Consider the following 72089-nt stretch of genomic DNA (forward strand, 5'->3'; position numbering starts at 1 on the left):
AGAGGAAAGAGAGATTTTATGAGCAAGAGCGGGTCAAGAACATGATGGGAAAACCCAGAGTCAGCTGACCCAAGCTAGTGGGAGTTCAGGGACTGTGGACTGACAGGGAAACTGCACAGGGCCTAACTAGGTCCTCTGAATGTGGGTGACATTTGTGTAGCATGATCTGTTGTGGGGCCCCTGGCACTGGGACCAGAATTTATCCCCAGTACATGAACTGGCTTTTTGGAGCCCACTCCCTATGGAGGGAGGGATACCTTGCTCAGCTTTGATGCAGGTCGGAGGGACTTGGTCCTGCTCAACTTCATATGCCAGTCTTTGTTGACTCCCCATGGGAAGCCTTACTCTCTCTGAGTAGTGCATGTGGAGTGGGAGGGAAGGGGGAGTAAGAGGAGGGGAAGGAGGAAGAACTATGGTTCCTATGTAAAAAAAATTTAAACAAAAAAATACAATTTTGCTGGGCATAGGTAACCCATTTAACAATTACTTACTATCAAGACCTGAAATATATTGTGCCATGTTTTCTGGACTTTAAGGTTTCAAATGAGAGTTCAGACATCATTCTGACAGATTTATCTTTGGAGTTGAGTTGCCATTTGTCCATTATATCATTGGACTTGGATTTTTTCCTTTGTACTTTTTACATTATAGACACAATCTGTGACATGGGGAGGTTCTTCTCTGGTGTCATCCATTTAGACAACTAAATGCCTTTCTGTGTTTGTCACTTTTTTTTTTTTTTTTTTTTTGGTTTTTCGAGACAGGGTTTCTCTGCATAGCTTTGCGCCTTTCCTGGAGCTCACTTGGTAGCCCAGGCTGGCCTTGAACTCACAGAGATCCACCTGGCTCTGCCTCCCGAGTGCTGGGATTAAAGGCGTGCGCCACCACCGCCCGGCACTTTTTTCTCTTTATATGAAATTTTCTGTTCTCATTTCACTCAATATGTTCCCTGCTGTGGATATCGCTATAAGTAAATAAGTCTGATTGGCCAATAGCCAGTCAGGAAGTATAGGCAGGACTAACAGAGAGAAAAATTGAGGAAGGAGAAAGGAGAGGAGAGACTGCCTGGAGCTGCCGCCAGGACAAGCAAGATGTAAGGTACCAGTAAGCTGAGCCACATGGCAAAGTATAGATTAATAGAAATAGGCTGAATATAATAAGAGTGAGAGCTAGACAATGATAGGCCTGAGCTAATGGCCAAGCAGTTTAAATAATGTAAGAGTCTGTGTGTTTATTTTATAAGTGGGCTCTGGGACTGGTAGGACTTGGGAGCTGGAGAGAAATTCTACAGATACAAATGGCACCCAATGGCTTGAGTTTTCACCTTAAACCTGAGAATATTTAATATCCAATTCTAAACAAAGCCAAAACCAGGTTCCTGCTTCATGTCTCATACAGGCAGCTAGTCGCTGCAAAACATGGGTTTGAACACTGGCGCTTTCCTGGCATGTGCATTTGACCAGCAGTATGGCAGTAATGAGGTGTCTTCCAGTGGCACATTACGCTGTGTGGTAGATTTAGTCTTTACTAGTATTAAAAAAAAAAGGTTTCTAGGCTACACGCTGCTTTGATAAAAGCGTAGACCCACTATTTCTGAGACTTGATGGCTCACAGAACTGGTGAAAAACGTACCACCACCATGTTGGTAAGCTGAAATGGGCGGAGCCAGCAGCCCCATTTCAGTCTTACAATACTGCAGTTTAAAATAATAGATTCAGAATAAGACTGATTCAGATAAAATCATTTACAATGCATGTAAAATATACGTATGCTTGAAAGAGACAAAAAAGATAAATTAATATAAAAAAAAGCCACATAAAGATGAGTATTACACAGAGAATCTGGATTGTGTTGTCTTTGGGATTTGTAACTGCAAAAAAAAAAAACATTTGATCGAAAAAGATGTTGAATTAAACCAATATGTATATTTTAAAGGTACCGTGACTTCAAAATTTGGATTTGAGGATATGTTGCTTTGGAAAAGAGGTTCTGCTTTTGTTTCCACAGAAAGCCAGAGGCTATGGATTTGTTCCAGATTAAGATACATCAGGTTTTACCAGCCAAGACCCCCTGAAAGGTCTCTGATGACACCATGGCCCAGATAATCTAACATCCAGAGCAGTTTCAAGGAAACTGGTTCACACAATATAGCCTCATGGACTACCCCATAGGCCTAAAATTTTCTTTGCATCACCCTCCAGCAGAAAGTAGTAAGAGATGCTACGCCCAAATTCCCAAATATACCAAGCTGGCTTTAGAGGTGGAATTGGCTCACTCCCCCTCTAAACCCAGACATATTAAAAAAAATGGTTAAGATTCTTCTGTCCCAAATCAGAAGAGCCCTCTTGTGTGGAACAGAGAAAAACCAATATTTTTATTTAAAACAGGTTGATTATAAATGCGATCTCTTTCTAAAAAAGAAAAGGGGATATGATATAGATATATAGGATATAGAGTTGATAAGATAAAAGATTAGATTAATGAACCTACTTTTAAAGAACAACTTGTTTAAAATGTTTTACATTGGTATAGATTTTAGTTTATGTTTAAAATGTTTTACATTGGTATAAATTTTAGTTTATTGATACAAACTTGAAGTTAATTTTGTTACTTTATATATATATATATATATATATATATATATATATATATATATATATTTCTATTCTTGTTTGAGGTATTATGTTTATGTAACTCATTTAAAATTGTAATGTGTAATTAAGAAATAGATTAATAATTAGTCATCTATGATAATCCTATTTATAGCCATGTTTGTTAAGTCTTAGCATTTAAAATGTTTAAAAAATTTAGACATTCTGGACAGTGAGTCATGTCTGCTCCTGACAGCACTGGATTTACTTCGGAGAGGAGGATGGACATCGAAGACACTCCATATGGAGGTTATCTTCACGTTGGCAAAAGATAGCCATTCGGGCAAGAAACTGTTCTTGCCTGGACTGCTTGATCGACTGGACATGCAAGACCCATGGAAGGATGACCACTGAACTTTGCTTGACAAGATCGTCCTTCAGGTTCCTGCTTTGTAGAGAAAACTGCCAGACATTCTACGGGACACTAAAAAAAAAAAAAAAAAAAAAAATGACAGAGAGACTCTAGCCCTGTAAACTAAAGACAGATGCCCCAACTTTACAAAGGAACATTAGGTGACTGTCCAGGCTGTCATCTGTCTCTGTCTACCCTGCTAGACTCCCAAAAGTTGCTTACATCTTTCTCCCATTTCTCAGGTAGTATTATATCCTTCTGAGGTCTTTGATGTGGTTAAAGACTAGATAGTTGTAATTTCCTCAGTAATGATAAAATATAAGTTAGATATAAAACCTTAAACTCATAAATATAAGATAGATAAAATATCTTAATATTATAATTGTAATTCTTGCTCGATAATTGTTTTGTTATATATAATTTTACTATGTTAAAGTGAAAACCTTCCTTTTTAAAAAAGAAGAAAATGGGAAGTGCTGTGGATATCGCTATATGTAAATAAATCTGATTGGCCAATAGCCAGACAGGAAGTATAGGCGGGACTAACAGAGAGAAAAATTGAGGAAGGAGAAAGGAGAGGAGAGATTGCCTAGAGCTGCCACCAGGACAAGCAAGATGTAAGGTACCAGTAAGCCGAGCCACATGGCAAAGTATAGATTAATAGAAATGGGCTGAATATAATAAGAGTGAGAGCTAGACAATGATAGGCCTGAGCTAATGGCCAAGCAGTTTAAATAATGTAAGAGTCTGTGTGTTTATTTTATAAGTGGGCTCTGGGACTGGCGGGACTTGGGAGCTGGAGAGAAATTCTACAGCTACAGTTCCCTATGTCTTTAATTTTTATCTCAGATCTTCTCTATCTTATGATTTTTGGTATGGGTCTCTTCATCACATGCTAGAATTGTTTGATATTATAGTCATGATAATTTTTTAACATATGATACTTCAATGCTGTTTCTTCTACTACAGTCTTGATCCAGGATATCCTTCTTCTGTTTTATTGAGACTGTTGATGATTTCTTTGTTCAGTGTGTTGAATCTAACACACTCAGTTTAATTCCCAGCATTCCAATTTTGGTTTTCCCGTTACTCACTTTTTCTGCCCTGTAGCTGCTTGTTGTATTCATCTTACTTATATTTGTCCATATATAACTAGCTTCCTATGTGGTGATACATTGTGTCCCCCATATATTGTGTACCCTTATAAAACTTATCTGAGGTCAGAAAACAGAACAGCCACTAGATTAGACATAGGAGCCAGAAAATGGTGGCACACACCTTTAATCCTATCACTCAGGAGGCAGAGATCCGTTTGGATTTATGTGAGTTCAATGCTACATGGGAAACAGCCAGGCATGGTGACATATACCTTTAATTCCAGCACTTGAGATCGCATATCTTGCTTGGGAAAGATACACATTTTTGATCCCAAGAAGTGATGGCAGGAAGCAGAAAGGTATATAAGGCATGACGACCAGGAACTAAAGGCTTTTAAGCTTCTAGGATTTTAAGCAGCAGTTCAGCTGAGATCCATTTGGATGAGAACTCAGAAGCTTTCAGTCTGAGGATTCATGTGAACAGAATCAGATGAGTTGTCGAGGTGAGGTTGGCTGTGGCTTGTTCTGCTTCTCTGATCTTTCAGAATTCACCCCAATATCTATCTGGCATCACGGTTTTTTGTTTTTTTGTTTTTTTATTAATAGGACCTTTTAAGATTCGTCTTACACAACTATTAGGGTGTTTGGCCATCCCATCACCAGAGTAGGTCAGTCCTGGCTGTCTCTTGGCCATTGCCAGCAGTCTTTTGTGGGAGTATCTTTGTGGATTTCTGTGGGCCTCTTTAGCACTTTGTTTCTTCCTTTTCTCATGTGGTCTTCATTTACCATGATCTCCTATTCCTTGTTCTCCCTCTCTGTTCTTGATCCAGCTGGGATCTCCTGCTCTCTTTCCCTCGACCCTCGCCCTTCATTACTTCCACTCATGTCCAGGTTGTTCATGTAGATCTCAGCCATTTCTCTGTCATTGGGTGATCCTCGTGTCTCTCTTGGGGTCCTGTTTTCCAGGTAGCCTCACTGGTGATGTGGCCCTAATAGTTGGGCCAGAAACCCCATCCAAGGACTGAGGAATATGGATGCAGACATCCACGGCTAGGCCCCTGGTGGAGCACTGGGAGTCTAATTAGTGAGAAAGAGGAGGGTTTACATGAGCGAGAATTGTTGAAACCAAGGTTGGATAAAGCACAGGGACAAATAATCAAACATGAACTATGAACCAAAGGCTGAGGGGCCCCCAACTGGATCAGGCCCTCTGAATAGGTGAGACAGTTGATTGGCTTGATCTGTTTGGGAGGCATCTAGGCAGTGGTACCAGGTCTTTGGGATTTTTACCTGCAGAAAGCCATTTGATTGTAGGGGCTATTCAGTTAAACCAATATGTATATTTTAAAGGTATCCTGACTTCAAAATGTATCAAAAGGTATCCTTCATGTCTAAGGATACATTGCTTTGGAAAAGATGTTCTGCTTTTGTTTCTACAGAAGATGAGGATGTATAGACTGCTTCCAGACTAATATGATTTGATCAGCCAAGACCCCCTGAATGGTTGATACAGTCTCAGAGACTGCTACAGCCAAGATTTAGCTATAATTCTTAATTTTCTCAGAATCTCCATAAGATTGCCAGTGCCCACAACCACCAGGAATTAGTATGAGAATCTAAGACCAAATTCCCAAAATATTGTTTATAAATGTTTATTTTTATTTAAAGGAAGTTGATTATAAATGCAATCTCTTTCTAAAGAAAAAAAGGGGATATAGATATGATAGGATAAAAGGGTAGATTATTGAATCTACTTTTAAAGAGCAACAACTTGTTTAAAATGTTTTACATTGTTATGGATTTTAGTTTATTGATACAAATTTAAAGTTAATTTTGTTATACTGTTTATATATTTCTACTCTTGTTTAATGTATTATATTTATGCAACTCATTTAATATTGTAATTTATAATTAAAAATACAGATTAATAATTAATCATCTATGAAAATCAAACTTATAGTCATGTTAATTAAGTTTTCTAGGTATACATAGATATATTTCAACAAGATAGGTAATCCTCAAACACTTTGAAGACCTACAGAATATGGCATTTAAAATGTTTTAAGAACTTTGACTTTTCTAGACACTGAGATATGTCTGTTCCTGGTAGCACCAATCTAATTCAGAGAAGATGATGGACAGCAATGAAACTCCATTTAAAGTTTGCTTTCTTTACGGCAAGAATCTGCTCTTGCCTGGACTGCTTGACAGTATGTTGTATAAACTGGACATGCAGAACCCATAGGAAGGTGTCCACTGAACTTTGCAAGGCAAGATAATCCTTCAGATTCCTGTTTTGCAAAAGAGACTGCCAGACATTCTACAGGACACAGGAAGAAGCGACTGATGAACTTTGCCAGAATGTGTGGAAGAGCCCTTAAAATTTCCTGAAATTCACTGAAAGCTATGCCAGAGACTCTAGGCATATAGGCTGAAGATAGATGCCCCCACATTACAGAGGAACTTGGAATGACTGTCCAGGCAACCAGATGTCTCTGTAATTTCTAGAGTTATGAAAGTTGCTTGCAATGCACTTCCTGTTTATTTAGGTAACATTATATCCTTCTGGGTTATTTGATGTACTTGAAAACTAAATAGTTATAATTATAATTTTTCTTGGTCATGACAAAAGATAAAATAGATATGAAACATTAGACTCACAAATATAGGATAGATGATAAAATATTTTCTTTAATTTTGCCAAATGCAAATAGACTAGATATTATAAATATAATTTTTTCTTGATAAATGTTTTGTTATATGTAATTTTACTATATTAAAATTAAAATCTTCTTTTATGATTAGACAGACAAGGGGAAGTGATGTAGGATGTCTTTCTGTATGCTGTGAATATGTGTTGCTCTGACTGGTTGAAAAATAAGGCTGCATTGGCCTATGGTAGGGCAGGATAGGATTAGGTGGTACATTCAAACTTAAGATGAGACAAAGAAGGGGAGAGTTAAGGGAGATGCTGGCCTGCCACCCAAGGAGCAACAAGATACCAGCAGACCAGTAACTCCATGACCATGTGGCAAAATATATATATATATATAGATTAAGAGAAATGGGTTGAGTTAAGTTATAAGAGCTAGCTAACAAGTGCCTGACCCCTAGGTCATACAGTTTGTAAATAATATAAGCTTCCATATGTTTACGTGGGACCAAGCAACTGTGGGATGTGGGTGGGAGAGATTCATCCCAACTGCAGGGCTGGGCTAGACCAGAGAAACTTCCAGCTACAGAGCCTCTGCAATGGGGCCCTTCTTTGAGATTGCAGAGAGCAAAATCATGCTTTATCAACAGCCTGGGTTTGGAGGGATGGGATTTCCATGGGAACCCCTTGGCCAAAGCACAATTGAATGCAACCTAGTCCTACTAGTGGAAGCCTCACGTGGCTACAAGTGATGGACATATCCCCCAATACAACAGTCTCATTAGTCTCACCTCCATAGATTCCAGGAAGTTTCCACTGTAGTAGGTTTCCAAACAATCCCAAAGTGGCCCCCAATCCCAGCTATGTCTCCCCACCATCTCTCCCTTCACCTCATCTCTGCCATGACTGATTCCCTTGCTCCTGCCCCCACTTGCCCATCTGCCCATAAAATTCATCTTATTTCCCACTACCAGAGAGATCCATGCACTCACCCTAGACTTGTGCTTTTTAGCTACTTTCTTGGGTCTTCAGACTGTAGCTTCATTATCATTTGTTTAGTGGCTAATGTCTACTTATATATGAACATATACTATATTAAACAGAATATGAAAATGATTAGTTAGCACATTTTTTACATTGGAGCACAAAATTGTCTCCTTTAAAAAACATTAAGCTGTATTAATTGATATGAAATATAAAGACTGGAAGACAGCATCTGCTGACACAAAATTATATTCAACATTAGAGTGGAGGGAGATTTTCCAGTTTCCACAATTGGAAATCAGATACAGAGACTTCAGAGGGAGATGTGACCCCAGAAACAAGGACAAGAATGATCACATTTTCCCACCTTTGCAGATTTAAAGTACATAAATATCCTGTGTGTATATGTGTATATATGAGTTCATTGTGTATATACATGTGTAGATATGTGTATGCATGTGGATATTCATGTATCTATATATGTATATGTATGATGTATATGTGCATATATGTTTATGTATACGTATGTGTTGGATGGGTGGGTGTGGGTATGTATGAGAGATACAGATAAAAGTAGAAGAGAGACTAGGGAAAAAAGATAGCAAGAGAGGAAAGGAGAAATGGGGATGGTTAGTGCATATGGTCAAAATATATGACATACCTGAAAAACATTGCTTTTAAGAAAATTGTGTTCAATGAATTTACATCAATAAAATATTTTAAAAAGAAGCAAGATGGGTCTGATGACAAAGACACTTGCCATCAAACCTAATGTCAAACCTGTGTTTGATCCCCAGAACCCAAATGACAAAGAGAAAAGCCTGCTGTAGAGTATTAATTAAAGATGTATTATATTTGTTTATGCTGTGGAATATTTCTTTAATGACACAAAGATGTGGTGCATTCTTTTATGTTACATTTGTTTGACTCTGTAAAGCTATGTTACTTTGCCCATCTAAAACACCTTGTTAGTCTAATAAAGACCTGAATGGCCAATAGTGAGGCAGGAGAAAGGATAAGTGGTGCTGGCATGCAAAGAGAATAAATAGGAGGATAAATCTGGGAGAGATCAAAAAATAAGAGAGAGGGAGAGAGGAGAACTCCAGGGGCCAGCCACCCAGCTACACAACAAGCCATGGGGAAGAAAGTTTTAAAAAAGATATACAGAAACAGAGAAAGATAAAAGTCCAGGGGCAAAAGATGGACAGGATAATTTAAACTGAGAAAAGCTGGTTAGAAACAAGCCAGGCTAAAGCCAGGCATTTATAAGTAAGAATAAGCCTCCATGTATTCATTTGGGAACTGGTGGCAGGCCCCCCAAAGACCAGAGTAAAAGAGTGAAAAAAAACAACAACCAATAACACAAGTCCAAGTGTCCTCTGATTTCCACAGCTATGACATGTCACATGTACACCTAAAACATACACACAAGTACACGTAGAGTTAACTTATTAACTTAGTGTAATAAAAGTTAAAAGAATTTATGGAAAGGAAAAGCGAAATTAAAAGAAATGGGCAACAGTAAGGAAGTAAGAAATCCAGAATATAGAAAAACAAGAAACACACTTTCTCCAGCCTCCAACAGAAATGCAGTTTGTCATAATAATCACTTCAGCCCATAGACTCTTATGATGGACACCAAATTCCAGAGCTATAAAAGATAATTCCCTCATAGTCATCAGCAGTTTGGGGTAATAGGTTACAGAAAAAAATAGCAAGATAATGCTGAGTTCTCCTTCACATTTTTTATAAAGGTTTTTCATACCAAAAGACATAAGAGACATTAAAACCATTATATTTTGCTGGGAGTTGCAAACATTTTCATCAATGTTTCAGGCTCACCGGCTCTCAGCCATAAGGGGGAAGTGGAAGTGTGCAGGTCCAGGGCTGTATGTGGTGCAGGCAGCTGGTGAATCTCAGAGGAGGTTTTTGTTAGAGGCTGAAGCACTGTGGGAGGATTACTATAATGCTGCTGACAGAAGTAATCTGCCAGATCTTCATCCTGGACACTGGTGATGGTGAGAGTGTAATCTGTCCCAGATCCACTGCCTGTGAAGCGATCCGGGACTCCAGTGTACCGAGTAGAAGCATAGTAGATCAGCAGTTTAGGAGATTGCCCTCGTTTCTGCTGGTACCAGGCCAAGTAGTGACTGGAGCCTGAAGTGAGACTCTGACTGGACCTGCAGTTGATGGCGACTTTCTCTCCTACTGACACAGCCAGGGAGGATGGAGACTGGGTCATCACAATATCTGCACAGGCACCTGCAATCATGAATATCAAAGATCATGCATAATTAACAAAAAACTACAGAATTCAATACAGATTAAATTTTTCATTTAATGTCCTTGTAATGCTATATTGTCAAAGTATTATTGCATAAGTATTATTACAGCCTGACACAATGTAAATTTTTTATACACAAATGAGTGACTCTAAATAGGTTATAATACTTTAAAATTTCTCACCAGACACCCAGAGCAGCAGGGACATGAGGACCTGGGTTCGTGACTCCATCCTGCTCCCCTTGTTGGTCTGATGCATCTCTGTTCTCACTGAAAAGGCCTGGTTTATAAATTCTGAGCAGCTGGTCTAGGCTGGAGGGGCCCATGCAAAGCAGTCAGCAAATACAAAGGCGGATGCCTGGGCAGTGTGTGTGAGAGAGGCTGCTGTCAATCAACAGCCAAAAATACCATAACAGAGAGCATAAGAAATCACTGAAAGATATTGGCTTATAACTCTACAACAAAAATCTACTAGGATCTCAATAAATGCTCTGGTTAAAATCCAAGACATATTTAAATCAGGTGACTTGTACAGACACATTAGGAGAGCTATCTCAGATTGATTGTCCTAGGGAAACAATATGTTCAAAAAATTATGACAACAAATTAGGAAACTTACATTAAGAAAATGTGCAATTAATGACAGGAAGGATGGAATGAAGAAAAGAGGAAAGCCAAAAAACATGAGTATTAATACTAATTATTTTCATTATCTCCCATCTCCAAAGCACTTCTTATAGTAAAGACAATGAACAGTGCCTCAGTTATTTGGACTCGAGTTTCCAGGCCAAAAATTGAAGAGAGATGCAAAGAGAAGCTCCTGTTCCCTTTGTAGAAATCCTGAGGACATTAATTTAAACCTGAAATCAGAGGAACTTTTAACTCAAAGCAAAGGTAAACCCTACAGAAACTCACATGTATCCTCCCTACAACTTCAGGAAACAGAAAGAGGCTCTAAATTGGGGAAATGGAAGGGGAATGAAAGAAAAAAGATTTCTTCAGGAAGTCATGGCTGTAGAACAAAACTGTTTATTCCAGAAATGCATATTCTGGAGTAATCTAGACATTAGCAGAATTGGAACTGGGTAAAGATAGTCTTGCTGACACAGTGAATAGGAAAAAAAAAAACTTCCTAGAATGGGGCACAGTTATCTTAAATAAAGTAACAATATTACAGACACCAATAGACCTTACCATCAGAGATCATTGCCATCCAAAGGAAAAAAATGTTTGAGAATGAATGAAAATCAGTAATAATAACAGAAATCACAGAAGCTGCTTGGATTTCAGTTTAGTGGACACTGGAAGTACATGTAGGAAGACAATTGTAAAGACAGTTTTATATATAAAGTACTAAATAAATAAATAAATAAATATCATGGCAAGGAGTCAAGATTCACATCTATAATCCCAGAACTGGGGAGACAGGAGCAGGAACATCATGAGTTTGAGGCCAGACTCCTCGGGTACATGGCAAATTCTAGGCCAATCTAATCTATGCATGGAAACAATCTCTCCTAGACTTGTCCACACCTAGCCCCCAGCAATTCATTAAAACACTTCAGGATTTTCTTCTCTTCCCTGCTTCTGACAGAGAATTATGTCTTGTTATCTTATGAATCTCTGTAACAGCCTGGGGCTGTAATCTTGGGGAGTGGCTTTTGATCTGTGACCTCTTTTCTCCTATGGGTCTAAACAGAGTTGATGATTTTACAGTTTGTTCAATCTCTTCCTTTTTGTTTAAATAGAGTGACCTCTTCTAGGAACCTCACATGAACAACTAGAAGCTTCAAGGCTCTGTTCCATTAACTTTACTGAATTGCATGTACTACCTGATTGATTTCTCAAACCAGGTTTGGAATATATGGCTGTGTGTACTCTGGAGGTGTGCTTCTGTGTTTTGTGTGAGCTTAGTTTTTCCCATGGCTGCTGGACACTCAGAGTGAGGATAAGCCACAGTGTCTGATTTTCATGAGCCATTCAGACTCTTCAAAAAAAAAAAAAAAAAACAACTGCTGAGTGTTGTATGAAGTTTTGTTTCTGTCTGACAATTAAAACTTGCCTGGAGAGCAGAGAGCAGAGCTGGCCACAAGTTAACCATAGAGGTCAGGCAGTGGTGGTACACACCTGAATCCCAACAATTGGGAGGAGGAAGTAGGAAGATCAGGATATCAACACCACACTGGGGTACACAGGATTGAACCAGTCTAAAAGAGAAACAGAGTGAGGTGGTGGTGGCACAGACATTTAATCCCAGAACTCAAAACTGAGGAGGTGGAGAGAGGAACATACGGTGGGTAGAGGCAGGAATATAAGGTGGGTAGAGACAGGATCTTGCCCATTCAGTCTGAGTATTCATAGAAGAGGGATGCCATTTATGTCTGAGATTTCATAGAGATAAGAAATTTCTGGTGGCTGACTGCTCACACTGAGAAGCTCAAGCCTGGCCAGTGTTGACACATTCACTTTCTAATGCCTGCAGAGCCAGATGTAGAACTCTCAGCTACCTCTCCAGCACCATGTATGCCTGCGAGGCATTATGATTTCCACCATGATGACAATGGACTAAGCCTCTGAACTGTTAGTCAGTTCCAATTAAATGTTTTCCTTTATAAGAGTTGGTGTGGTCATGGTGTCTCTTCACAGCAGTAAAACTCTAAACATGGAGGTTTTCAATTTATGATAACACTCAATTTTCAAATCTTTTAGTTGTTGCTGTGGTTGTTGAAGGACCAGAATCGCTCCATATGTGTCACAGTTAATTTATAATAAACCAACCATTTAACTGAAAAAAAACTTTCATTAGCACTTGAGTGTTAGATTTAATTTTAAGCAACAATATCACTTTCAGCTGATGTTTTTTTTTTCTTTTTTAATATGAAAACAATTTTCTGTTCTCTTTGTTACATATAGAACAAGTGAGAGGACCTACGCATTCCTACATAATTAAATTCTTGACTTCTAGTAGAATCATATCCTATTTTATGTACAAGTAACCTCAATTTGCTTCTTGAATTTACCATTTTTCCTATAAAGAATGATATTTTAATGGACTTTGTCTAGTGATATCTTTCATGACATAACCAAAGTTGTGGAATGAGACTGTCTACCCAATGCTTTCTCCATTTAGTTTGTTCTTCAATGGTGCACTTTTGATTTAGAAGATCAGAAGAAAGAAATCACATGCTTTAAACACTGTTATGGTGGAGGAGCTGGCAATTAAGCTGGAATAAAATGTGTTTTCTCTTTCTCAGCAGCTTCGGCAGACTTAAAGGACTGTTGAAGGAGCAGCAAGAACAGAAACAGGCTCTGATTGATCCCAATAGAGAGCATCAGCACAGGGGACGTTCTCACTACTCTTTTCAGTGTTTCTGTCTTGAATCTGGGCTTCTGACAAATGATGGCACTCATCATTTCTGGAAGCCCCTAGAGATTGTGTTTTACTGGAGAAAATGAGGCTTTGACTGAACACTGTTTTCTTATTTTGACTTAATGTCCAAGAGTTGGAGCCACTAACACAAATTTTACTACATAGTTCACTTCCCACTAAGTGTGCAAAGTGGCTTGAATAATTATAGAATAATCCAAGGTTATTATTCGTAAATATATCAATATTTCAGACTTCCAATTCTCACTCTTTTCTTTGAAGTAAAGTGAAGCTAGAAACACCTTAAGCTGTATTTATGGGATTGTGAAAAATAAAAATCCATTTGAGTGATTAATGTTGCAGATTCTCATCCAGACATGTTCAAAACATATTAGCATGGCAATGTTGCTTTCTGTTTGTGGTGGCTAATGTATGGTAGAAAAAAATATTATCTCAGAGCCAGCCAACAAAATAGAATAAGGGGAGAGTGTGTTAGGGCCTACATCACTCCTCATGGATGTGCCATTGATGACTTAAAGACTTATCTTATCACTACACCTGAATTTTGAGAGTCCTCCCAACCATCCAAATTGGCATGCTGGGGAGCCAACATTTTATCACATGGACTTGAGGGTCAATCTAGATCAAATATGAAAACTCTTGTAGCTTAAGCAAAACTGATTTCCACTCAGAACCTCATATTGTAAATAACATTACTCATGCACATCTAGAGTGAAAACCTCCTGAATAGTCAAATACTTTAAAGGAGATGTGTGACTTTGCTAACATATTAAATTTTCACCCAAACATGCCCTTATCAATGACTTCCATGCTGCAGAGGAGGGAAGTGATTGTTAGAAAAGAACATTATCTGGGACTTGGCTGAGATTTGTGTTCAAAGTTTAGCCTTGTGAGGAATTGATGGTGGTACTCTGAAAAGAGTAACAAATACAATATCAAAGCTTCCTCATGTTTCATAGTGAAAACAATGCTGCTTTAGCTGATTCTCTGACCCCAAAACCAAGCTCAGACTGCTGAGTTAGAAGCTGACTGACAGGATTCCTGGGTCCAGACTGAGTGACTATTCCCAGCTTAAGTTCTCATGAGCACATCTTCTGTCTTTAGGGTTGATGATGACTTTCAGAACTTCAAACCTCACACTTTCATTGTAGTGAAGGAAAGTGACAAGTACTACAGCTTTACTAAAGGATTCTGGTCAATGTTGATTGGTGTACACAAAGGACTTTCTTAAGAGTGCTTGCCAAAGATTTTGTTTACTTAATAAAAATAATATCCTACTGAATTTAAAATAAATGAATAGAGTATATAGAGTAAAAAAACTCATGTCTAGCCAAAAATGTCAACTATCTGACACTATAATTTTTTTACCCTTTGTATTAACTGATATATGTTTGTCTGTGGGTTTATTTAACACAATTCTTTAAGATCTTTCAATTGATTCCTTTCATCTAAACCTCCAAACATTGTTTTAAGTTAAAAACTTTAAGTGATCCTCTATTATTCTGAGAGAATATTAACAAGTTTTGGTGGGATCATTTTAAGACAGCATAGTTGAAGTAAAAATAGTGGTCATTTTACTTACAAAATAAGGCAGAAGCCCTGCATTGGATCTTTGATAACGCATTTGTTATTACTTTGAATTTTAAAAGACCACAAAGTCCAGGTTATTTTTAAAATCCTTTAAATATTTGTATTCGTAAGTACATTTATTTATATATGTAACATGAATAAGGCTCAGATGTAAGTTACTCTAGTCTAAAGAGGGGAATCTTGTCCAGTAGGAAACTTGTGCTCTAGAGCAGGAAGAATCACATCTTTAGTCATTAAGACCCAGCATCTCTTCAGTGGCAACAGCTGGCATTATCCTTTAAGGATTTTTGGTTGTTTGTTATTCTGTTGTTGATGAAATCTTTCCATCCAAAAGTGTTAGCACTTTCTGTTAGTATGTCAGTGTTCTGTATCATGTGGAAACTGTATTGAAATTAAAACATTAAAATCAAAACATAGACATCTTTTTAGCCGAGGGAAGCTGAGCCCTTGGGTAGTTGAGAGGGTGGTTGGAGGAGAGGGACAATGATAAAATGGAGTAGCATTTAGGTCTCCCTAAGGAGTGTTACCAGCTCAGCTTTAATTTTAACTTTTTGTATTTACCTTTTAGACTGTTTTGTTCTCCATTTTTAGGTCACAGAGTCAGCAGGCCCTGTTCCCCAGAAAAGGAGTTCAGGATATCCAGAGAAGTAACAGGTTAGATTCTGAAGTGGGAGGTCTGACTCCCACATTCCAGAGCCTTCTCAGCTCAGACCTACACAACACAGGACAGGTTGGCAGTAGAGTCTGCTCTGCTTTGACAGGGAAGGGTCCATCAGCCTGATTAGGTGAGAAAGGGTTCAGGGAATTAGTTTTAGAGGTTTGAGCTGCCAAAACCTGATGTGCAGAAATGAAGGACAGGGGTGAAAACAGAAGGGAGATGGTGGGAAATATTTTAGATCTTTTGTCATTTTGAAGTTGCCTGAGTCAGTGCCTCCCTTTCCCTCACACTTCCTGTTTCACAGGGCGGCTCCCTTGCTGCACTGTAAGCAGATTTCGGTTTCAGACAAGCTCCATGCTGGACCACAGTATCAGGAAGAGATGGGGCCATTCATAAGCTGGCATACATGCACGCACACATGCATGCAAGCACGCATGCATGCACACACACAATCACGGGCATTTGACTGGAGCTAGAGCAGCCTCCAGCCAGTACCTCCACCTGGTAAACCCTTCCTGGGAAATCTCCTGCTCTAGTAGATGCAGTTAGTTCAGCTAAAAAGATAGGAGCCATTTTAAGAGATCACATAACTGCATTATCAAATGAAAACAGCAAGAAGAAAGTAAAAGAAGCTAAGAAACTCCCTCAATGTGCCATATTGATCCAGCATATCATGCAAGCAGCTCACAGTTGTAAATTATGTATTTTCAATATTGGAGAAAGTTCTGTGAACCTCTGAGAAGAAGGTATATTCTTTTGCATTTGGCTGAAATGTTCTGTGAATATCTGCTAAATTCATTTGAAATAGGACATTATTTAATTCCAGCATTTCTTTGTACAGTTTTTGTCTGGATGGCATGTTTATCAGCAAGTGTGGCATATTGAAGTCATCCATAATCACTGTGTGAGAGTCAACATGTGCTTTCAGCTGCAGAAGCAGTATTTCTTTTATGAACTTGAGTGCCTTTGTTTTTGGTGTACAAATGTTTAGAGTTGCAATATCCTTTTGAAAGATGTTTTTCTTTGATGATTATGTAGTGTCCTTCCATATATCTTCTGATTTGTTTTGGTTTGAAATCTATTTTGTCAGATGTTAATATAGCTATACCAGCTAGCTTCTTGGGTCCGTTTACTTAGAATAGCTTTTTTCAAACTTCTACACTGCAGTGATGTCTATCCTTGATGTTAAGGTCTCTTTCTTAGATGCAGCAGAAAGATGCATAATGTTTTCTGATCCACTCTGTATTTCTGTGCCTTTTGATTTGGGAATTGAGGTTATTGAGAGTAAATTCTTTGATAGTGTTTATTCTTTTAAATTCTGCTTCCTGAAATTCATTTAGTAAATTCTTATCTGTAAACATTTGTACTGTACTGGTAGGTTTTGAAGAGGAGATTTTGGCTTGATCTTTCATATTGTTGGTAATTTTGAGGTGAGATCTGAACATGAGGACTTCTTTTGTTAGTTCTATGCTGTGGATGATTGATTGATAAAGTGCCAATTGGCCAGTAGCCAGGCAGGAAGTATAGGCAGGACAAGTAGAGAGAAGAATTCTGGGAAGTAGAAGGCTGAGGCAGGGAGAAACATTGCCAGCCACCACCATGAGAAACATGATGTAAGATATTAAGCCACAAACCATGTGGCAAGGTATAGATTTATAGAAATACGTTAATTTAAGTTAAAAGAACTAGATAAAAAGAAGCCTGCCACAGCCATACAGTTTATAAGTAATATAAGTCTCTGTGTGTTTTATTGGGTCTGAGCAGCTGCAGGACTGGCAGGTGAGAGAGATTTGTGCTGACCGTGGGGCAGGCAGGACCAGGAAGACTTCAGATACAGTTCTAAATTGACATGCACAAAGTATGTTGGGACATAAAGGGGGATGTATGGGATGGTTGGGTCTAGAGGTTAGAAGTGGCTTGGGAGAAAAAAAAAGACAGATAGATATGGGGTCCTGGAATGGTGAACAAAATGTGCCTCCTGATCCAATCATTGAATGTGTTTGTATATCTGGCTGGGTGAAAGGGTTGGGTGTCCATATGGGAGGCCCTGTAAGGTGAAGGATCAACAGGAGGAAGTCTTAGAAGAATTCTAGGTCTTGCTTGATGCACAGACAGGAGTGGCCAGACAAAGTTGGGACAATGCACATGGGACTGGGGCTATGTCTTGCTGGTGGGGGAGGGTGTGGGGCAGAGGGAGCCAGGGAGATTCTCCGGGTGTTTCTGAGGAGATGGATGTAGGAGATGTGGTTGGAGAGGCTTTGTATTCTGTTTTCATTTAATTCTAGAAATTTTAAATTGTTCTTCTTGATTTCTTCCTTGACACAATTATCATTCACTAGTGTGTTGCCTAGTTCCTAGGAGTCTATGTATTTTATATACTGTCTATTGCTCTTCTTATCCAGTTTTATTATCTTGTGGTCATATAAAATACATAATGTTAACTTAATTTGCCTATGTTCATTGAGCCTATGTTCATTCAGTCAAAATACATGGTAGTTTTTGGAGCATATTACATGAGCTGCTGAGAAGAGAGTATATTCTTTAGGGTACAATAGAATGTTCTGTGGAGGTCTGTTAGGTCCATTTCATTTTTGCTTTCATTTAACTCCAGTGTTTCTCTGCTTAGGTTTCTCCTAAATGGCTTGTAATTGCTGAAAGTGGAGCATTGAAATCATCTACGATAATTATACTATGGTTAATCTATGGTTTCAGATATAATAATATATCTTTTATGAAATTGAGTTTAGAACATATGTGTTAATGATCTTATACTTCGTATTTTGATCATATGAGGAAGTGAATCATCTGAAAACTTAAACTAAAATTAATCTTTATTTCTTTTTTTTTTTTTTTTTTTTTTGGTTTTTCGAGACAGGGTTTCTCTGTGTAGCTTTGCGCCTTTTCCTGGAGCTCACTTGGTAGCCCAGGCTGGCCTCGAACTCACAGAGATCCGCCTGGCTCTGCCTCCCGAGTGCTGGGATTAAAGGCGTGCGCCACCAACACCCGGCAATCTTTATTTCTTAAACTGTTTCTAATGGAGATTTTAGACACAGCCATACAAAGGTAATTAATTAAAAGTAGTGTATTGTTTCAAGGAATGAAATATCTCTAATAGGATATTTCTTTTTGCTCATTCAGATGTGTTGCTAAGGTAGAGACTTCAAAGTCTCTTGTCTTCAGATATGTCCAGGAAGCCCAGGATGGGGCCATGATGTGCTTTTGTCCCCACAGTACTTTCCTGGTGATGCTCTAGTCTTCATTTCTAGCAGCATATTTATATGTATGCTTAGATATGTACATTGACTCTTTCCACTCTCACTCTCACACCACACAGTTGACCATAGTTGAAGGCCCTAAACAAGACAAAGACTGTCTAGGAAATGGGCTTCCAAAAGTGATGGTGATGAAGAGGAGCAGAAAATGGGTAGTATTAAGAGAAAATTCAGAACCCTCACTAAGTCATAATGGGAAAAGAAAAGGAGGAATGTCATGACATCAATAGATGTTTTTAAAATAGATTCCTTTTCTTAATATGCAAATGACTTGATGCTCAAAATTTTCCAGAATGCAGAGTGCTAACTTAATCTGCATTTCCATAAAATGATTGCTGGTGAATTCTGCACTGTGTAAGTTTTCTCAAAGGTACACATTTATGAGCTCTCACATTAGATCTGAGAGTCAGAAAAGCACAATGCAATAAACAGCAACAACTGCAGACAGATGCAAGGATATACATAAGGACTATAGAATACCATCACGCTGTTGCAGACACATGGGAGCCATGGTACTCCAACCCTGGGTCGCAAGTATCAGGAGCACATGTTTACCCAGTACACAAGTTCCTTGGCAAATGAACTCTAACTTCTAGGCCAGCAGATTATTCCTCTCTTACATCTACAAGCTTCCTGAACACCTGACACTGCTTTACCTAAGCAAGTTAATGGCTTCAGAGTAGATCTCAAACTAGCTCCTTGTGTCTATTGTGTCTTCTACTTTGTTTCAGAATGTCAACTGAATATACAACTCAGACCACTAAGGGTAGTAACCTATGTATTTACTGTACTTGAGTGGAGAGTAGTTGTTTCTGTGCTACTGATGCTGAAAAGATGAAGAGTTAGGATTCACGAGATTTGACTGGCTGCTTACACTAAAAGCTCACAGTGTCCTTCAAAGGCAGACAGTACCTGACAAACATTCTCAACTGATGCAGGCATGAGGAGGAGCAGGTGAGGCAGTCCAGGTTGACATTTCTGCTTCTCTGGATGATTTATGACATGACATGTTTCACTGTGGGAGGGGTGTCAGAACCTTGCGGACAGTAATAAGTGGCAGTATCTTCAGCCTCCACGCTGCTAACTGTGGGAGAATACTGTGTCTCAGACCCACTGCACTGAACTTCAATGGAACCCCATCTTCCAAGCTGTTTGCACCATAGATCATGAGCTTAGGAGCCTTCCTTGTTTTCGTCTGGTACCATGATAATATAGTATAAATGTCCTCACTGGACTTCCAAGTGATGGTGACTCTGTCTCCCAGAGATGTAAACACGAAGGATGGAGTTTGTGTCATTTGGATGTCACATCTGCCACCTTCAATTAAAAGCACAAAACATAGATGATGTGTAAGCATGTGGCAAGAGAAATTACCCAATGTGTCAGTCAGGACTCACCAAATTGGGCTTCTTATTGCAGTAGATAGTAATTAAGACAGAGGATTACATGTCACAATGCAGAGAATATGTTACTGTAGAGTAGCCATCCCTAAATGGAATGTCTCCCTCACCACAGCTGAGAGACCATCATGAGACACAAAGAACATAAGACACAGAAACTGTGAGGGAATGCTGTAAAGCAGGGTCTTTTAGGCATAGCATGGCCAGGGCACAAATGAGCAAACTGTCACTGTGGTTGCTTGTACAACATTTGATGCAACACCATTTCATCCTGCAAGGGGAAGAGTAAGAGGATATTTTAATAATGCTTCACCAGGGGAATAGAAAGGAAGAAAGGAGGTAAGGGAGGTGAAATGCTCTAAACACAATAGATGTTTTGATGCTCAAAATACATAGATGATAATGTCAAATATAATTTTAAATTTAAATTCAGAACCATACCCAGTTCCACATCTACACCTGGCACACAATCAGCATCAGGTAATCTATACTGATGTTATGAAGAAAAAACTCTTTTCTGATGCAAAGACTTTTGGCACTGGAGTCAACACACTGTTCCCAGGCATGCTGTCCAGTAACAATTTGATCTTTCTGCAAAAGGATTCTGTAGCTATAATGACAGAAGGTGACTTCAAGAGAGGGTGGAGATCTGAATGGATCTGACCTACTCACAGGAGCCCTGAAAACCTGTATTTAGACTAAGAGAAAGATAAATCAGAAAGATTCATGACATACACAGTACCTGATATTGGAGTAGTTTACAATACTGGCTTTCAGAATAATAGAGTTATGGTACACTAAATAAACAATGAATAAATAAGTAAATTATAAAATTAAAAAATAAAACATGCCTAACAGCCTCTCAGTTTGAACACAGAATGACCATAAGCAGAGAATCCTGACTCACCATTCCTAGTGATATAGGGTGCAGGCATGAGAATTAATGAGCTGATAAATTAATAATAATTTGTTACTCAAGAATGGAGAAAAAGATGAACCATAGGTTCTTAGAACATCAAAGATTTGTACAAATGCTATCTTCCCACTGAGTACATGACCTGAGTTGCTGCTGACATTCTGGACATGTGCAATAGTGTGTTACAGAGCTCCTGTTTCCATCACATCATCATCACGTGCCTATATTCCCAAAACCACACAATCAGGCTGAAGCCTACAAAAGCACACGTAGAAATATCAACATTGAAGAAAGTCATGTTCTGTCTTTTCTGTGTTCATGGTCATGTTCAGTGATCACCAAAAGAACTCTGGAGGTTTTCTATAAGGGCCAGGAAAGAGATGAGGGCCATCCAAACAGACCTTTACTTCTTTGTGAGTTACACCTTGAATGAATGCCCCAGATGTTTTCAATAACCAATAGAGATTTTTATTTCTATGAAGAAAATTCCCAAAGTGCACATTGTTATGCTATTTTCAGGGAGGGTGGTTATTTTCTGTTTCTTTTACAATTTATATTGGAAACTAATTCACATATACTTGTCTCCCAATCAAACTTGAGAGCTAACTGTCATCCCTTAATACATTTATTTGTAATTGTTTGTCTATAAATTGTCTTCTAAAGGTTTGTATGTGAAAGGCTTGGTTCTTACCTGGTATAGACAGACATTAGGACGTGATGGGATCATGAAGTTTCTAACAAAATTATTAGAGAAATACATTGATGATTCATATTAAATGACATCAGCAGGTATAGAAATAAAGAGATTGAGAATGGTGTGAGGAGGCAGGTCACCAGAGATATGCCTTTGAAAAGCATTACTTGTCCTTGGTGTGCCTCTCCTTTCCTCTCCTGTTCTCCTCTCTTATTATCACCTCTTCCCCACCCCCCACATACACATTTCTCTGACTGTTGATTAGGATGTAAGTTCTCAGCCCCATGCCTGCCTACCTGCCCCCATGCTTTCTGCCAAGAAGATAATGGACAAATCCTCTGAACGTGTAAGCAGGCCTCCAATTAATCACTTCTTTTATGAGTTGTCTTGGTCATGACATCTCTTCACAGCAATAGAACACTAACTAAAACAGGCTGTTTCCTGCCCAAACATCTGTGAGTTCTTTGGGTTTGTGGCTATTGTTTGTGATCTAGAAGATGTTGCTACTGAAGCTCTGTGTTCCATGGTGGGTGCTCAATTAGTTTTTAATAGACATGAGTGGGATAAGATATCACAATATTTCCATTGAAGCAAATTGATTTCCCTTCCACAAGTCATAAATTCTACTGATTATTATAAGATATAAAGACAGTAAAAAATATCATAGTGACACAAATTGTATCCATTGTTAGGACACAGTGAGGTTTCTCAGTCTTCACAATTCAAAAGCAGATGGAGAGACATCAAAGGAGAATGAGGCCCATAAAATATGGGAAGAAAGGAGAAATGCTGTTGAGTATGTATGTGGGGGGGCATAGCTTAAGTCTAATTTATAGACCCTAGATTTTATGGAAATCTAAATTCTCATATGTATATGTATCTTCATTAGAAAGTGGGGGGAGCAAAGCAGAGCAAAACTAGAGAAAGAATGCACCAAGTAGGAGGTAGAAATGGGAAAGGATAAGAAGAGGGCAAATATTTTTCAAAATGTATGTTATATTTTAAAGGAATTGAAATACTTTTAAGACAGTTAATATATTGCAGCAAATTTTTTGATCAAAGTAAAAAAAAGAGTGGTGGAGACTAGTCACAATACTGATAGTGGGGATCCAACAAGAGCTGGAAAACAAAAGAAGGTATAGTGTCTTGCTGAGCCTCCACATGGAAATGTATGGACTGCAGTGATGTCTCAGCAGCTAAGACCACTGGCTGCTCTTCCTGAGTACCCAGGATCAATTCCTAGCACCCATATGGCAATTCACTACTATTTGTAACTCCAGTTCCAGGGGACCCAATGCCCTCTTCAGGCTTCTGTGGGCATCATATGCACAAGGTGAAAGACTACATACAGACAGAACACCCATGCACATAAAAAATATGTAATTAATACTAAAGCCTTCACATGAGATTGCAGGCTGACAACATCTTAACTTCAGGCCATTGAGTCCTGTGTTAGACTTCTGTGTTGCAGAATTACAAAATGATGATTTTTTTTTTCAGTTCAAGCCACATTCTGTGGTAAATTGTTACAGAAGAAATAGCCACTTAGACTGAGAACTTAAATACACTGTGCTCCAGCATTCTCTGAGACAATGAGCTTATTAATTTTCTGGTGGGTCTCACAAGTTTATGCATCAATGTGCCAGGTTCACTGACTATAAGGCAGATGAAGGAAGTGTGTGTGTGTGTGTGTGTGTGTGTGTGTGTGTGTGTGTGTGTGTGTGATGCAGGCAGCTGGTAGACTCTCAGATGAGGTTTGTGTTGGAGGAGGGCTGTAATAACCTTCAGGGCTTCAGAACAGACAGCAGTGATGGTGAGAGTGAAATCTATCCTAGATCCAATGCCAGTAAACTTATTAGGAGCTCCAGGTGCTCAAGAGACCAGCAGTTTGGAAGACTGCCCTGGTTTATGCTGGTACCAGGCCAAGTGGTTCTTCTGGGTAGATCTTCAAAACAGATTCTGAATGGACTTACAGTTGATGGAAACTCTATATCCTCCTGACACAGCCATAGAGCATGGAGACAAGGTCATCATGATATCACCACAGGCATGTTCAATTGAGAAGAGATGAATGTCATACATACACATATAGAGATTTCATGAAACAACCATTGATATTTAAAATGTTCCTGCTCTCCTATAAATAAAGCAAACTATGAATCTACTCAAACTTGAGAGCCTAAAATTTCTAGCATCTTGCACTCTATCTCATCACATAATTCACTGTTTCCATTGAATACCTGAATCTTATGTTGTTGGAAGGTTGTGAAAATGTCTTCAGCACTGTCTGTGCTCTGGCTACAATAACCCTACAATTGCAATAATCATACACATATCCTGAGAGTAACCAATAGTCCACTGACCAAACTCAAAGCCTATTCAACAAGAAAAACATCATGGCTGGTACTATCCAACATATTCAACTACCTGTGGCTGGTGAATTCCCAGGTACTGGAGGAGAACCTGCAACTATCACTTTACTAAGGCAGCATAATCACTAACTACATTATTATTGTTCTTATAACCAAAGGACAGCACAATTCGCACTCCTCATCAGGGAAATTACTCTTTGAAACATATAAAGAGTAGTACAGAAAACCACAACTGATCAAAATACAGATATGAGGAGTTTAGTGACAACTGATACTCCTAAAACACAACTCTTACACCTAAGGCCTAGGGATCATTTAGAAAGAGGAGTTGAAAAGATTGTATGAGTCAGAAAAACAGCAAGTTTTCTGTGAGGTTGTGTCTGCTATGAATGTCAGAAGCTACACACGTGAAGCCTCACCAACATGTCTGTTAAACATGAACTGAACAAGAATGACATCAATAGACACTAATGTGAAAAGGAGAGAGCTCAGGAGGCATCAACCCTAACATAGAACTACAGGTAATTATGGAATGCTGAGATTAGGAGAAATAGCCTTCCTCAGGGAAGAGTACACTAACTGACTATCGAGTATCAAATGGCTAACCCTGAAAATGTATGCATACAAGTAATATTATATGGATGTATTGGGCTAGATTTATATATTATGTTTAGAAATATATTTATATGTGTATACAAATGAGTACATATGTAACAATTCAAAGAGATAATGAATTTTAAAGAGAACAAGAGAAGTATGTAGGAAGGCTTGGAGAAAATTGGAGATATTCGTAAGGAATGTCTCTGATGCTGGTTTGGGAATAAAGGGGACCCCATTTAGGTTTTCTCAGTCTAAACATGAGAGGACCTTCTCTAGCCACTCCAGGAGTTCTTAGGCACAGGCGTGGGGACAAATGAGCTGCTGCAACAATAGAAATTCATTAGTTGGTTTTAAAAAAAAGAATCGGTGTTACAAGAAAGTCATAGATCTATACATCTATCACATTCCCCCTGAGCTCACTGCCAGGGTGATACTTTTAACTTAAACTGAATCACACATGCCTCTGTCCTTTTTCTGCCACAGGAATTTTCCTACAAAGCATCCATAGTCAAATGAATGCTAGTCTACAAAAACACAAGTAGGAACTGATTAGAAGGCCATTATCTGCCCCTTCTGACTTCTTTTGTTGTTGTTGTTGTTTTGTTTGTTTGTTTGTTTTGTTTTTTATTTTATTTTACAACACCATTCAGTTCAACATAATAGCCACAGATTCCACTGTTCTCCCCGCCTCGCCCCCCTCTCCCGCCCCCCAGCCCACCCCCATTCCCACCTCCTCCAGATCTAGGTCTCCCTGGAGGACTGGGATCGACCTGGTAGACTCAGTCCAGGCAGGTCCAGTCCCCCCCTCCCAGACCGAGCCAAGCGTCCCTGCATAGGTCCCAGGATTCAAACAGCCAACTCATGCAAAGAGCCCAGGACCCGGCACCAACGCACAGCTGCCTCCCAAACAGATCAAGCCAAATGACTGTCTCACCCATTCAGGGGGCCTGATCCAGTTGGGGGCCCCTCAGCCTTTGGTTCATAGATCCTGTGCTTCCATTCATTTGGTTATTTGTCCCTGTGTTTTATCCAACCTTGGCTTCAACAATTCTCGCTCATATAAACCCTCTTCTTTCTCTCTAATTAGACTCCCAGTGCTCCACCAGGGGCCCAGCCGTGGATGTCTGCATCCAGATTCCTCAGTCCTTGGATGGGGTTTATGGCACAACTATCAGGGTGTCTGGCCATCCCATCACAAGAGTAGGTCAGTTCCTGCCGTCTCTCGACCATTGCCAGCAGTCTTTTGCGGGGGTATCTTTGTGGATCTCCGTGGGCCTCCCTAGCTCTCTGCTTCTGACTTCTTGACCATGTACCATAATCACTAAAGGAGTTCTGAGCAAGGACAGGAGAAAACCAATAGTAATCTAAATGGACCTAACCTCACAGCTGAGCGGCCTGCACCCATAGTTAAGAATAGCAACATTTCGAGCTCCAAAGACAGACACTTCCTTTGATGTGGATCAACAAAATGTGCAAATTGTTATCTTTTTCTAAGGTAAAGTATGCTTTCTATCTCTCTTATAATTCATGATGGAGATTCTTATTCACCAGTTCTACCTATATTCCAATATGAATCCACTTCTATGTCATTCCAGTGTCATTTTTTTTTTCGGTATTATAGTTCATTTCTGCAGTGTGACTCAAAAGCTTCCCATGTGAAATAAATATTTGGTTCCCAGCTTGTGGCTCCAATATTGAATGTGAATGGATCATGAGTGCTCTGATTCAATTACTAGTTTTATCCATTGCTGTGTCATAATTAGATGCATTATTGGGAGCTTGTGGAAAGTAAGAAGTTAGTGCTAACTGAGAAACTAGGGGAATGCTTCTAAAGACTGTGTCGAGTCCCTGGCTTCCTCTTACCTCCCTTGGCTTCTCAGCTGCCATGAGGTAAGCATCTTTCCCCTCTCATGACCTTCTGCCATGATATTCAACCTCAGACTGGCATAGCTGTGTTTCTAGACACAACCACATTATGCAAGTTTGGACACATTAATTCTCAAGTACATATCTTTAAGGTATTTGGAGATCTCCAGCAGTTTTTTTTTGTAGTCTGTAACACACTTGCTCCCTGCTATTGTTGCTCAATAAGTTTCTTAACATAACACTGATGAGATTAGTCTACTTATTCTTTAGACAGGCACACAAATGATTGCCCTCTAAAAACACTAAGTTCTATTAATCGATATGTGATGAAAAGACTGGAGAGCAGCACATGCTAACACAACATTACATCCAACATTAGAATGCAGAGAGGGTACCTGGTCTCCACAGTTGGGAAAGCAGATGAGGGGTCTTCTGAGGGAGATGTGGCCCCAGAAACATGGACAACAAATATCACATTTTCATTCCTATGTGGATACTAAATATGTTGTGTGTTAAGTTTGTAGGTGCACATATATGTGTGTATGTATATGTATCTCTTTATGCATGCATGATCTTATATATGCATGTTTGTGTGTATTTGTGTATGTGGATATGTGTGTGGTATTTGTGTACAAATGTGTGTATGTACTTATGTATATAGGCATGTCTCTGATAAAAATACAGCACATTACATGGATAATGTAAAAATATGTAACAGCAGGAAAGGGAAGGAGAAATGATGAAGATCAGTGGATATGGTCAAAATATATAATATACTTGAAAGACACTGCTTTTATGGTGTTTGTATGCAATGAATATACATTAATAAAGAAAATTAATGTGAAGCAAGATTGCTCAGAGAGCAAAGACTCTTGCCACAAAGCTTTATGTCAGACCTGAGATTTATCCCCAGAACACATATTACAAAAAGAAAGACTCATGTCAAAGTTGTCCACTGACTGCACTTGTGCACCTACACACATATAAACATGCATGATTGCATGCACAAAAAATGTAATTAACTAAAATGTAATTTAAAATTAAAAGAATTTATAAAAATGGAAAGAAAAAACTTGAGAAATATTCAGCAGTAAAGAAGTAGAAAGTCCTCTAGAAGCTAAAAAGAAAGAAACTTTCCTAGAGCAGCAAGCTGAAGTGATGTTTGCCTACATCATCACTTCAGCCAATAGAGTCATATGTTGAACACCAGAACTCGAGAACCATAAAAATACAAATCTCTAATATTGAAGCAACAGAATTTATGGTAATATATTACAGAAGGACACAAAGATAATACTGGGTTCTTTCCTGCATTTCCGTATATACGTTTTTCATTTCGAAAGACATAAGAGACATTGAACTCATTATGTTTTACTTGGCTCAGCAAACTTTCATATCAGGGATTCAGGCTCACTGGCTCTCAGGCAGAAGGGGGAAGTGCACAGGTCCAGGGCTGTGTGTGGTGCAGGCAGCTGCTGAGACTTTGAGGGGAGGTTTTGGTTGGAGGCTGACACACTGTGGGAGGTTTACTGTATTGTTGCTGACAGAAGTAATCTGCCAGATCTTCAGGCTGGACACTGCTGATGGTGAGAGTGTAATCTGTCTCAGATCCACTGCCTATGAAGCGATCAGGGACTCCAGTGTACCGAGTGGATGCCAAGTAGATCAGCAGTTTAGGAGCCTGCCCTGGTTTCTGCTGGTACCAATTCAAGTAGTTCTTGCTGTTTTTGCCAAACAGACTCTGACTGGACTTGCAGCTGATGGTGACCTTCTCTCCTGCTGACACAGCCAGGGAGGATGGAGACTGGGTCATCACGATGTCACCACAGATACCTGTGATCATGAAATGACAATGAACATGCACAGAAACACAAATACACATTATGACAGTTAAAATGTCATTTAATGTCTTTATAATGTCATATTGTCAAAGTATTATTATGTAAGAAATATTATGCCCTGACTCTGAAATATCTATAATATTTTTTAATTTCTCACCAGACACCCAGAGCAGCAGGGACATGAGAACTTGAGTTTGTGACTCCATCTTGCTACCCCTGCTGTATGATGCAGTTCTCATGGGAAAGCCCTTGGTATAAATTCTGAGCAGCTGGGCTGGGCTGGAAGGGCTCATGCAAAGCAGTCAGCAAATACAAAAGCAAATGCCTAGGGAGTTTGTGTGAGAGCAGGTGGTGTCAATCAACAGGCAAAAATACAATCAATGTGAGCATGAACAATCACTGAAAGGGATCCATTTACAGCATTTCCAAGCAAAATCTACTAGGTGCTCTAATAACAGCTGTGGGTTAAAATTCAAGACATATTTAAATCAGGAATGTGAGGAGTGCTATCTCAGATTGTCAGTCCTAAGGAAATCATAAGATATGCTCTCAAAAATTGCAACAACAAATTAGGAAACAGAGTAAGAAGACATGCAATAAAAGAAGGGAGAGAGATAGGGGAGGAGGGACATTGGGTCAAAATTTGTTTTCACCCATCCTCAAAGCCACTCTTACATTGAGGACAATGAACAATGTCTCAGACATTTGGCCTCCAGTTTCAGGATAAATATAGGACAGAGATGCAAAGAAAAAGGCAGAATTCACTCTGTGGAAATCATGGGGGTCATGAATTTAAGCCTGGGATCAGAGAAGCTTTAATCTTGAAGCAAAGATAAACCCAGCAGAAACTAGCAAGTATCATCCCCCACCACTTTGGTAACTGAAAGAGCCTCTAAATTTTGGGAGATGGAAAGGAAATACAACAAACCAAATGTATCCTAGGACTGGGAAACAAGTAGTGGAAATAAAAATTGTGTCATCTCCTTAAAAAACAGAAACCAAATTTCTCCAAGAAGTCATGGCTGCAGACAAACACTGCCAAAAGTGTTTATTCCAGAAATGCATATTGTATGGTAATTTAGAAATTAGCTATATTGAAATGAGTCAAGGTGTTCTTGCTGACATAGTGAACAGATAAAAACTTTGCCAGAAGGGGGCATAGCCATCCCAAATCAAGCAATAATTTTACAAAGACCTATAGACCACAACATCATAGATATTTTTGCCATCCATAGGAAAAATATTTGTGTATGGATGAAAATCAATAGCAATAACAGAAATCAAAGAACCTTCCAAGATTCAGAGTACTGAATTATGAAAGTATATATAAGAAGTACATTATAGACCCAGTATTCTGTGTAAAGTACAAGAAACAAAAATAAATAAAATATCATGATAAAGAGTTGAGATTCACATCTGTAATCCCAGAACTGGGGAAACAGTAGCAAGAAGACCATAAGATTAAAGCTAGCCTGGGGTACATAGCAAGTTCTAGGTAAGTCTCTGTGATTTCCTGTTTCCATCAATTCTGTAGTGTCTGGAAGACAGTGTTTCCTTGATGTCATCCATCCCTCTGACTATCACAATCTTTCCCTCTCTTCTTCCACAGGGATCCCTGAGCCCTCAAGGAGGACTTTGATGAAGACATTCCCTTTAGGGCTGAATGTTCCAAGGTCTCCCACTCTCTGTACGTTGTCTACTTGTGATTCTCTGTATTAGTTCCTATCTACTGCAGCAAGAAGCTTCTCTGATGGAAGCTAAGCAGGACACTGACCTATGGGTATAACAGAATGTCAATAGGTCATTTCATTGCTGTGTTCCTTTAGCAGAAATAATATATAGATTTCCACTGGGCCCATGACCTATCTAGTCTCAGGTTCTTGACCACCAGAGCAGTATCAGGCATGGGTTGTACCTCATGGAGTAAACATTGAATCCAACTACATGCAAGTGGGCTACCTCCACAACCATTCTAGATCACAGGGATTATGACTGGGTTGGTGGTCATCTCTCTCCTGTGGTAGAATGCAAATTGTCTTTCAGCACCATGGACATTAGTCAGTAGGGGGTGAAAGCTCTAGTTGGGCACCAGCTCAATTTCTCCATGTTCAATGAGCTATATAAGGAATGAAAGAGAGGAGTAAGGGGAAGAATACCGGAAGGGACAGCTAACACTAAGAGCCATTTGAGAGATCATATGGAAACCTACTTCAGTAGAGGCTTCCTAACATGTAAACATACGAGTGAAATCAGCAAATAACGAAGGTTTGTCAAACCACAACTAGACATCTTTCACCACCACGTGAAACCTCCAGTGTCAGGAATGGTTTACATCTTAAAAAGTTGTTGCTCAGAGGGTCCCCATGGAAACCCCAAACAACTCTGACTATTGGTTTCTCTCCACAGACTGATGACAAAGACCTATTGCTCAAGAGACTCATTTCTTTTTAATGACAGGCTGAGGGAGAGTCATGGAGTTGCCTGTGGAAAGTGCACACACACACACACACACACACACACACACACACAAACACACACACCTGTAACCTTGGGTTTCTGGTGCTGTCGTAAGGGGGCAGGGATGTATATACTGTGTATTCCCCACAGATCTCAGACATTCACCATGGGATTATGTAGGCTGGTTCAAGAAACATGGATTTTATGTCTATTGTTTTTCCTTCAAATATAAAAGATATTTATATCACTTGCCTCAGCCCAGGGCCTCATTACTTTTGTCTGGCTCTTTTCACCTTATTCGCCATGATATTTGAATATTGTTCTCTGAGTCTTCTTTGCAAGTGTCAAATAGAAGCTCACCTGCAACCTTGCTTTAACTTGTCTGGAATCCTTAGTTCAGCTTCTCAAATGAGGTTCTCTACTCACTTCCTGGGGCTGCTGATGCTCTGGATTCCTAGCAAGGATGGAGAAAAGAAATAAAGTGAATGGGAATGCACTGTTATCTATGGGATGCTGCTGACATCCATATGTGTTCAGTTTACATATAACAAATGCTGGACCTATGATGTTTATACCTGTGATCTTGAGAAAGACTTGACAAGAAGGACCTGTGCTCTGATGAAGATTGCCACATAGAAGGATTGGACTGTTATGAGCAAATCCTAGAACATTGTTTACAAATCTTCGCTCTTTTAAAAAACTGAATATTTTTTGTTCATAACTCACAGTAAGCATTAAATTATTCAATAGATGACTGTATTGTCTATGACATTGAATTTCTTTCCCAGGTGAACATCTTCCCTTCTTATTTAAGACCTACTGAAGATTTTGAGATGACCCAAACTACACTCACTCAGTCCATCTTTGGAAAGCCAGTCTCCATCTCCTCAGCTCTAGTCAGAACTCTTAGACAGTGGTGGAACCACTATTTAACTTAGCTTCTACATAAACGAGTCCAGTCTTCACAGTTTCTAAATTATGAGGCTTCCAGCTAAGGTCTCTGACTTGTTCAGTGGCACTGGGCTAGGGATAAATATCAGTGGGGTGGTGCCTGAGTATGTGGGAGTTTATTACAGCATTCAAGGTTTAAGAAGTCTCTACACAGAGTGGCTTCCATGAACAAAATCTGTCCTGCCTAAGCAGACCCAGGGTCTACCCATGCTGCATCTCTGAGGAGAGACTCTCAGGAAGAGATTCTCTGAATCTATGTGAGAGGATGAAATTGGAGAACTCAAAGCAACAAGTCAGAACTGAGGGCTCTTTAAATGCTTGTTCCAACATGCACTTAAGATAAACCCATTAGTGATCCATCACCTTCAACCACTGTGGATGACATACTAGCAGGGAAATAGAGACTATAGGAGTGCTTTCTTTATCTATTTTTAATTTTCATGTCTATGGATGTTTTCGCTGCATGCATGTCTGTGCATTACCTGTTTCCCTGGTGCCTACAGAAGCCAGAAGAGGGACTCAGAGCTTCTAAAATTGAAGTTACAGATTACTATGAACTGCCACCATGTGGGTACTGGGATTTGAATCTAGACCCTCTGAAAGAGCAGCCAGTGGGTTCTCTTAGTCAATGTGAATCGTTCCAGACTCACAAATGCCTTCTGAGTAAAGAGAAATGACTTCAAAGAAGAAATGAAAAATTCCCTTAAAGAAATAGAGGAAAAGACAAACAAAAAATGGAAGAAATCAATAAACACCTTAAAGAAAGCAAAGAAAACCAAGGGAAAAAAACAATCAATAAGGTGAAAGAAACAGTTCAATTCATGAAAATTGAAATGGAAGCAATAAAGAAGACATAAACAGAGGGAATGCTAGAAATAGCAAATCTGACTAAACAAACAAGAACTACAGATACAAGCATAATCAACAGAATAAAAGAGATGAAAGAGAGAATCTCTGGTGTGGAGGATACAATAGAAGAAACAGATTAATCAATCAAAGAAAACACTAATGCCAAAAAAGTCATAACACAAAATATCCAGGAAATCTGGGACACCATGAAAAGACCAAACCTAAAATAATAATTGGGATAGAAGAAGGAGAAGAATTCCAACTCAAAGGCACACAAAAAAAACCGTATTCTGCAAAATCATTGAGGAAAACATTCCCAACTTAAAGAAGGATATGTCTATGAAGATATATGAAGATTACAGAACACCAAATAGACTTGGTCCAAAAAATTTCCCTTGCCACATAATAATCAAACCATTAAATATACAGAATAAAGAAAAAAATATTAAGAGCAGCAAAGGAAAAAGGCCAAGTGACTTATTAAGTCAGACCCATCAGAATAACATCTGACTGCTCAAAGGAGACTCTGAAAGCACAAAGGTCCTAGATAGACATAATGCAGACACTAAGCAACCACAGATGCTAGCCTAGACTATTATACCAAGCAAAACTTTCAATCACTGTAGATGGAGTACACAAAATATTCCAAGACAAAGCCAGATTTAAACAATACCTATTCACAAATGCAGCCCTACAGAAAGCACAAGAAGGAAAACTCCAACCTAAGGAAGTTAGATGTACCCACACAAACACAGACAAGAGATAAACCCAGAGCAGCAAATCCCAAACAAGGGAAATACACACATACTACCATGAAAATATAACAAGAATTAACAGTCACTGGTCATTAATATCCATTAATATCAGTAGACTCAATTTGCATATAAAAAGACACAGGAAAACAGAACGGATAAGAAAACAGGATCTATCCTTCTGCTGCATACAAAAATAATATACCTCAACTTCAAAGACAGACATTATCTCATGATAAATGGTTGGGAAAAGACTTTCCAATCAAATGGACCTAAGAAACAAGCTGGTGTAGCTATTCTAATATCTAACAAAATAGACTTCAAACTAAAATTAATCAAAAGGTATGAAGAAGGACATTAAGCATTCATCACAGGAAAACAAATCCATCAAGATGAAGTCTCAATTCTGAACATCTATGTCCCCAAATACAAGGGCAACCACACATGTAAAAGAAATATTACTAAAGCTTAAATTATATATCAAGGCCCTCACACTAACAGTGGGAGACATCAACAACAAACTCCCACTAATGGACATGTCTGCCAGACAGAAACTTGACAGAGAAATGAGGGAACTAATAAATGTTATTACTCAAATGGACTTAACAGACATCTATAGAATACTTCACCCAATACAAAAGAATATACCTTCTTCTCAGCACAACATGGAACCTTCTCTAAAACTGACAGTATACTGGATCACTAAGCAAATCTCAACAGATACAAAATGATTTGAATAACCCCCTGTATCTTATAAGATCACCATGGCTTATAGTTAGAATTTATGTAGCCCCTAAGGAAATAGAAATAGTCATTAAAAGACTCCCAACCAAAAATAGCCCAGGATCAGATGATATTAGTACAGAATTCTACCAGAATTTCAAAGAAGAGCTAATACCAATACTCCTGAAATTGTTCTACACAATAGAAACAGAAGGAACACTGGCAAGTTCTTTTTATGATACTACAGTTATCCTGATACTCAAACCACACAACAATGCAACTAGTAAAGACAATTTCAGAATAATCTCCCTCATGAACATCAATGCAAAAATACTTAATAAAATACTGGCAAACCGAATACTAGAACACATCAAAAGCTTTATCCACCAAGACCAAGTAGGCTTCATCTCAGAGATGTAAGGGTGGTCCAACATATGAAAATCTGTCAATGTAATCCACCATATAAACAAACTGAAGGAAAAAAAATCACATCATCTTATTAGATGCTGAAAAAGCTTTAGGGAAAAAACCCAACACCCCTTCATGACAAAGGCAAGATCAGGAATACAAGAAACATACCTAAACATAATAAAGGCAATTTACAGCAAGTTGACAGCCAACATTAAAATAAATGGAGAGAAACTCAAAGCTATTCCATTAAAATGGGGAAAAAGACAAGGCTGTCCATTCTCCTCATATCTATTTAATATAGTACTTAAAGTTCTAGCTTGAGCAAAAGACAACAAAAGGAGATCAAGAGGATACAAATTGGAAAGGAAGAAGAAAAACGTTTGTTATTTACAGATGATATAATAGTATCATCAAGTGAGCCCCAAAATTCTACCAGGGAACTTCTCCTGCTGATAAACACATTCAGTAAAAAGGCAGGATACAAGATTAGCTCAAAAAAATCAGTAGCTCTCCTATATACAAATGATAAATGGGCCAAGAATGAAATCAGAGAAACATTACCCTTTACAATAGCCACAAATAAAATAAAATACCTTGTGGTAACTCTAAGCAAGTGAAAGACCTGTATGACAAGAACTTTAAGTCTTTGAAAAGAGAGAAATTGAAGATATCAGAAAATGAAAAGATGTCCCATGCTCATGGATAGGTAGAATTAACATGGCAATTTTAACAAAAGCAATCTACAGATTCAATAAAATCCCCATCAAAATCACAACACAATTCTTCACAGACCTGGAAAGAACAATAATCAACTCCATATGGAAAAACAACAAAAACCAAGATAGCTAAAACAGTTATTCAATAAAGCAACTTCTGGAGGCATCACCAACCCTGACCTCAAGCTCCATTATAGAGCTATAGTAATTTAAAAAAACAGCTAGGTATTGACATCAAAACCTGATAACTGGACCAATGAAATAAAATTGAAGACCCTGACATTAACCCACACACCTATGAAGACCTAATTTTTGACAAAGAAAAAAGCTGCATAATGGAAAAATGAAAGCATCTTCAACAAATGGTGCTGCCATAACTGTATGTCAACATGTAGAAGATTGCAAATACATCCATATATATCCCCATGCTGTGGGTCATACTGAACCTACCTGCTGTGGGATGGTCTGTATGTCAAATTACTCTGATTCGTCAATAAATAAAACACTAATTGGCCAGTGGCTAGGCAGGAAGTATAGGCGGGACTAACAGAGAGGAGAAAAGAAAGAACAGGAAGGCAGAAGGAGACACTGCCAGCCATCCCCATGACATGTGAAGCAGCATGTGAAGACCCCGGTAAGGCAAGAGCCATGTGGCAATGTATAGATTTATGGGAATGGATTAATTTAAGCTATAAGAACAGTTAGCAAGAAGCCTGCCATGGCCATACATTTTGTAAGCAATATAAGTCTCTGTATTTACTTGGTTGGGTCTGAGCGGCTGTGGGACTGGTGGGTGACAGAGATTTGTCCTGACTGTGGGCAAGGCAGGAAAACCCTAGCTACACCTACCAATTCTCCATTGAATACTCCCATCTTTGTTATAAAGAAAAAGTCTGAAAAATGGAGGCTATTATAAGGCCTTAGAGCCATAAATAAGACGATGGTTCCTATGGGGGCTTTGCAGCCTGGCCTGCCCTCCCCAGTAGCCATCCCTGCAGGGTACCATAAAATAGTTATTGACTTAAAAGATTGTTTCTTTACACCCAGAGGATAAACAGTGCTTTGCCTTTAGCATACCTAGGATTAATTTCCAGGGCCCTATGCCCTGTTTTCAGTGGAAGGTCCTGCCACAGGGAATGGCCAATAGTCCCACGCTCTGTCAAAAATATGTAGCTCAGGCCATTGATCCCCTCAGAGCCAGATGGCCCCACATTTATATCTTTCATTACATGGATGATATCTTGCTGGCAGGTGCAGATAACACCCAGCTCCTTCAATGCTATCAGGAGTTGTCCCATAATCTCTCACTTCAGGGACTGCAGATAGCCCCTGATAAAGTTCAGTTGGCTGATCCTTACCTCTACTTGGGGTTTGAGCTTTTTCAACAAAAAGTCCTGACCCTGAAGGTCCAGCTAAGAACTTCACACCTTCAGACCCTAAATAATTTCCAAAAACTCTTAGGGGATATCCAATGGCTCATACCCTATTTAAAACTTACCACAGAATAATTGACTTTGCTCTTTGATATCCTAAAAGGCAGTCTCGATCCCCCATCTGTCAGAGAGCTAACACCAACAGCAGAAACGGCCCTTACCTTAGTAAATAAGGGCATTCGAGATCAAACATCCTTCTGCATTTCCTACTCTGAACCCTTGCTGTATGCCATGTTTGCCACACCGCATGCCCCTACCGGAGTGTTTTGGCAACAAGTCTTCACCCACGAGGGGCAATGAGGAAACACTCTATTTTGGGTGCATTTGCCGACCTCTAATATAAAGGTTCTGGCCCCTTATCCATCCTTGGTGGCTAGGCTAACAGTTAAAGGGAGAGAATTGGGTCGCCAATATGTTGGAAAAGATCCCGACTCCTTGATTGGTCCTTATACCCAGGAGCAACTGGATTGGTTATTACAAACTACAGATGAATGGCCCATTGCCTGTTCCTTGGAACAATTGACAGCCATTACCCCACCGATCCCCTGCTACATTTGGCAAGGATTCACCCTTTTGTCTTTCCTAATATAATGTCCCCCCAGCCCTTGAATGAGGCATCCTAGGATTTTACAGATGACTTGTCCAACGGGAGTGCCACCTATGTCATCGATGGCAAAGCCACCTCTTGCCTTCCCCCTACTCCTCTGCACAGCTTGTAGAACTCTACGTAGTTACACAGGTGTTTCAATTATTAAGTTCCAAACCCTTTAATTTGTATACAGACAGCGCCTATGTAGACCATTCGATCCCCCTACTAGAGACAGTGCCCTTTATTAAGCCTTCCACCAATGTAGCCCCACTTTTCCTCCAGCTTTGGTCATTCATTTGTGTCAGACAACACCCCTTTTTCATTGGACGCCTTCGAGCCCACCTAAAACTACCCGGCCCTTTGACTGAGGGATATGCCTTGGCTGATGTAGCTACTCAGCTGGCCTTCCCGGTCCTTGTAGGTTCCCTCTCTCAGGCCACCCAGGCATGTTCTCTTCATCACTTGAATGCCCATTCCCTTTGCCTGCTTTTTAAAATCACCCGAGAACAGGCTCGTGAGATTGTAAAGGGCTGTCCTAACTTCTCTATTTCCCTACCTGTCCCACATCTGGGGCTTAATCCTAGGGGCTTAATCCTCAATGAGATTTGGCAAATGGATGTTACTCATCTAACTGAGTTTGGTAAGCTTAAGTATATACATGTCATAATTGATACGTTCAGTGGCTTTATCTTTCCCTCACTCCAAGCTGGAGAGACTTCCAAAACTGTCATTTCCCATGTTCTCCAATGTCTCTCTGTATTAGGAAATCCTAAAGTCATAAAAACTGATAATGGCCCAGCATATACCAGAAAAATATTTTCAATCCTTTTGCCAGTGACTCCAAATTAAACATGTCACTGGCATTCCATATAACTCTCATGGACAGGGCATTGTGGAGCGGGCACACCAAACACTTAAAACCACTTTATAGAAACTCAAAAGAGGAGACCTTTATGTCATTAAGGGCAGCCCCAGAAAACTTCTTAATTATGCCTTATTGGTCCTTAATTTCCTCAACCTGAATAAAAATGGCAAAACTGCTGCTGATCGCCTATGGCATCCCAGTATACCTAGGGGCCATGTTATGGTAATGTGGAAGGATCCATTGACCTCTCAATGGAAAGGACCCGACCCAGTTCTCACTTGGGGACATGGATCTGCTTATATTTGTGATGACCAAGAAGGGGCACCCAGATGGCTCCCAGAACGAATCCTAAAGCAAGTCAACACTAACCAGTCACCCAGGGAAGAGGATAGACCCTGAGGTCGTTCCCCTTTCCTTCTCTTTTACAGATGCTGATAAAGAAAAAACTGGGAGAATCCCCCTGGATATTCTGGATCTTGCTGCTGCCTGTACCTTGCATCAGGACCAGAGACTGGTCACCACATCCCCATTTGCATTGCACTTTTATTTGACCAAAAATTGTACTAATTATGCTAAGACACAGACCTCTGGCCACCTGTTGACTACCACTGACTGCCCCTTGCAGGGATGCCAGAATCCTATTTTACTCAACTTTACTGATTTCCATAGGACCCCCAGCAAGGTGGCCCCTGCTATCTGTTTTTTGTATGATTAGACTGCCCACAATTGCAAAATGTATTGGAGGCAGGAAAGTGTAGGATGCCCCTATTCTTACTGCAAATTTCGTAATGCCATTCCTTCTGCTAAGGGACAGGTAATTGGGAGAGAATGTAACTACCCAAGCAAAAAAGAGCTGTCTTCTTGCCCCTTGTGGCTGGAATTTCCCTTAACACCTCCCTGGTCTCTGTAGGCTTGGTGGGAGGAGCCCTGGGCCATTGCCTCATAACAATGGCTCACCTATTCCAGCAACTTCAGGTAGCAATTGAGGCTTCTGGAGCATCCTTGTCCTCCCTCAAAAGGCAGTTAACCTCCATTGCACAGGTTGCCACACAAAACCGATGGGCCTTGGACCTGCTGACAGCAGAAAAGGGTGGGACATGCCTTTTTCTGAGAGAAGAATGTTGTTATTATATTAATGAGTCTGGAATGGTAGAAACCCAGCGAAATAAGCTACAATAAAGTTAGCCTAGAGCTACATAAGCAGCGATTCTCTGCTGCGGCAGATGACTAGAGGAGATCATCCATGTTCTCCATTCTGATTCCTCTTGCAAGACCATTAGTCAGCCTTTTGTTATTTGTAACTTTGAGTCCCTGTATAATTGGCAGGCTAACCAGATTCATCAAAAAACAAATACACTGCCTGGCATCAAAGCATATACAAGTCCATTATCATCGGCTTGATCTTGCTGATCAAGGCGATGCAGAGCCTTTGGGTGATGACTGTCCTTTGGGAACTACATAAAAACCCAGGACCATGCAAGCTTGTCCCACTTGGGAAGAGCTTTGGGTACCAAGGAAGGCGGGTGAGACCAATGGCACTGCAGGGGGAGGACCAAGCTTTCTGCCTCTGGGTTCGCCGAAGAATATCCCTGATTGCATAGGGGTTGGTTGGTGTCTAAGGATGAAAATACATCCAGTGCCCCTCCTCCAGCAAATACATCCAGGGCCCCGCCTCCATCAAAAGACACCTATCATAACCAGGGGATCAGGGCAATGTTTCCCCTCTTGGTTAAGGCCCATCGCCATCAGGCAAATTTTTACCGCCACCTTGGACCTACATAAATAATTAAAAGGAAGGAGATGACAGGAGCCATAAGCTTAAGTGACCCTTGACACACATGCTGCCATATTTGGGCTTCTTTCCTCTTTTTCTAGATCTAGGCCTTGCTTAAGTCTCCATAGCACCAGAACCTCTTCTCACAAATACTAGAACCTCTTCTCAGAAATCAGGTGACCAAGCTGCTGCTAGGCAATTAGGCAATTAGGCAAGAGTAGATAGATAACCCCCAGAGCAACATTCCCTGATAGCTGAACAACCCATGATTAAAGTCCCCTCCATGCTTGCACACACACCCCCTTTGCACCTGCCTATATATGCCTTAAGAGGAAAATGAAATTTTGGAGCTTGATCAGACATCCTGTCTTGCTCTCATTCTTTGTGTTTCTGGTCCCTCTCATTTAAAGGCCCTCCCTTTAGGTCCAAGTTGAAGACCCTGCTGGCTAGGACATAATAGCAAAAGTGGAGAGGTTGCCTGAGCTGGTTTATCCCAGTAACCAGATTGGTGAATAACATAACCGTCATCATAGAGCCTTTGTTCAGTAACTGATGGAAGCAGATGCAGAGATTCATAGCCAAGTACGTGGCTGAGCTCCCAGAGTCCAGTCAAAGAGAGGAAAAAGGGATTCTTTGAGCAAGAGGTATGAATATCATGATGGAAAAATCTATAGAGACAGTTGAACCAAGATAGTGGGAACTCATGAACTTTAGACCAACAGTTGTAGAGCCTCCATGGGACTGGATTAGGCTCTTTGAATGAGCAAGACAGTTACATAGCTTGATCTGTTTAAGTGGTCTCCTGGCAGTGGGATCAGGTTCTATGCCTGGTGCATGAGCTGGCTTTTTGGAGCCCATTACCTATGGTGGGACACTTTGCACAGCCTTGATGCAGGGAGAGGGGCTTGGAACTCCCTCAACTGAATGTACCAGGCTTTGCTGAAGTCCATGGGAGGCCTTACCTTTTTAGAGCAGGGAATGGAGAGTGGGATTAGGAGGCAATGTGAGGAAGGAAGAGAGAGTGATCTGTGGTTGGTGTGTAAAATAAATAAAAAATTTCTTAATAATGAAAAAAATTTAAAAACCTACTATTCTGAAGAGATTATAATACTCTTAAATTTGTCACCGGACACCAAACACAGCAAGAATATGAGGATCAAGGTTTGTGATTCCATCTTGAGCTGCCCCTGTATGCTGTGGGATGTTTTGTATGTCAAAAATGTTGCTCTGATGGATTAATAAATAAAACACCAATTGGCCAGTAGCCAGGCAGGAAGTATAGGTGGGACAAGCAGAGAGGAGAATTCTGGGAAGTGAAAGGCTGAGACAGAGAGAGCTTCCAGCCACCACCATGAGAAGATGTTAATACCAGTAAGCCACGAGCTACGTGGCAATTTGTAGATTAATAGAAATGGGTTGTTTTAAGAAAAAAAAAACAGCAAAAAGCCTGCCACAGCCATACAGTTAATAAGTAATATAACTCTCTGTATGTTTACTTGGTTGTGTCTGAGCAGCTACAGGACTGGCAGGTAAGAGAGATTTGTCCTGACTGTGGGCCAGACAGGACCAGAAAAATTCTAGCTACCCCTGCCTTTCTGATGCAGCTCAGTTCTCACAGCAAAGAACTGGTTTATAAAACCTAAGTAGCAGGGCTGTCCTGTAGGGGCCCACACAAAGATGTCAGCAAATGAGGAAGCAAATTGAATGGCAGCATATGAGAATGCCTGGTGTCATTCAACAGCCAATTCCATCAGAAAGTGTAAGTGCTCACTGGGAAAAAATTCAACACACAAGCACAAAGTCCAACTATGAGCTTTCAAACTACAAATGTCTAGATGCTCTAATGACAAGCTTCATTTCACAACCAATGACATGTTCATATCAGTTCACAGACATGATGGTAGAACTACCTCAGAATAATAGTGCTTGGGAAATAATAAACATGTTAAGTAAAAACAGAAAACAGCAAAGTGAAAGAAATTAAAAAGAAATAAAGGACAAAGGACAGAAGAGAAAAAGGGGGATGGAAGAAAAGAAGAAAAATGGAAAAGAGAGAGAGAAGAGAAGCAGAGGGAAGGAAAAGAGAAAAGGTAAATTTAAGAATAAGAAGAGAGCAGAAAGAAAAGAGTGGATGAATAAAGGGAGGGATAACGAAGGAAAATCAGAAGGCAAAAGTAAAAAATTTTGCTCCAATTATTTACTGCACTTGAACAAAATTGCCAAGCATTGAATTCCTTCTTTGCTGCAGCTTTGAAAATGACTGCAAACTACTGAGCTGCAGTTTCTATGCCGGGCATTGAAAAAGGAGGCAAAGACAGGCCTAGAGTTCATTCCATGGATTTATATATCAACCTTTTAATATCATTGCAAATGTAAGACAAATAGAAACTTGACACTATTCTTCCAAATGTTACAGACTGAAAAGAATGGTATGAAAAATAGAAAATGTGAAGAGGGAGTGAAACAGCAAGATTTCCTCGGGAAGTCATGTTGTAGTGCAACAGTGAAGCCCAACACTGACAAATTTTTCACTTTTCCTAAGAGTTCACATCCTAGAACTCAGGTACTAAACTGGCGGTTCATGTAACTGAATTTGTAGACCATAAAACATTTCCTATGACAAAAGATTATGAAAGCATGTCAACCAAATATTACTTAAAATAAGAAGGATGATTTTGAGATGTTTCTGGCAGTGCAGACCTCTGTTACATAATTGGACTTCGCTTCAGCCTTGATTCTGGACACAAAACATGCACACTTACGCTATGCACGTGAACATATCATGTGACACTGCAGTTGAGACACTGGCTCAGATTTCAGACTATTGCATGTTGTACTGGGGATTGCAGTCTTTTCACTGAACATACAAGACTTTCTGCCCTAATAAAAACAGTAATTTAGTCGCCTACCATTATTCCTAACCATGAAAGTATCAATTTCATACATCTTTGGGTTCTATGGTGTTAAAATGTTTAACTCTACTGGTTGCTGTTTGAGTTGATGATTTGACTTACATGAAAACCGCTTAAATGGTTTAGCTTAGGATTAGAAAAGAATTTCAAAAAATTCCTAAAATGCCCCTGAGCATACTTCTGCCTCTTTCTCTAATGTACTCATATGAAGTGGGAATCTCAGCATTGATGATTATAAAAACACAATATCTACTGACTCTGAAATATGTTGAAGTTGTGCTACATAGTATGAAATCAAATATTCAGACAAGATCAATTTCATTTGTAAAAATAAGCAAGCACACCCATGTCACTAACACCCAGATTTTATTTTATCACTAATAAACAATATTATAGTGTAACAAAATGCTTTTAAAACATATTTTCTCATAATTTGTTATCAGTTAATGTTTGTCTTCTACACCTACTTTATAAACCTATATGCCTGTAGCTTGAGTTTTCCTGCCTTGCCCACAGTCAGGACAAATCTCTGTCACCCGCCAGTCCCACAGCCGCTCAGACCCAACCAAGCAAACACAGAGACTTATATTGCTTATGCTTACAATTTGTTTCTACAGGAGAAGATAAGCTGTGGGTACCATCAAAACTGATAAAGGTTCGATTTGAACAAGAGAGACCTCTTAATTAGAGGAGGTGATAGTTCATCAACCAGCATGAACATCCAATTTAAACTAACTGGTATCAATAACACATGCCTTTTCATTTAATCAGATAATAACTTGTCAAAAGGAAACATCCCCAAAATTAGTTTTGGGGAAAGGTTTTTGTTTTTGTCTTTTTTGAGAATGAAGGTTAAGGAATCTGAAGAACACTGGACAAATGAGACAACTGAAGAAAAGGGACAAATCATCTATCCCAACAAACAGAATGAAACGGTGTATGGGTATATATTATCTAAAAAATTTTTATGTCTTCCTAAATGTTTGTTTCTGCTTTTCTCTAAAGATTTAACACTATTGGTTTTCTAATAGTCCCAGTTCAATTAAAATTTAAAGCTGACTTTGGAGTTGGAGAATGGCTCTCTCCTTCTTTAAAATCAAGCATGTTGTTAAAAGGAAAATGCAAACTCCCTGTATCATGCCAGAATAAGAGCCATCTTCTGCTATGGTACAGGACAAAAGCAAAATTAATTAAGGGACTATTCTATTACTAATCTCAACTCTTTGATTCTATTCTGATTCTTTAAACTTTTTTTAAAGTATGAATTTTATATCAAAATTTACAAGATTAACATATAAAGATATATAGATATATATACGTTTTAAACTTTGTTAAGATATGAATGGTCATATAGAGTACTAACTAATTCTAGAAAAAAGGCTAGCTGCATATATATGTTTTTGTGTTCGAGTCTCTTATCAGTTTTCTGTAGGAAATCATGGCCAGGCCTAACATCAACTGAAGTCTCCAGAAAGAAGATGGGGCCCCACAACAACAACAATTCCACGTGGACAATAATGATATCATTAAGCTGACAAACATCATCCACAGATCAGCTTTGAACTACAAGGTGCTCAGAGCATTCTTTCATGATAAAGAAAACTTCGCCCATACCCAGCAGGAAGCAATTTTAAGACTACGTCGCCCACATTCCCAAAGAGGTGGTGTGGGGTGGGTGGTTTTTTGGTCTTTTTAATGGGTTTTGGGTCTGGGATAATTTTCAGTATTTAGGGGGGCTGGTTACAAGTTATTGTCAAGGGTTAAGAAAAAGGCTAAGCAAAGGAGATTAGATTTAAGGTTCTTGTTAAAAAAAAGAGAAAGAAAGAAAGAAAAGAAAAAGACAATTACTAATACTTGACATTGGATTGAATTGTTTTATATTGTATACAAATTTGAAACTGATATTGTTAGAAAATGCTATATGTATATTTCTAATTGTATTTATACCATTCATTTAACAATGTAATACAAATTTCTGATCCTTGAATGTTATTATTACCAACTACTAGGATATAAAGAAATGAAAGTTAGTAGTTAGACATTTCAATAGAACTTGTAGTCATATTAGATATGTTTTAAAAATTGAGCAGAGATGTTTTAGACAGGTCATCTTCAAACCCTTCAGAGATCTACAGAATATGGCATTTAAAATGTTTTAATAACTTAGAAAATTTTTCTTTTTGCTCCTGGCAGTACTAATCTACTTCAGAGAAAATATGGGCATTGAAGAAACTGCATATGGAGTCAACTTTCCTTGTGGCAAAAGTTAGCCACTGAACAACAAAGTATCCTCGAATACAGGACAAAATGGACAGACAGAACACGAAACAATGGACTACTGATTCTTACCAAAACAAGTGTGGTTATGGCTTTATCAAAAGGCATCTTCTGAGGCCAGGACAATATGGCCCCATCCCTGAAGTGGCCTTTGCATCCGGAAAAGGTACGGTGCCCTTTTCTTCGAAGGCAGCTTAACAGGCAGAGGGCGGATGGATTCTGTTGTACAATGGAACAGCAGCTGAAAGCTCATGCCTCTCGAAAGTAGACTGGCATTTAATAGAGGGATGTGGAGAAGAAGAGGATGCTGAGATGAAGCCATATATACACAGCCAAGAAGAATGGACACTAGTGGAATTCAGGTGTTTCTGGTACATGGACTGCTCTCACCCAATGTGAGATTGAACTGTTGACCTTGTGTACATCCTAATTCACAAATGAGTCTGTCAGATACACTAAGCCTATAGGCTGAAGATGATGCCCCAACACTGCGGAGAAACCTCAGGTGACTGCCCAGGCAGCTGGCTGTTTCTGTCAACTCACAAATTTTTTGGAAGTTACTTGCATGCATATGCCTGATGTTGCACTAAAACTTCCAAAGGTGATATTACACCACGCAACTAGAGATGCAGTTCCCAGAGGTCTCTGTACTGGATTTGACTTGAATGCCTCCTCCATGAGAAAAATATTTCATGATATACAGAAGATACCATGCAAATATCCAGAGGAGAGAAGCAACCAACAATCCCACCTAGCTATGACACCTGTGAACCCCAATGAGCACTACTGCATGATAACCCTAAGAGGGCATGAACAGTATATATACCTAGATGGTAACCAATAGGTTTCTAATTGGACTTGAAGATCTACTCCGTAGGAGGGAAATCATGCTTAGTACCAGAAGCTTCACCAACTATGCAGACCTATTAATGTCATGGAGTAGTGAGCAGAGCAGATGCAGAGAAAAAGACAGGCATGCTGTACTGAGAAACGGTACCATCCACATTGTTGCTGGAGGGCTTCTCTCCAGGTTTCACCAAGCCCCGCAGTGCCACAATCCACGTATAAAATAATCACTCAGACGCTTATAATACTTATAAACTGTATGGCCATGGCAGGCTTCTTGCTAACTGTTCTTATATCTTAAATTAACCAATTTCTATAAATCTATATATACCCTGCCACATCACTTGTGGCTTACCAGCGTCTTTACATGTTGCTTGTCCTGGCGGTGGCTGCAGTGTCTCTCCCCCTTCTTCCTGTTTCCCCAATTCTCCTCTATCCTTGTCCCACCTGTACTTCCTGTCTGGTCACTGGCCATCAGTGTTTTATTTATATAGAATGATATCCACAGCACCACATGGCAAGGAACAGATAAGAAATATGTGTTAATTTAAATTTAGAAGTTATCTAGTAACAAGCCTGAGATATTGGCCAAATATTTGTAATTAATATTGAGTTTCTATGTCAGTTATTTAGGAACTGGTAGGTGGGAAAGAAAAGTCTGGCTAAAGGGTACCAAAAGCAACAGAAACTAGTAGAAAAGAAGAACCTGAACAAGGCACAATCTGTGCCTCAACACTGTAGAAGAAGGTTGAGGAAGATGAAGACTCTATCTGAGGGAATGCATCATGACAAACTTAAGTAGTAGAAACTCAAACCTCAAATTAGAATCAAAGAATCTGATGGTACTGTGTTTGGAAAGTAGATTGGGTTATATGAGGTCATAAGGGGAAAAGTGCCATAAAGGCACTATTAGCCCTATAATTAGAGGCTAAAATACAAGATCTGGAACACTGTTGATCTCAGCATGTGATGTCTTTCACCATGTTATGAAACACCAAAGAAGCCCTCGGAGATGTGGTCCAATCAAGGCAACATGCTCAAGCCCAGAGCTATAATAAATAGATGTATTTTCTGTGTTAGAACCCTGGTTTCCAGTATGCAATTACAGCAACAGAAAAGAGGTCAAAGCTGAGGCAAAGTAACAGGTAAATGTCAAAGAGAAGAAAGATGTGAGAACTCACAGAGTAGGTAAAGATGGCTGGGTAGAGTTCAGCTCCATGTGTTTCCTGGCTTCCCTTTTTGCAGAAAGACACATCTAAAGGAGATGCTGGAAACATCCTTACTTGCCTTGGCAAAAGAGTCTCTGAGTATCCAGATGAGAATGCAGCCCTGACAACATCTTGACTTGAGCCTCTAAGCCCTACACAAAGGACCCAGATACACCCTGCCAAGATTACAGTTCTTGTGGTTGTAAGTTCTTGAGTTTGTGTTAGCTTACTGTGTAGCAGTAAGATATTAACACAATACTGATTCTATATTGTGATCTAGGACTGTAAACTTGAAAATCTCAGAGTCCTGCATCTTGAAAAGTTGCTATGGATCATTCTGTTGAGCTTTCGTGCTCCACACAGAAAGGATGCAGAACCTGACCGCCACCCCCCCCCAAAAAAAAGGCTCATGTAGAAGTGGAGGATATCTAGGAAGAAAACCTTCCATGATCATGGCTGTGCACCCTTGGGCCTCTAGAGTTCATGTACCTGAACTACAAATAGAAAAGGATTTGAGTGTGGTGTTATGCAATTGAGCAGTCATTGGGAAGGGATAGGTGGACTGAAAGTTCAGGGTCACTGGGAACTAGATAGTGATTTCCAGGTCAGCTTCGATTATAAAGTGTGACTTTGTACTCCTCCACATAAGAAGACAGCAAAAAGTGAAAGAAGGAAGGAGGAGAATGTAGCCATGTTGTGGAAGATATTGTAGAGAAAGATGCGAGTATTGGATAAGAAGAAAAGAAAAGCTAATGAATATAAGATTATGGTTGAGGATCTATGATGGACCCAGATGCAGATCAGAAGTTGAGCAATAAATCAGCCACGAGAAGCTTGTGTGTGATCCTGTGAAGAAGGACTTAAGAAATTTTAAGCAAATAGAAGGGGAAATATAGCATTAAGTTGAAAATGTAAGCTTGTGTCTGCAAGACAACAGTCTTCAAAGTTCAACCTCTGATTACTTTCGGGCAACTGAGGAAAGTTCCATGTTTAAAATAATTGTCTTAAAATAATTGACTACTTGGTTTATTGAACAACAAAAAAAATTATTGCAAATAACACACTAAATTGCATCAAGGATGTCTTTATTAAGTAAGCAAACAAATGAATTATAAAGCATAAATGGTGGGACAAACACATATTATTTTTTAAAAAATCTGTATCAGAGCATCACTGTTTTTACAAACAAGATTTCTATAATTACACGGTTGACATGACTGGGGAAACATGGCTCAGACAGAGCTTCAGTGAGCAGCAGCCCTGGGAGGTTTTTGTTCAGCCCTGGAGCACTGTGGGAGGATAATCCCTACTCTGCTGACAGTAATAGGTTGCAGCATCATCAGCTTCCACAGGATTGATGGTGAGGGTGAAGTCTGTCCCAGACCCACTGCCACTGAACCTGGCAGGGACCCCAGATTCTAGGTTAGATGCTCCATAAATGAGGAGTTTGGGGGGCTGTCCCGGTTTCTGTTGATACCAGTGCATAAAATGAAATGTACTTATAGTGACACTCTGGCTGGACCTGCAGGACATGGTGGCCCTTTGCCCTAGAGACACAGTCAATGAAGGTGGAGTCTGAGTCAGCACAATGTCACCAGCAGAACCTGCAATGATGAGCACACATTGCTGTCACAGATATACTACAAATACCCATGAAAAAAATCATATATATGAAATGTGTAACAGCAATCAAGATATATACCCTGAGAAAAATAAAATAAAAAGGAATATTAAAACCAATAAAATTTCAATGATCAGGAAGGACACCAAAGCATACAAAACAATGATGGCCAAGAAGATGCTCCTAGCACTGCAAACTCTCACCTGGAACCCAGAGCAACAGTACCCACAGGAGGAGAAAAGCTGACTCCATCTCTTTGAGCTAGAATAGAGGCTGTGTCTTGGGCATAGGCAAGCTGCCTTTAAAGATGCTTTGGACATTCTGCACTGTGGCTAAAGTCTCAATATGCAAATCAGCTCAGAAAAGCTTAACTTGGTGCTCAAAGGACACCTGCTCTTGTGTCACCCTATGGCAGTTAGAGTTAGCAAAGATTTCCCTAGGGTATTGTAAGTGTATCCCAAGTGATTTGCGGCTGGCCCTGTGGAATCATGGTCTGTTATTTTGAACTTCCATGTGGGGAGTGCACTCTCACTGCTCTGTTGTAGAGGATATTGTATGCAGGAGCACTTTTATCCCTCAGAATTTTTTTAATCTTTTTATTGATTCTTTGTGGATTTCACATCATGCCTCCCAATCCTATCCATATCCCCATTCCCTTGCTTCCTCCTGTCCTTACAGCCTCCCCTCAAAATAAAATTTAAAAGTAAAACCCAAGATTCAAAAACAAAAAAAGGAAAAAGAAAAGAAAAAAATCTTGACAGGGAAACTGTAGTGTGGCCCGATGAGTCACATAGTATATCCTTTAGTCCATATATCTTTACTTGTAAGTATTTATTGCAAAGATTCATTGGTCTGGTTGAATTCCTGAAGAGGGCAAAGGATCCACTAGAACACAGTTACAGATGGCTGTGACTCCACATGAATGCTGGAATCAGAACCCATGTCATCTGTAAGAGCAAGAAGGACTCTTAACCACTGAGCCATCCCTCCATCCTCTAACTGATTTTTTTAATATCATGACAACAAAGTGTTTTGCACTGTAATACTTCTCACAAACAGAAAATAGTTGGATATAATGAGATAAAGAAAAAAACAAGGTGGCTTGCTTCAGATGAGAAAGGGAATTCGGCTCCTCTGAGAGGCTGTAATCTAAATGTGATCAGGAGCAGAAGAGACAGTGAGCAGTGAACATAGGACGAAGAAGGAGGCAGGAAAACTAAACTTAGAACAAACAGGCATCACTGAGGATAAGCCAAGATGATTTCAACTGAGGCCCCAGTATTGATAGTGTAGCATAAACCAAAGGTCTTAACCCAGACCAATGACTCATTGCAATGAACACATGCAAAAGGATATACTGTCTGACTCATTGTGTCACACTATAGCTTCCACCATGAGATTTTTCTTTTTTTTCTTTTTCTTTTCTTTTAAATTTTACTTTGTCTTATCCTGTGGGGGGAGCAATCCTGTTGGGGGGGACAAATTTTACTTTGTCTTATCCTGTGGGGGTCAGAGGGCAGATGTGAAGGGGCTGGAGATGATTGGGATTAAGATGCATGATGTGAAATCCACAGAGAATCAATATTAACTTTTTAAAAAGTATACAGGCAATAATTAACCAGCAGAATGTAATAATCCTCCAGGAGTTGTAATAAACAAAGGTATACCATATTCTCAAAACATGAGAAGGTAGGTACTAAAGTGATGACTCAGTGGTTAAGGGCACTGGTTATACTCTTCCAGAGGACACAGGATCCATTCCTGACACCCACATGGCAGTTAACTACCATCTGTAATCCAGTTCCAGGGGAACCAATGTCATCTTCCAGCATCTGTGGGTGCTGCATGCACAAGATGCACAGCCTACACATGGGCAGAACACCCATTTTTATAAAAATAACTGAATTAATCAATTAATTAGGCAGCTAAAATCTTTACTTAAGGCAAATGAGTTCTGTTTGGAAATTCTAGATTCTAGAACTACCAAATGATGATTTCTTTTTTGTTCAAGCCAAACTTACACAGAGAACTTAAGTGCGTTTTGCTCCAAAGTTATGGGACACACTGTGCTAATTAATTCTCTGCTGCATTTTATAAGTTTTCTCATCACTGTGCCAGGCACAATGGCTGTTAGGCAGATGAGGGAAGTGTTCATGCCTGCATGTAGTTCAGGACTCAGGTGAGACTCAGAGAGGAGTTTTGTGTTGGAGCCTGAAACACTATGTGAGGAGAGAGGTAATGCTGCATTCAGTAATGCTCTGCCAAGACTTCAGCCTGGACGCTGCTGATGGTGAGAGTGAAATCTGTCCCAGATCAGCATTCTATGAAGCCATCAGGGACCCCAGAGTTCCTAGTGGATGTCCAGGAGATCCAAACTTTAGGTACCTGCCCTGATTTCTGCTGATAAACAGGCAAAGGCATTCTTCTGGATATAGCTGCCAAACAGACTCTGGCCAGACTTACCATTAATGAAGTCCTCTCTCCAGCTGACACACAGCCATGGAGGATGGAAACTGGGTCATCATGATGCCCCCATAGGCATCTGCAATTGATGAGAGAAAAATGTCATGCATTCACATTCAAGGACTTTGTAACACAAACATTGATATTAAAAATATCTTTTCTAAGCAAGTATAGTGTTACACACCTTTAATCCCTACACTTGGGAGGCAGAGGCAGGAGGACTTCTGTGAGTTTGAAGGCAGTCTGGTTAACAAAGTGAGTTCCAGAACAGACTTTTCTCCTAGTTATTGTATGCTTGCTTGGTCTTTCTCTGCAAAAGCATTACTCTGAAAAGATTATAATAATTTTAAATTTGTTGCCAGACACTCAGAGGGGCAGGGACATGAATACCTTGGTCTCTGATTCCATCTTGTAACCTATGCTTGTAAGATGCAGCTCAATTCTCACTGGAAAAGCCTGTTTTATAAAACCTGAGAAGCTGGAATGTCCTGCAGGTGCCCATGCAAAGTGGTCAGCAAATGAGGAAGCAAACATCATGGCAGTCTGTGTGAGAGAGAAGAAATCAACAGCCAATAATATCAGAGGGAATAAGCAATCACTGGGGTGGAAATCAACATAGAAGCTAATTGTCCAACTTAGAGCTCTCCACCCACAAACATCTAGAAGCTCTAATGACAGGCTTCCATTCACAGTCAATGACATGTTTATATCAGTTCACATACATGATGGTAGAGCTAACTCAGAATAGAAATCCCTGGGAAATAATTAACATGGTGGGTAACAACAGAAAACAACAAAGGGGAAGTAGAGGAAAAGGAAGTGAGGAATAGGAAGTGGAGGAAAAGGAAGTGAAAATGAATGAAGGCTGAAGGACAAAAAGAAGAAAGGGAAGAGAAGGAGGAAAAGACAGAAGAAAGAGGGAGGGAAAGTGCAGGAGAGAGAAGGAAAAGAAAAAAGAAATTCAGTGATGGGAAGGGAGGAGAAAGGAGAAAAGGGGATAAAGAATCAGGAGAAGTAAAAAATAAAAATCAGAAGGAAAGGAGACAAAATTTGGATGAATTTTGTGTAACACTGACGCAAAATTTCCCAGCTCCACAGTCATTTACATCCTGCTGTGAACAGAGTACACTACATACTCCAGAACTACAGTTTCCAAGCTGATTATCCATCAGAGAGCAAAGACAAACCCAGAGTTCACTCCATGGATTTACTTGTCATCCTCATTTAATCATAGGGTGATAAGGGTTTAATGTCATTGTAAACATAAACCAAACAGAATCTTGACACTACCCTTCCAAATGCTAGAGACTGAAAATGTGCTATCAAAAATAGGAAATGGAGGGAGAGAGCGAAAAAGCAGGAATTCCTCTGGAAGTCATGCTGTAATCTGACACTGAAGCCCACCACTGACAAAGTTTGCTTTACTGGAGAAATGCATGCCCTAGAGCTAAATCTGTGGGTCATGTAACTGATCCCATAGGTCAACAAACATTGGCAAAAATAAAAGTTCTGAATGCACATCAACCATGAGCAATTGGAAAGCTAATGCAGAATGAATCTGAGATGTTTCTGGCATTGCTTAGCTGTTTTGTATCATAGGACTTCAATGTAGCCTTGGTCCTGAACACACAACATGCACACTTTGCATTATGCATGCCGACATACCATGTAACACTGCAAATGAAGTCTTTTCTTGGATTTTAGACTATTAGGTTATGCACAGAATTGTTCTCACCATACATACAAGGTTTTTTGCTCGCATAAAAAATAATAATTTAGTTACCAACCATTATTCCTTACTATATAAGTATCAGTTTCCTATATCTTTGGGTTGTATACCATTACAGTGCTGAACTACAGATGTTACTGTTTGAGGTCCTGATTTGAGTCACATGAAAAGTGGTTAAAAGAATTTTAGCTTTGGCTTTGATAAAATTTCCCAAAATTACTGAATTGCCTCTAAACACATTTCTGATATTTTCTGCTGGGACTCTGAGCATTGATGATTATAAATTACATTATCTACATACTTTGCAATATGTTGATACTGTACTACATAGTATGAAATCAAACATTAGAACAGATTAACTTCCTTTGTCATAATAAGCAGCACACAACATCACTAATACACAGATTAGCTTTTATCTTTAATAAACAGTAAAGTTATATAATACCAAAAGTATTTTAAAATAGATTTCCCCATTATTTATTATCAGTCACTCTTTGTCTTCTATAACTAATATGTAGCTTGTATGCTTAAGGTTGTAGTAAATATTTCACAAATGATATTGCACTTCAGACAAATGTGACAGGATTCAGAGGCCTCTGAGCTGGAATTGAATGCATTCTCCCTGAGGACTAGCATTTTCCATACTGTAAGTTTCCATGCAAGCTTCCAATAGAGGGAAGCAACCAGCAGCTCTACCCAGCTATGACACCTATGAACCACAAGGAACAATAGGTATTGTATTATATACCTAAGTGGGCAGTAGAGACATGTATACCTTGATGGTAAGCAACAGCTTTCTAATTGAACTTAAGACTTACTTAACAAGGGGGAAATCATGCCATATACTTGAAACCTAGTCAAATATCCAGGGCTAGTGTAGCCATGCATCTTGGAAGGGTCTATAAACTCTCTATCTCACTAAACCTGCATAATCCATAACTGCATGCAAATAATTTGTCCTATTACCACAGATAATGGTGGTCTTCACCCCTTATCAAAGAAAACTCTCATTGCAACAGATGGAAACCATTATACAAAGCCATTCCAATCTATAGAGAGATGTGTGAAACCCAGCCCCAAAACATATATCTATAAAACAATCTCACATCTCAGGCTCAAGAAACACTGAGAAACAGGGAGAAGAAGATAGCTTGTAAGACACAGAGGATCAGGGAGTTTCCTGTCAGATTATGTATCTTTGTATATCAGAAGCTGTATCCATGAAGTCTCACCAACATGGTTTTATAAATTTTAATCCACTATGTTCAGAAAAGGACTATTTCTAACATCTCTTGGCATTATTATTTTATTTTACTTGGTAGCAGGAGATCTTGAAGAAGCTGAAATCTATAGTATGAATGACAAAAACTCTTAAGTTCCTGTAAATATCAGCTTTCCCTTTGTCTGTGTTAGCTTTTCCCTTTTGAGAGATGGACCAGCATATGCATTTCCAAGGTCTCTAATATATTATTAGCATTGAGAATCATGTTCATCATGTCCTTCAAACAGAGACAAAACTTCACAGCTGACTCTCTTCACTGCTGTGGGTAGTATGAACCTTTTTGGTTTTCTTCCAAAGATAGAAAGAAATTTATACCACTGGCTCACCAGATAGACTGCCCACCCGTTTCTTGGCTTTTTCCATATCACATTACCCACTAGCAGTTTACATATGGGTCTCCAGGGAGACTTTTCTCTTCAAGGATTAGAGGAAATCTCAGTTCTGCTTGGCTCCACTAGATGAGTTTGCAGAATGAAGATCTTTCTCTATAGCTTAGGTACTAATGCTCAGGATCACAGATGAGGTCAGAGATGAGAAAGCAAAGCAGCACAGGATGAGATCTAAGGTCACATTGCTTCCTGTGTGCTTTCTGTGCACATGAGAGATGAGCAGTATTCGTCATGCAAAGTGGGACAGGGATTTTGCATTTGTCATAGAAAGCATCCACAAAGAAAAGGCACCTGGACTCTGGTGATGATTGTCATTTGCAAAGAGTAAAATACTGTGAGGAAATCTCTGAGGGCATTTTATTGGATGAAAATACTGAAGTATGTATTCAAATTGGATATTGAGGATGTAAAAAACAAAGTCACATGGTAGTTAGTATAAAATGTCAGATAATAATACTTAAATATTTAAATAGCTAATGATTTTGAATGACCTCATACTTGTCTCTCATTCTTTCAGGATCCTCTGAAGACGCTGAGATGACTCAGACTTTGTCACCTCTGGCTGTCATCATTAGACATCTTATCTCCATCTCGTACAAGTCAAATCAGAGTCTCCTAAAAACTAACCTACTTGAAATGGACTGTATACAAGACAAGAAACTGGTCATATTTACCAATTTATAATATTTTGAAACTTGATTCTGGGATTCTTGACAGGCTCAGTGGCACTGGGTCAAGGGACATACTCATTTCATACTTAAAATCAGCAGAATGAAGACAGAGGATGTTGTCATTTACTACAGCATAAAAGGCACACAATCTCCTCATACATTGCTATAACCTAAAATGAAAACTTCCCTACTTAGGTAGACTAACTGCCAATATGTGTTACTTGTCTTTGGAACATCATGGAAGATTGCATGAACTGGACTGAGAGGAAGAACAGATCAACAAGTAACAGATGAGTTCTGTGCCCCATGGGAAACATATCTTCATCCAGAAAAAGTCTTAGTGGGGCATTCAGCTACTGCACACTCAACATGGCAATACCAAGCAGAAAAAGAAACATTACCCAAATTTCTTCTAAATAATTATATATAATTGAAGGTAAAGGGAGTTCCAGTGTACCAATAACCTGTGTTCTTCTGAAAATTTTTAGTAATTTATAGATGACCCTTGTGGCTTGTAGAGTCTTCTCATTTTGATAGTGAGATAGAAACCAACACAAACACACAAAAATCACTCTACATGAAAAATTAATAAAAAGGAAATCACGAAAAGGAATAGAAATGGTGGGAGGGCTGTACAGAAAGAGTAAGACATAAAGGCTGCTGAAAGAACTGCAACCTGATACAGTAACCAAGGACAACAGCATGGAGGGTCCTCAAGAAAACGTGGAACTACCATATGATTCAGCTACTCCTACACTAGGTAATTTCCTGAACAAATCTAATCATTATTAAATAGATCAACTCCCACACCCATGTTCATTGCTGTACTACTCACAGTGGTAAGAATTTAAATAAACCTACTGGATATCAACAGATGAACTGATTTTAAAAAAGTGGTGCATATGTTCAAGAAATATTATTCAGCCATAGTAAAAGTAGAGATGATATAAATGTGACTGTTAAGTTTCAAACCTGGGACAAATGCCTGAGGTACCTATTTAACATATCAAAGCAGACCTGGCCACCAGATTCTCCCAGCATCCCTCATTTGCTACCTGTTACAGGGTATGGCTGGCATACAATACTCTCTACCCTGACCTTTCCAGCCCAGAGTCAGGGCTGCCCTTCCCCCAAAGGATCTTCCCTATATAATCCAGACATTTTGGCTACCTGCCATTTTTTGTACCTTTGATCTCCTGGATGCTGCACCTGGTTCCCCTCTCTCCCCTCTCCACATGACCCAGCTAAGTTTGTTCAAATCCACTCAGAACTCTCCCAGATGTCCCTGTCCATCCTCTACCAAAGCTTTCGATCTTATCTACAATAAACTCCCCTCCATCATATGGAGGAGTAGTCATGTCCTTTCCTTTACTTTTTATTTCTTTTTTCATTCAATGACAACTTTTGCTCTGTGACTCACTATATGGGTTTGTTTCATGAAAGGCTCCTTGTGAATTTGAATAAAATACATATGTTTTCCTATGTTTAGGGATAAAGTTCATGCAACCCCTCCTCATTGAGGCTGATTAGTAGTAATCTTAAATCTTCTACCTCCTTCATGATTTACTTACTACATGTATGTCAGTAACTGTGAAAGCCACTGTGAGACTCAGGTGGATCAGGATTCTATCCTGGTACATGAGGGGTTGAGTGAGAATATTTGCAAACTCAAGATAATCTTGGGAAACTTTGTGAAAATTTTTTTCAAAATTAAAAGAAAAAAAGTTGTGCCATCATCCTCACTCGCCCAGAAGGAGATACTTTTGTGTACCTACATGAGAATGCAGCCTTGACAACACCTTATCTGTAGCCTAGAATATACCTGTTAGGATTGTAGTCACTATGTTTGTGCTAACTTATTGTGCATCACTAGGACTAACACAACATGGTCTCACTATCCTGAACTAGGACTCTAAACTTGAAAAACTCAGAGACCCGTGTCTCAGAAAAATTGCTAGGGATCATTCCATTGAGCTTTCTCACTCCACGTGGGGAGGATGCAGAAGCCCAAAGAAGGCTCATGTAGAAGTGAAGAGTGTGTACAAAGTAAACCTTCAATGACCATGGCTATGCACACTTGGGCCTCTAAAGTTCATGTGTCTGCAATGGTAGATTTATAAAATGAAAAGGAACTGGACATGGTGACATGTTATCCAGCAATCAGGGAGAAAGGGCAGTTGGGTTGCAGGTTTAGGGTCACTAGGCACTAAATAATAATTTCCAGGTCAGCTGGTGATATATATATATATATATATCACTCCTCCCACATTAGAAGACAGCAAAAAGTGAATTAGGCAAGAAGAGAATGTGACCACATTGTGAAAGATATCATAGAGAAGGATGTGAGTATAGGATGAGGAGAAAATAACAGCTAATGAGTCTAAGACCATGGATGAGCATCTGTGATGGACACGGAGATGCAGAACAGAATACAAGCAGTAAATCAGCTGAAGGAAGCTTGTCTGTGTGATCTGCTGAAGAGAGACTTTGAAATCTCAAGAAAATAAAAGAGGAAATGTGACATTAAGGTCAGAATGTCAACTTGTGTCTGCAAGACAACTAACAAGCTTCAGTTCTCAAGCTCTGATTATTTTCAGAGAATGAGGAAAGTTTCCTGTAAGTTTAAAATGATCATCTACTCAGTCTATTGAACACACAAATACACACACAGATGCACACAGATACAAATACAGATGCATGCATGTACACATGTATGTGTACACACATATTATATTTTTAAAAGGAAATGTTTAATAATGAAGCAAATTGAAAATTTCTAAAGCATCCGTGTTTAGACAAACAGGCATATCAGTTTAAGAAATCTCTGTTTCACAGCTTCATTCTTTGTACAAACAAGATTTGTAAAATCACATGGTTGAGATGTGTTGGCAAAGACACAGCTAAAACTGAGACTCAGTGAGGAGCAACCCCAAGAGGGTTTTGTTTAGCCCTGGAGCTCTGTAGGAGGAAACTTCCTACTCTGCTGACAGTAGCAGCTTACAGCATCATCAGCCTCCACCGGATGGTTGGTGAGGGTGAAGTCTGTCCCTGACCCACTGCCACTGAACCTGGCAGGGTCTCCATATTCTAGGTTAGATGCTCCATAGATGAGGAGTTTGGGGGGCTGTCCTGGTTTCTGTTGGTACCAGTGCGTATAACTATTACCAAATAAACTGACACTTTCACTGGCCTTGCAACAGTTGGTGGCTCTCTGCCCTAGAGACACAATCAATGGAGCTGCAGACTGGGTTAGCACATTGTCCCCAGCAGAACTGAAAATGATAAGCACACACTGCTGTCACAGATGTACGTACCCCTGTATAAAACAATCATTTTTGTGGAATCTGTGTTAGTTATGAGCTACACTCTGAGAAGCGATGAAATCAAAGGGAAACTTTAAACCAATTAAAGGTGATCATTTCAATGATCAGGACACCAAAGCATGGAAGACATTAAGGGCTACAAGGGATGTTCCCAATACTGTAACTTCTCACCTAGAACCCAGAGTAGCAGTACCCATAGCAGGAGAGGGGCTGACCCAATCTCAGAGAGCTGGAATAAAGGCTGCCTCATGGGAACTGGCAAGCTGCCTTGTCTCAATTTACAAATCAGCTGAGAAAATTTTGACTTGGTGCTTAAAGGACACCTGCTCTTTTGCCACTCTATGGCAGTTAGGATTAGCAAAGGATTCCCTGGAGTATTTTAAGTGTATCCCAAGTGATTTTTTTGGCAAGCCTTGTGGAATCACATTCTGTTATTTTGAGGTTCCATCTGGGGAGTGCACTATCACTGCTCTGCTTGCTGTGAAGGATCTGAGTTGAAGGAGCACTGTGAGTCCTCAGAATTAAATTTTTCATAAGCATGTTTTTATTTGTAATTTATGAGAATATGTGTTTTGTCTCCATGTATATCTGTGCACCACATACGTGGCTGCTGCCCTTGGATTCCAGAACAGAAAATTGGATCCCCTGAAACTAGTGTTGCTGATGATTGTGAACTGCAATAGGGTTGCTAAGAACTGAACCCATGTCCTCTTCAAGAGTAGCAAGGGTTCTTAACCACTGAGCCATATCTCTAGCCCCAAATTAAATTTTATATGTCATGACAACCTGCCTTGCATTGTGATATTTCTCACCAAGAGTTGAAAACAATCAGGTTTAATAAGATGGAAAAGAACAAGGTGTCATGTTTAGATGGGAAGGGCATTGGCTCCACTAAGAGACTATAATCTGAAGGTCATCAGGAGCAGAAGAAGCAGTGAGCCATGAGCATGGGATAAAGAAGGAGGCTGGAAACCTAACTTAGAATGAACAGACATCACTGAGGATAAGGCAGGTCTCTCCATCTTCTCACTCCAAATTCAATGCTGAGTACACATGAAGCCTTCACAAATGGTGGGACATTTCCCCCTCTAACCAGTTACACCTCCTCATAATCCACAGTTCCTGTCAGTCAGCAACCAGCTTAGGAACCCCAGCTCAGTATGTGGACAGAGTGACAGACACCCTGGCAATGTCTCTACTATGAAACCAAAGGAGGATAATGATACTGGACTTTGTGTCCCTCTGGACAATCACTATCTATTCCACACACAGGACCACCCCCTGTAAGACAAACCCCAGATTTGCTGAACAGTGAGGCTCATTCATAATGAGCATTTCTCTTCTCACTGGCACCTGAACTGGAGGCATTAAAAATGGGAGAATATTGTATGCACTGACAGGAAACAGTCCCATGTTTCACCTTCTGGTATTTGTTAGTGAGAAATGTCGTAGATCCTCAAACCCTCACATAGTATCATTATAATTTAAGGGACTGAGTGAAGCTCAGTACTCCCCAATCAAGGATTGCAGTACACTGTAATCTGACTGTCCCCAGAAAGCCAATGTGGTGAAAGCCTTGGTCTCCACTCTGTTTTGTTTGGTGGTGAAATGTGTATGAATACAGCACCACTGGGAAGGTTTGAGGTCACTAACACTGTGCTCATGAGGAGAACTGTGTGCCTGTGATCCCCTGCTCTTTCCTGGCTACAAGATGCTCAGCTTTGCTCCACACTCCTGTACTGATGGACTGCCTCACCACAGACTCACACAGGACATTACTCCCATGGAGAAGATCCTCCACAACTGTGCCAATGTTAAGTTCTTTGTTTGGATTCTGCTGCACCAGATAACAGCAGAACTGTGCCTGAGACCCCATTCTCATGGTAGATTTATGTCCATCATGTGACTCTCAGTACCTGTGTGTCATTACCAGTTAGGTGTGTTTCCTGTAGAAAACAGACAGTTGGATATAGTTTTTAACCTAGTTCAACAATATCTTTATCTTTATTGCTAAATTATGGTCACATATGGCTATTAAGAAATGTTTTATTAATTCTTATAATATTGTTGTGGTTACTTGATTTATTAGATTGTTTGTTTTCCATTTCTCCTTCTCAACTATATTGGAGTTTTCTGGCTTATAGTGTTGGGCACACTGGACTCCTTTCCTAATAGACCTTGCTTATCCATCCCTCTCATGACACAAACATATGTCTGTGCTCTCATGATTGAAACACTTTCTCCTATGGGCATAGTATTTTATAGTATCCTCCACAGTGCTGTCTTCATGGTCATGAAATACATTATTTTGTTATTGTCTTGTAATATCCTTATTTGTCCCTCAACTTATAATACAATTTTGCTTTTTTTAAACCACTGAGTAATACTCCATTGTGTAAATGCACCACATTTTCTTTATCCATTCATAGAGTTGTTTCCAGGTTCTGGCTATCATAACTACACAAAACCATCCTGAGTGAGATAACCCACACCCAGAAAGATGAACACAGTATGTACTCACTCAAAGAGGATATGAGAGGAAAGGATATCCAGGCTACAATCTGCAACCCCAGAGAGCTAGGTAACAAAGAGTACCCTAAGAAGGACAGGCATAAATCTCCCTTGGAGGGAAAAAGAGATAATATCTCTTGGGTAAACTGGGAGCATGCATGGTGGGGAGGGCATGGGTAAGTGGAAGAGATGGCAGATGAGAACTTGAGGGAACAGGGTTGTTGAGTTGGGCAGGGACAGAAAGGGAGAACAAGGAAAGAGATATCTTGACAGAGGGAGTCATGGGGTGGGGGAAAATGGTGCTAGAGAAATTCCCAAGTATCCACAAAGATGACTCCACCTAAGACCCCAAGCAGTAGTTGAGTGGGTGCCTAAACTGGCCTTCCGATGTAATCACATTGATGGCTACCCTACCTAATTGTCATCATAGAAACTTCATCCAGTAACTTATGGAAGAAGATGCAGAGATCCATAGCTAAGCACTGGGCTGAGCTCCTGGAGTCCAGTCTAAGAGAGGGAGGAGGGATTATATGAGCAAGGGGGATCAAGACCATGATGAGAAAATACACAGAGATAGCTGATCCAAGCTAGTGGGAGCTCAAGGGAACCTGAACAGGACCCAACTAGGTCCTCTGAATGTGGGTGACAGTTGTGTGTCTTGATCTGTTTGTGGAGCCCCTTGCAGTGGGACCAGAATTTATCCTTAGCACATGAACTGGGTTTTTGGCGATCACTCCCTGATGAGGGATATCTTGCTCTGCTTTGATGCAGGGGTTAGGGGCTTGGCCCTGCCTCAACTTGATATTCCAGACTTCTTTGACTCCTCATGGGAGGCCTTACACTCTCTGAGGAGTGGATGGGAGGTAGGGAAGATAGAAGGAGTGAGAGGAGGGGAGAGAGGAGAAACTATGGTAAGTATATTAAAAAATTTAAATAAAAATGCAATTATACTGGACATGGCTAACTTATTTAACAATTACTTACTATCAAGACCTGAAATATACTGTCCCATGTTTTTCTAGCCTTTACAGTTTCAAATGAGAGTTCAGATGTCATTCTGATGTGTCTGTCTTTGGAGTTGAGTTGGCATTTGTCCATTATATCATTGGACTTTGATTATTTCCTTTGTATTTTTTACATTATAGACACAATCCATGACATGGGGAGGTGTTTCTCTGGTGTTATTCATTAGACAACTAAATGCCTTTCTGCATTTGTAATTTTTTTCTCTTTACATGAAATTTTCTGTACTCATGTATTCATGTACACATTTCATTCAATATGTTCTCTGTGTCTTTGGTTTTTGGGTTTTTTTATTTATTTTTTTTCCTTTTTTTAATTTTACAATACTATTCAGTTCTACATAATAGCCACAGATTCCCTTGTTCTCTCCCTTCCTGCTCCCCTCTCCTTCCCCCTAGCCCACTCCCCACTCCCAACTCCTCCAGATCAAGGTCTCCCCCGAGGACTGGGATCGACCTGATAGACTCAGTCCAGGCAGGTCCAGTCCCCTCCTCCCAGATTGAGCCAATCGTCCCTGCATAAGTCCCAGGTTTCAAACAGCTAACACATGCAACGAGCCCAGGACCTGGTACCACTGCCTAGATGCCTCCCAAACAGATCAAGCCAATCGAATGTCTCACCTATTCAGAGGGTCTGATCCAGTTGGGGGCCCCTCAGCCTTTGGTTCATAGTTCATGTGTTTCCATTCATTTGGTTATTTGTCCCTGTGCTTTATCCAACCTTGGTTTCAACAATTCTTGCTCATATAGACCCTCCTCTTTCTCACTAATTAGACTCTGAGCGCTCCACCAGGGGCCTAGCCATGGATGTCTGCATCCAGATTCCTCAGTCCTTGGATGGGGTTTATGGCACAACTATTAGGGTGTTTGGCCATCCCATCACCAGAGTAGGTCAGTCCCGGCTGTCTCTCGACCATTGCCAGCAGTCTTTTGTGAGGGAATCTTTGTGGACTTCTGTGGGCCTCTTTAGCTCTTTGTTTCTTTTTTTTCTCATGTGGTCTTCATTTACCATGGTCTCCTATTCCTTGTTCTCCCTCTCTTTTCTTGACCCAGCTAGGATCTCCCGCTCTCTTTCCCTCAACCCTCACCTTTCATTGCTCCCACTCATGTCCAGGCTGTTCATGTAGATCTCATCCATTTCTCCGTGTATTTCTTGGGGTCCCATTTCCACTGGTGATGTGATGTGAGTAGCAGTCCAGTCATCCTTGTTCCACATCTAGCATCTTCCTATGAGTGAGTACATACCATATTTGTCTTTCTGAGTCTGGGTCACCTCACTCAGGATGATTTTTTCTAGATCCATCCATTTGCCTGCAAAACTCATGATGTCATTGTTTTTCTCTGCTGAGTAGTATTCCATTGTATATATGTGCCACAATTTATTTATCCATTCTTCAGTTGAAGGGCATCTAGGTTGTTTCCAGGTTTTGGCTATTACAAACAATGCTGATATGAACATAGCTGAGCAAGTGCTCTTGTGGTATGATTGAATATTTCTTGGGTATATGCCCAGGAGTGGTATAGCTGGATCATAGGGGAGATTTATTCCCAATTTTCTAAGAAAGTGCCATATTGATTTCCAAAGTGGTTGTACAAGCTTGCATTCCCACCAGCAGTGGAGGAGATTTCCCCTAGTTCCACATCCTCTCCAGCATAAAGTGTCTTCAGTGTTTTTGATCTTGGCCATTCTGACAGGCATAAAGTGGTATCTCAGAGTTGTTTTGATTTGCATTTCCCTGATGATTAGGGGTGTTGAGCAATTCCTTAAATGTCTTTCAGCCATTTGGGTTTCCTCTGTTGAGAATTCTCTGTTTAGTTCTAAAGCCCATTTCTCGATTGGACTGTTGGTCATTTTGATGTCTAATTTCTTGAGTTCCTTATATATTCTGGATATCAGCCCTCTGTCACATGTGGGGTTGGTGAAGATCTTTTACCATTCTGTAGGCTGTTGCTTTGCCTTGTTGATCATATCCTTTGCTCTACAAAAGCTTCTCAGTTTCAAGAGGTCCCATTGATTGATTGTTTGTCTCAGTGTCTGTGCTACTGGTGTTATATTTAGAAAGTGATCTCCTATGCCAATGCGTTCAAGACTACTTCCTACTTTCTCTTCTAGGAGGTTCAGAGTAGCTGGATTTATGTTGAGGTCACTGATCCACTTGGACTTAAGTTTTGTACACGGTGACAGATATTGATCTATTTGCAGCCTTCTACACGTTGATATCCTGTTATGCCAGCATCATTTGTTGCAATAATTATATATTTCTTCTCCTATTTGAAATGTTTGTATATTGATACAAATGGAAAATTATATTTGTCATACTGTATGTATATTCTACCAATTTAGAATATTTTGTTACTGATACATGTATAGGATTATGTCATATTGAATATTACACTATACATTCCTATCTCTGCTTAAGCTATTTTATGTATTATCACAATTTTGAGATCTTTGTCCTTCTATTGTACATTTGCTTACAGACTGTTTCCCTTGTTTATGTGAAACGTCAGTCCTTAGAATATTTAGGCAGATAAGACTTCCAGATTTATAGTCACCTATACTTGTCATTTCTATAGTTATATTAGTTAGGTTCTCCAGATTTACAGAAACATATGTCACATGGATAGGTAATCTTCAATCACTTCATAGACCTTCAGAATATGGCATTTAAATGTTTTGATAACTTAGAATTCTCTTGAAGTGAGACACAATTGCTCCTGACACCATCAATCTGATCTTGAGAGAATGTTGTACTTCTGAGACATTTCCATTTGGAAGTTTGTCTTATTCATGGCACAAAATGTCCTACTGGGCAAAGAACTGCCCTTGCCACAACTGCTGACAGTATGAATACTATCCTTTCTGTACAAGCAGCACACAAGGAAAAGTGACTTCTGAACTCTACCAAGACAGGGTAAGATGATCTTTCAAAATTCCTGCTTCTAAAAATGGTCTATCAGATATTCTAAGCCTATAGCCAATTTGAATGCACCATCAACTCTGTGAAACTTTAATTCTCCAGGTTGCCTGTTGTCTCTGTCTACTCTAGCAAGATCCCTGAAAGTTGCTTGCATTCATCTCCTGTTTTCTCACGTATTATTATCACCTTCTGGGGTCTTTGGAGTAGTTGAAGACTAGATAGTTATAATTATAGTTTTCCTTAGTCATGATAAAAGATAAATCAGATATGAAACCTTAGACTCACAAATATAGGATAGATAGAATATTACCTTTAACTTTGACAAATACAAATACCAGATATTGTAACTCTAATTCTTGCTTAATAGCTGTTTGTTATATATAATTTTACTATGTTAAAGTTTAAACCTTCCTTTTTGATTAGACAGACAGGGGAAGTGCTGTGAGATGTCTTTTTGGATGCAGTGAGTATGTGTTACTCTGGTTGATAAATAAAGCTGCATTAGCCTATGGCAGGGCAGGATGGAGCCAGGTGGAAAAATCCAAAAGAGACAGTGAGAGGAGAAAGGAGAAAAAGGAGATGATAGGAGCCACCAGGAGGAACAAGTTGTAAAAGTACCAGTAAGCCACGCCCATGTGGTAACATATAGATTAATAGAAATGGGTCAGGTTATAAGAGCTAGCTAGTAAGAATCCTGCCATTGGCCATGAATTTAGTAACTAATATTAAGACTCTTAATGACTATTTTATAAGCAAGTGAGTAACTGAGATGGGAGAGCTTTGTTCTGACCATGGGCCATGCTGGATACAGGAAACCTTCTAACTACAGTATCTTTTATGGTGATTCACCATTTTTATGAGTATGTTTTTGAAAACTTCACCCAACATTTTACCTATAACAGATCTTTGAGTTGAATCCATATGGGAATTATCATCCTTTGGAACATCATTTTTTATTTGTTTGTAAGGATCATGTTTTTCTGTGTTATGATTTGTATCTGTTGGTTTACACACCTCTTTGGGTTTATTTGAGGCTTTTCTACATTTAGCAACCTACACTCAAGGTTCACTGCCAAGAATCACTCAGCTTTAAGGTATCTGGCACTCTCTAGAAATTTTCCATACTCTGTAACACATTTGTTCCCTGCCATATCTCCAAAATAGGTGCTCAACAAGTTTCTTATTCAGAATATGGACACAATTAGTTACCACACTGATATTACATGGAAGCACAAAATATTCCTTTCTGGAAACATAAGCTTTATTAATTGATATAAAATGTAAAGACTGGAAGGTAGCATCTGCTGACACAGAATTATATCCAGCATTAGTGTGAAGGGAGCTTTCTCAGTTTTCACCGTTGGAAATCAAATATGGAGACTTTAGAGGGAGATGTGGCCTGAGAAATTAGGGCAAGAAATATCACATTTTCTCTTTTTTTGAATCCTAAGTATATGGATTTTGGGTATGTAAAGTTCATGACTGAATATATATATATATATATATATATATATATATTATACATGTGGATATGTGTGTATCTATGTATGTATATGTGTGATGTTCATATATGTTTATGTATATGAAATTGTAGGATGGGTGAGTGTGGGTGTGTCTGTATGAAAGACAGAGACAGAGAGATAAAAATAAAAGAAGCTGGGGAAGAAAAGACAGCAGGAAACGGAAGGGGAAATGGCAAAGGTTAGTGCATACGGTGAAAGTACCTGATACACTAGAAAAACATAGCTTTCAAGGAAATTGTGTAGAATAACTTTACATCAATAAAATATTTTAAGATATAGCAAGATGGATCAGATGGCAAAGGCACTTGACACCAAGCCTGATGTCAAATCTGAGCTTGAAGCTCAGAACCCAAATGATGAAGAGACAATCAAGTCCAAGTATCCTCTGACCTCTAGAAATATGCCATGTAATATGTACACCTAGAAACATGCACATTCACATATATATTAAAAAAAATATAGTAAAAGTTAAAAGAATTTATGGAAAGGAAAAGAAAAAAAATAGAAGAAATAGGCATCAGTGAGGAAGTAAGAAAGCACTCCAGAATCTAGAAAGAGCAGGAAACACTCTTTCTTCCAACAGAAATACAGTTTGCCATAATCATCACTTCAGCCCATAGCCTCTTATGTTGGAACCAAATTCCAGAACTATAAAAAGATAAATCCCTCATAGTCAAGCAACAGAGTTTTTGTTAATGTATTAAAAAAGGAATTGTAAGATAATACTGAGTTCTCCTTTGCATTGTCATATAAAGGTTTTTCATAACAAAAGACATAAGAGACATTAAAACCATTATATTTTGCTGGGATTGGCAAACTTGTTCATCAGTATTTCAGAGACACTGGCTCTCAGCCAAAAGGGGGAAGTGGAAGTGTGCAGGTCCAGGGCTGTGTGTGGTGCAGGCAGCTGGTGAGACTCTCAGAGGAGGTTTTTGTTGGAGGCTGAAGCACTGTGGGAGGATCACTGCGATACTGCTGACAGTAGTAATCTGCCAGGTCTTCAGCCTGGACATTGCTGATGGTGAGAATGTAATCTGTCCCAGACCCACTGCCTGTGAAGCGATCAGGGACCCCAGTGTTCCGAGTGGATGCCCAGTAGATAAGCAGTTTAGGAGCCTGCCCTGGTTTCTGCTGGTACCAAGCCAAGTAGTGATTGGAGCCTAAAGTGAGACTCTGACTGGACTTGCAGCTGATGGTGACCTTTTCTCCTGCTGACACAGCCAGGGAGGATGGAGACTGGGTCATCACGATATCTGCACAGGCTCCTGCAATCAGGAATATCAATGATCATGCATAATAAAAAAAACTACAGAATTCAATACAAATTAAATTTTTCATTTAATGTCCTCGTAATGCTATATTGTCAGAGTATTATTGCATAAATATTATTACATCGTGACACACACTGTAAATTTTTTATACAAAAAGTGACTCTAAAAAGGTTATAATACTTTAAAATTTCTCACCAGACACCCAGAACAGCAGGGACAAGAGGACCTGTATCTGTGACTCCATCCTGCTCCCACTGCTTGTCTGATGCAGCTCTGTTCTCACTGAAAAGGCCTAGTTTATAAATTCTGAGCAGCTGGTCTAGGCTGGAGGAGCCATGCAAAGCAGTCAGCAAATACAAAGGCAGATGCCTGGGCAGTGTGTGTGAGAGTGGCTGCTGTCAATCAACAGCCAAAAATACTATAACAGAGAGCATAAGAAATCACTGAAAGATATTGGCTTACAGCTCTCCAACAGAAATATACTAGGATATCAATAGATGCTTTGGTTAAAATCCAAGACATATTTAAATCAGGTGACTTGTGCAGAGACATTAGGAGAGCTATCTCAGATTGACTGACCTAGGGAAATGATATGTTCAAAAAATTACAACAACAAATTAGGAAACATACAGTAAAGAAGATGTGCAATTAATGAAAGGAAGGATGGAATGAAGAAAAGAGAAAAGCCAAAAGCAAGAGAATTAATACTAATTATTTTCATTATCTCCCATCTCCAAAGCAATTTTTATAGTAAAGACAATGAACAGTGCCTCAGTTATTTGGGCTCCAGTTTCTGGGCCAAAAATTGAACAGCGATGCAAAGAGAAGACCCTGATTGCTTTGTAGAAATCCTGAGGACATTAATTTAAACTGAAATCAGAGGAACTTTTATCTCAAATCAAAGGTAAACCCTACAGAAACTAACACGTATCCTCCCTAAAACTTCAGGAAACAAGATGGCTCTAAATTGGAGGGAATAGACATGGAATGAAAGAAACAAGATTTCTTCAAGAATTCATGGCTGTAGACCAACACTGTTTATTCCAGAAATGCATATTCTAGAGTAATCTAGACATTAGCACATTGGAACTGGGTTAAGATGGTCTTGCTGACACAGTGAATAGGGGAAAAAAAAACATTCCCAGAAGGGGACACAGTCATCTTAAATCAAGTAACAATTTTACAGACACCAATAAACCTCACCATCGGAGATCATTGTCATCCAAAGGAAAAAAATGTTTGAGAGTAAAGTGAAAATCAGTAATAATAACAGAAATCACAGAACCTGCTTGGATTTCAGTTTAGTGGACACAGAAAGTATATGTAAGAAGACAATTGTAAAGATAGTATTATATATAAAGCACAAAAGAAAACCAGAAGAGTAAATAAATAGATGATAGATAGATAGATAGATAGATAGATAGATAGATAGATAGATAGATAGATAGATAGATAGATAGATAATCCTCAAACACTTCAAATTTAAAATGTTTTAAGAACTTCAACTTTTCTGGACATTGAGATATGTCTGTTCTAGGTAGTACCAATCTACTACAGATAAGATGATGGGCATCAAAGAAACTCCATTTGAAGTTTGCTTTCTTTATGGTAAGAATCTACTCTTCCCTTGACTGCTTGACAGTATGTTGTATAAAGTGGACATGCAGGACCCATAGGAAGGTGACCACTGAACTTTCCAAGGCAAGATAATCCTTCAGGTTTCTGCTTTGCAAAAGAAACTGCCAGACATTCTACATGACATAGGGAGAAGTGACAGATGAACTTTGCCAGAATGGGTGGAAGAGCCCTTAAAATTTCCTGAAATTCACTGAAAATTATGCCAGAGAGTCTAGGCATATAGGCTAAAGATAGATGTCCCAACATTACAGAGGAAACTTGAATGACTGTCCAGGCAGCCAAATGTCTCTGTAATTTCTAAAATTATGGAAGTTGCTTGCAATGTACTTCCTGTTTATTTAGGTAATATTATATCCTTCTGAGGTATTTGGTGTACTTGAAAACTAGATAGCTCTAATTTTTTTTGGTTACGACCAAAGATAAATTATATATAAAACTTTAGACTCACAAATATAGGATAGATGATAAAATATCTTCTTTAATTTTGCCAAGTACAAATAGATGAGATATTATAACTATAATTTTCTTGATAACTGTTTTATTATATACAATTTTACTATATTAAAATTAAAACCTTTTTTTTTAGTAAATTTATTTTACAACATCATTAACATCATTTAGTTCAACATAATAGCCACAGATTCCCCTGTTCTCCCACTCTCGCCGCCCTCCCCCTCCCCCCAACCCACCCCCCATTCCCACCTCCTCCAGATCAAGGTCTCCCCCAAGGACCGGGATCAACCTGGTAGACTCAGTCCAGCCAGGTCCAGTCCCCCTCTCCCAGATCAAGCCAATCGTCCCTGCATAGGTCCTAGGATTCAAACAGCCAACTCATGCAACGAGCCCAGGACCCGGCACCAACACACAGCTGCCTCCCAAACAGATCAAGCCAAATGACTGTATCACCTGTTCAGGGGGCCTGATCCAGTTGGGGGCCCCTCAGCCTTTGGTTCATAGATCCTGTGCTTCCATTCATTTGGTTATTTGTCCCTGTGCTTTATCCAACCTTGGCTTCAACAATTCTCACTCATATACACCCTCTTCTTTCTCACTAATTACACTCCCAGTGCTCCACCAGGGGCCCAGCTGTGGATGTCTGCATCCAGATTCCTCAGACCTTCCTTGGATGGGGTTTATGGCACAACTAACAGGGTGTCTGGCCATCCCATCACCAGAGTAGGTCAGTTCCTGCCATCTCTCGACCATTGCCAGCAGTCTTTTGTGGGGGTATCTTTGTGGATCTCCATGGGCCTCCCTAGCTCTCTGCTTCCTCCCCTTCTCATGTGGTCTTCATTTACCATGGTCTCCTATTCCTTGTTCTCCCTCTCTTTTCTTGATCCAGCTAGGATCTCCCACTCTCTTTTCCTCGACCGTCGCCCTTCATTGTTCTCACTCATGTCCAGGCTGTTCATGTAGATCTCATCCATTTCTCCGTGTCTTTTTTGGGGTCTCGTTTTCCAGGTAGCCTCACTGGTCATGTGATGTGAGTAGCAGTCCAGTCATCCTTGTTCCACATCTAGCATCTTCCTATGAGTGAGTACATACCATATTTGTCTTTCTGAGTCTGGGTCACCTCACTCAGTATGATTTTTTCTAGATCGATCCATTTGTCTGCAAACCGTATGATGTCATTGTTTTTCTCTGCTGAGTAGTATTCCATTGTGTATATGTGCCACAATTTCTTTATCCATTCTTCAGATGAAGGGCATCTAGGTTGTTTCCAGGTTTTGGCTATTACAAACAATGCTGATATGAACATAGCTGAGCAAGTGCTCTTGTGGTATGATTGAGCATTTCTTGGGTATATGCCCAAAAGTGGTATAGCTGGATCTTGGGGGAGATTGATTCCCAATTTTCTAAGAAAGCACCATATTGATTTCCAAAGTGGTTGGACAAGCTTGCATTCCCACCAGCAGTGGAGGAGAGTTCCCCTAGTTCCACAACCTCCAGCATAAAGTGTCTTCAGTGTTTTTGATCTTAGCCACTCTGACAGGTGTAAGGTGGTATCTCAGAGTTGTTTTGATTTGCATTTCCCTGATGATTAGGGATGTTGAGCAATTCCTTAAATGTCTTTCAGCCATTTGGGTTTCCTCTGTTGAGAATTCTCTGTTTAGTTCTAAAGCCCATTTCTCAATTGGACTGTTGGTCGTTTTGATGTCTAATTTCTTGAGTTCCTTATATATTCTGGATATCAGTCCTCTGTCACCTGTGGGGTTGGTGAAGATCTTTTCCCATTCTGTAGGCTGTCGCTTTGCCTTGTTGACCAGATCCTTTGCTCTATAAAAGCTTCTCAGTTTCAAGAGGTCCCATTGATTGATTGTTTGTCTCAGTGTCTGTGCTACTGG

The 72089-nt window shown here is 39.6% G+C and overlaps 3 pseudogenes across 3 annotated transcripts; all 3 read right to left on the reverse strand.

Moving 5' to 3' along the window:
* Positions 1–9529: 9529 nt before the first annotated feature.
* On the reverse strand, positions 9530–10271 carry LOC102920799 (immunoglobulin kappa variable 4-1 pseudogene; annotated as a pseudogene). Its single transcript, XR_013049644.1, has 2 exons — positions 10204–10271; positions 9530–9999 (listed from the first exon to the last, which is right to left on the reverse strand). The product of XR_013049644.1 is annotated as an immunoglobulin kappa variable 4-1 pseudogene (transcript).
* Positions 10272–19940: 9669 nt separating this feature from the next.
* Positions 19941–28826, reverse strand: LOC102920500 (immunoglobulin kappa variable 4-1 pseudogene; annotated as a pseudogene). The gene is made up of 3 exons (XR_013049645.1): positions 28775–28826; positions 28289–28609; positions 19941–20245 (listed from the first exon to the last, which is right to left on the reverse strand). The product of XR_013049645.1 is annotated as an immunoglobulin kappa variable 4-1 pseudogene (transcript).
* A 38858-nt stretch (positions 28827–67684) lies between these two features.
* LOC102928001 (immunoglobulin kappa variable 4-1 pseudogene) lies at positions 67685–68365 on the reverse strand (annotated as a pseudogene). The gene is made up of 2 exons (XR_013049646.1): positions 68302–68365; positions 67685–68100 (listed from the first exon to the last, which is right to left on the reverse strand). The product of XR_013049646.1 is annotated as an immunoglobulin kappa variable 4-1 pseudogene (transcript).
* Positions 68366–72089: the final 3724 nt, after the last annotated feature.

The sequence above is a fragment of the Peromyscus maniculatus genome, chromosome 3 (assembly GCF_049852395.1).
Source record: "Peromyscus maniculatus bairdii isolate BWxNUB_F1_BW_parent chromosome 3, HU_Pman_BW_mat_3.1, whole genome shotgun sequence".
Classification (NCBI taxonomy): domain Eukaryota; kingdom Metazoa; phylum Chordata; class Mammalia; order Rodentia; family Cricetidae; genus Peromyscus; species Peromyscus maniculatus.